Source organism: Callithrix jacchus, chromosome 20 (genome assembly GCF_049354715.1).
Source record: "Callithrix jacchus isolate 240 chromosome 20, calJac240_pri, whole genome shotgun sequence".
Taxonomy (NCBI): Eukaryota; Metazoa; Chordata; class Mammalia; order Primates; family Cebidae; genus Callithrix; species Callithrix jacchus.
In genome coordinates, this window is record NC_133521.1 from 1,912,167 (window position 1) to 1,984,255 (window position 72,089).

The window sequence follows — 72,089 nt, forward strand, 5'->3', positions numbered from 1 at the left end:
ACTGTGACATATACATGGGCTGAGTACATGGGTGATATAACATTCCTGCCTGGGCCTGCCTTCATGAGAAAGTGTTAAATATCTCTGGGCCAATCACCTGGTGATGTAACTCTTCTTTCTAGGCTCATTTACAGAAAGCATTCTGACATATCTCTGGGCCCATCACCTAGGATATGTGACTACACTCTTGGCAGGGGTTTGCCCATTGATGATTGTTATATATTACTGCACCCATCAACTAGGTGATATGACTCTCCTTTCTGAGTTAAACCATAATTAAAGGGGGCATTATGACATTTTGCTGTACCCAGCATCTAGGTGATGTGACTCCTTTTTTCTGCCTTGGCATTGTAACATATCACTGGGCCAAGCAGCCAGGTGATGTAACTCTCTCCCTGGGTCCTGCACACAAGGAAAATATTAACATTTGTTTCCTCACATTCAGGTGATGTAAACTTCTGCATGGTCCCTCCCCATATGTGAGACTGTGCCATATACCAAGGCCCAACTCATAGGCATGATGCTTGTTCTTTTACCTGGACCAAGGCAATAGAAAATATTGACTCTTCCAGCTAGGCTTAAGGAAATGGGCAGTTTACTGGGTCTTTTGTCTTGTGGAAAGGTCACTGATTACAACACTCATACATATTTTATAAAGTCCCTGAGTGGCATGGAGAGTGTTATAACAGGGCCCAGCAAAAAGGTGGGATTGTGACTCTTATAGGCACACACAGCTAACGGTAAGAATTATTACTTTTTCACATGGACATAGGCCACTCACTATTGAGGTTCTGAATCTCACAGTCAGAGGCAGTCAAAAGTTGGAACTGTGACTCTCATATGTAAATCTCTTTCACAAATAAAGATGATGACTATCAGACAAATATTCAGCACACATGTGAGGCTGTTACTCTCCTACCAAGATAAAGTCTGCAGGTGGTCTTGGGGCTCTCACACATGAGTCCAATTCACCATTGAGATTCTGACTTGCATACTTGTACCTAACTCACAGCTGTTCACTCTCATATCTGGTGTTGGAACCAGTGTGGAATTGTGAATCTAATCTCTGGACATTCCTGCAGGTGTGATTGTGACATAGACCTTTAGTCCAGCTCCTGATATTTGACTCTTTTGCCTAAATAAAGCTTACAAATGGGACAGTGACATACATTTCACCCATATAAGTTGGGAATGTGACTCTTCTATCTTGGTCCTATTAGGGAAAATTTTGACATATTTCTGGGCCTATCACCTAGGTGACATTACCACCTTTTTCTACCTGGGTCATGTCCACAGGAAAACTTGTGGATGCATAATATAACCTATCATTTAGATTACATGACTCTTCCCTTCTGCCTGGGCCTTACTTCCAGTAGGAAATGTGATATATCACTGGACCCTGCACCCAAATGATGTGACTCTCCTGCCTGGATCCTGCCTACAGTGGACATTGTGACTCTCACAGGTAAATTCAGCCAAAAATTGGGATTGTCACCTTTACCTTCAAACATAGGCACAGCCCACTGATGAGGTTATACATCTTACATGTAAATGAATACCAGGGTTGGAGTTGTGACTGTCAGATGTAGATTTGATCACAGGTTAAACTGTAAGTCATTTTATGAAACAACTCACAGGCACAGTGTTATCTCTTCTACCTGAATCTATCTAATAGAAAAGATATCGGCTCTCCCTGTTAGGCTTAGGGCAATGGGTGTGGTTCTGGGTTTTCCAATTGCACAGAGGTCACAGAGAACTGCAACAAGTATGCATACTATGTAATGCCCTAGGGGGAAACAGGGAGTGTCATAACACAGCCCAATTTAATAAGAAACCGAGGTTGTTATTTGCATATGCACAACCAGCTGACAGAATTGTCACCCTCACACATGGACAGATCCCAGTGGTGAGGTTCTGACTTTGACTTGTGAATATAGTGCACAGTTGAAGTTGTGACTGTCACATGTGGGTGTGACCACAAGTAGGATTGTGACTCATTTCTGGACCGAGATTGCAGGCATGATGATGACTCCCACCTGGAGCAGCCAATAAATAAGATGTTGACTCTCATTCCTGGGCTTAGGATAATGATTGATATCATAACCACACGAAGTTCTCAGTGTAGGATTCCAATTTCAAGCATATTGTGCACAGCTCTCAGATGGCACACACAGTGTCATAACAGGGCCAAAATTACAGAGAAAATTGTGATGCTTATATGTATACACAGCCATATGGACACAGATCACTCTTGAGGTTCTGAATCTCACACCCAGAGGCAAATGAAAGAAATTTTGACATGCATACATGCATCTTGTCAACAGGTAGAAGAGCGGCTCTTTAAGACCAAGAATTAGCAGCATGGTAAGTCTGTGCCTATTTCACAGGAACACTGTTTGCAGGTGGGAATGGAGCTCTCATGCACAGATCCTCTTCAGTGTTAAGACTGTGTCTTATGTACTTGAATGCAACTCATCAGAAGTGTTGACTCTCATACCTGCAGCTAAAAAATATGTGGGACACTGAATCTTATTCCTGGAACTTCCTGCAGGGATCATTGTGGCATATACTTTCACTGAGCACTTAATTTATTTTACTGTTTTGCTTGGATCCAGCCAATAGTTGGAATTGTGACATACACCTTGGTGTACTTACATGATGTAACTCTCCCACCTGGACCTTCCCCACAGAATGCATTGTGACATATCTTTGGCTTGTCACGTAAGTGATGTGACTCTACTTTCCTGTCTGATTCTGGCCTCCACTGAAAATGAGAATTGTGACATATTGCTGGACACAGTACCTGGGTTATGTGACTCTTCTTTGCTGCTTGTACCTGCATTTAGAAGGGATTGTGACACATTTTTAGGCCAAGAACCTCAGTGATGGGACTCTCTTGCCTTAGCCCTGCCCTCAGGAAAATTTATGACACAACTCTGGTCTATTTCAGGAAAAATAATGACATTTCCCAGGTGATGTGACTCTCATGTCCTGCCTGGGCCAGTTCAAAGGGGTCATTGTGACATATCTCTAAGAACATCACAGTGATGTGACTTTCTCTTTTTCCAGGGTCCTGGTCCCAGTAGAAATTGTGACATAACACCAGGCCCATACTGTAGGTTACTCATGTAACTCTTCTAACTTGTCTGGGTTCTGCTTACAAGAAAGACTGTGTCATATGGCTGGGCCCATCACCTAGTAAATGTGATTCACTTTTTCTTCCTATGCCCTGTCATCAGTGACGATTGTGACAAATCTCTGTGTGAGACAAAATCTCTGATTGCGACAATCAGCTGTGTGATATGACTCTTTTTTCTTGCCTGAGCCTTGCTAACAGAAAGCATTGTGACATATCACTAGGCTCAGCATCGAGGTAATGTGACTCTTATTGCTGCCTGGACCCTACTTACAGAAGAAATTGTGACATACAACTAAACCAAGAACTCAGATAATGTGACTCTCCTGCCTGTGCCCTCTACTCTCTTGCCTGATCCTGACCTCCGTTGAGAATTACAGGTAAAGTCACATCACATAGGGGATTGTGAAATATCACTGGGCCTAGCACCAAGGTGATGTGACTGACTCTTCTGTCTTGTCCCTGCCCACAGGTGAAATTAGGACATTTACCTGGGCCCATATTTCAGGCACAATGATGACCCTTATACATGGACACAGCCAATAGGAGGTATTTTGACTCTCATAGCCAGACTTCAGGCCACAGGCAATGTCATGCCTCTTACTTGTATAAAGTTCATAGAAAATTACAACACTCAGGCCTATTGTATAAAGCCATAGACTGATACAGAGAGTTTTATAACAGGGCTCAGCTAACAGGTAAGATTGTGACTTTCATATGCAGACCCAGCTGACACAATCTTAATACTCACACATGAATAGAGCCTACTAATTACTTAATCTTACACACAGAAAACAGTTGCAAGTTGGAATTGTTACTCCTATATGTGGATCTGGTCCACAGGTGGCTTGGTGACTCCTGAACCATCAGTCAGCAGACCTGTGAGGCTGTGACTCCGTGACTAGAACACAAAATCTGCAGGTGGGATTGGGGCTTTTATGCACAGTTCTTATCCATTGTTGAGACTGTGACTTCTGTACTTGAACCCAACTCACAGGAGGAGTTGCCTCTCTCACCTGAAGCTAGGACTTGTGTGGGACTGTGAAACTCATTTCTGTACATTCATGAGTGTGATTCAAACATATACCTTTGCCTGAAACCTGAGTGATTTGACTCTCTTTCTGAGACCCAGCCCACAGATAAAGTTGTGACATAAACCTGGATTAATCACCTAAGTAATGTGAAGCTTTTCCCTGGGCCCTGCCTATGAAGGGCATTTTTATTCATATCAGTGACACCAGAATTCACCCAGGTTATGTGACTCCTCTGCCTGGACTCTGACTACAAAGGGCATTGTGACTTATCTCTGGGTCCATCACAAAGGTAATGTGACTTCCTTCTACTGCATTGGTCCTGCACTTAGAGTGCATTGTGACATACAGCCAGGTACTGAACCCAGGTAATGAGACACTCCTGCCTGGGTTCTTTCTACTGAAAGCATTGTAGCACATCACTTAGCACAACACGTAGGTGATGTGATTCTGCTCTCTTACCTGTCCTCTGCCCACTAAAGTGATTGTGACCTATCACTGAGCCAAGAATCAAGGTGATGTCACTCTCCTGCCTTGGCTCTGCTCATGAAGGTCATTGTGACATATATCTAGGCCAATCATCTAGGTGAAGTGAGTGTCCTCTCTTACCTAAACTCTGTCTACAGGAAAGATTTTGATAACACTGGACCCAGTACCTTCTGCCAGAGTTCTGCACACAAGGAGGATTTTACATATCCCTGGACCAGCACACAGTTGATGTGCCTTTCCTGCTGTCTCTCTGTCCAGAGTTGGTATTGTGTCATGGGATCTGGGGCCAAATCACAGGCACAATGATGACTTTATTATTGTTACTAGTTTGAGACACAGTCTCACTTCGTTGTCCAGGCTGGAGTGGAGTGGCATGATCTCAGGTCACCATACCCTCCACCTCCTAGGGTTCAAGTGATTTTCAGGCCCCAGCCTCTTGAGTAGATGGTATTTCAAGCACACAACATGTTTTTTTGTTTTGTTTTGTTCTGTTTTCTTTTTCTTAGAGACAGGGTTTTGCAATGTTGGGCAGACTAGTCTTGAACTCCTGACCTCAACTGTCCCACCTACCTGGGCCTTCCAAAGTGCTGGGATTACAAGTGTAGGTCACTATGGCTGGCCAACAGTGACCCTTATACCTGAAGCCAGGACAGGTATGGGATGGGAAATCATCAATGAAACTTTTTACAAATGTTATTGTGAAATATACTTTTGTCCAACATGTGAGTGATTTGACTCTCCAGACTGGGTCCAGCTTACAAATAAAATTGTGACACATACCTGGGCCAAGAATTTAGTACATATGACTCCTTTGAATGGGCCCTGCTCTCAGATAGTACCATCACACAGAACCCAGAACCTAGGTGATATACTTTTTTCTTCTCCAAGGGCCTTGCTAACAGTAGGAATGGTGACATATTGCTGTCCCCAGCACATAGGAGGATGCCAAGAGAAACCAATTGGCACAGTGAAGCTCCTGCTACATCAGAACTGATCCAGAAGCTGGCTCAAAATGGTACTGAGGACAAAAGGCCAAATGTCCTGCTATGGATCTTACATAGGCCCCTATCTCATGACTACCCTATGCACCCTCCCGGCTTCATCCGCCGCAACCCTGCCACAGAACAGCCATTATTTTTTTTTTTTTTTTTGAGACAGAGTTTTGCTCTTGTTGTCCAGACTGGAATGCAGTGTCATGATCTTGGATCACTGCAACCTCTGCCTCCCAGGTCAAGCGATTCTCTTGTCTTAGCCTCCTGAGTAGCTGGGATTACAGGTGCATGCCACCACACCAGGCTAATTTTTGTATTTTTAGTAGAGATGTGGTTTCATCAAATTGGTCAAGCTGGTCTGGAACTACTGACCTAAGGTAATCTGCCCACCTCAGCCTCCCAAAGTGCTGGGATTACCGTTAGTTTTTAAAGAGGACACAGCTTGATGTCCAGGAGTATAGAGAGGTCAGCCTAGACAATGAGTATGCAGGAAGTGCAATAAGCTTCTCTAATCACAGTGACCACAACGTCGCCAGGGGATGGATCCCTGAGGCTGGGAGAAGCCCTCTGCAACAATGCATTTGTATGGTAGCTCCAGTCTGATCTCTCAAGGAGGTCGACAGGGTGGCCTCCAAATGCCAGGATTTGCGGAGGACTGACCAAGATAAAGAAAGTTCAGGGAGAGTCCTGGAGAACAAGCAGGGGATCACAACCTTAGGCCTGCCAGGACCGTGTGCGGGTGAGTTTCCCCCAAAGTCATGATCCCTGTGATATTGACGATAAGCCTGCCTGTGGGTCCATAGGCTGCTGTCTGAGCTGAGGGTCATTGCCACAGAGAGCAGAACCCCACAGCCTCAGGGGCTGCCTGGAAGTGGGTGCTTCTGTGCCACTGCTGCATGTCTGGGTGCGTATGTCACTCTGTCTCCTCTCACTCTGTCTGTCTCTCTCTGTCTGTGTGTGCATGTGCCTGTGTGTTTGTGTCTGCCCATGTCTGTGTGCGTGTTGGAAGAAATGTGACCTGTTAGCTAGAGGGTGGATGCTTGCATGATGACCTCTCTTTGGTAAGCTTTTTTTTGGCATCTCTGCCTGGGCAATTTGGCTGGTTGTCAGTAATTTTCCCCACAGTTTAATTTGGGGTTTGTGAAGACCAGGGTACCATGGGGACCTGCTTGTTTCATCTAGGTTGAGCAGCAGGAGAACATGGTGGCCTTTGCTTTCTAGGAGAGGCAGTGTTTCATTTCATCTGCACTTTCTGTCTCATTCTTGATGGACATCTGTTTCCTCTGCTCCTTGGTGGGATTGCCTGTCAGCCCTGAATATTGTGGCTGCCACAGATGTCAGGGAGCCAAAGGGATTGGGTTTTGGCTGGGTGCAGGGGCAGTTGCCTCAGGGTTACCTAGTCAGTGGAGCAGTGGGAGTGGGGTGTACTTTGCAGAAACTTCTCTTCTCCTCCAGCAGGCACCCCTGAATGTGGCTTAGACTGCAGCACAGGTTCTCTTCTGGTTCCCAGGTGTGCTTGCTTTTTCTTGGGGAGTCTCCAGTGACCTCTGGGTGCATGCCTAGACATCATTGACAATCTCGCCATCAGAGGCTGACTCCATCTTCTCTTGAGGGACGCCAGTTCCACGTGCGGTCACATTTTCTCTACCTTGAACATGCCTCTGTTCCTGTTTGCACAGGTCCTAGACAGCAGTGTGGGGAATACAGAAGCCCCTGGGCTTTGCAGGTTGGGCCGGCCATTGCTCCACCCAGCGAGGAGGAGGATGGAGGAAGTGAGTTCATGGGTCAGTGAATTTTCAGCTGACATCTCGCATTGAGGCCCGTGGAATCTCTTTGTGCCCCAGTGAGTCCCTCCCCACCTCATCAGACTGTCACCCCATTACTGCTGACCCAGTGGGATCCTCCATCAGATCGGCAGAGGAGTCTGGAGATCCCAGCCAGCGCGCTGAAGCTCCTCCTCCACTGAAACCAAACCAGAAGGCGGCTCAAGGAGGTCCTGAAGACAGGAGGCCCAGGGGTCTGGGCCTGGGTCTAGCATAGCCCCTTCTCCCACGCCTCACCCTGCCCTCCCCCGTCCTCATACACCGCTGCCTTGCCTGCTGTATACTCCGCTGCCTCAGCACCGCGGCATTTTTTAAAGGGGCCACAGTCTGACTTCCAGAATTAAAGCGCCAGTTGGCCTAGCCAATGCGCATGCGCGAGGGACATGCGGATTCGCGCGTCACAGTGACCCCCCCGTCTCCTGGGAGATGGGACACTGAGGCTTGGTAAAGCAGGTGAAGCAGGAGGCAACAGTGGGTCTGTGTCGAGGCTCCCACCTGACCTCTCCAGGGAGTCGGCAGGAGGTTTCCTGGATGCCAGGAAAATGCCAGGGGTGGCGGAAAGTGACAGGGATGAAGAAACCTCAGGTGGAGTTTCAGAGAGCGGGATCTCAGCCTCAGGCAGGCCCAGACGGTGTGTGGGTGAGTCTCCCCAAAAGTCATGACCCCTGTGATCTTGAGGAGAGGTCTGCCTGTGCCCATTGGTGCTCGCTGACCTGAGGGTCATTCTCCCGGAGAGCACAGCCTGGAACCCGGAAGCCTCCGGGGATGCATGGGGGTGGGTGCTTCTGTGCCACTGCTGTATGTCTGTGTGTGTGTCTCTCTCTTTCTCTCCTCTCTCTCTATTCCTGTCTCTCTCTCTCTCTCCCCACGCCATCTCTTCCTGGGTCATTTGGCTGGTTGTCATTTTTCTGGCTGTTCAAATTTGGGTTTGTGAAAGCTTGGGCCACCTGGGGAGCTGCCTCAGACACGCAGGGGTTGAAATCTCCTCCCCCTTGTGAGCAACCTCTTTTTTAAGATCAAAACTGGCACACCACACCTAGGGACAAAAGCCTCTCAGGAGCTCATTGTCCTCTTGCAGGAGGGATGCAGACTGAGGTCAGAGTAGGTGGTTCTAGATGGTTCTTACTCCTCCAACCCTCTTCTCTCATTGAGAAATGTTGCCCCACGGTGACACAGGCTTGGAGAAGAAGCCAGGAGCAGGACGTGGCAAGCATCTCTGTTACTCAAATGCTGGCCTTTCAGGCCAGTCACCCATTGGGCAGTCCTTCTTCCTGGATGCCATGGCAGTGGTATTGTGCTGTATTCTGCCTGGGATCTGGCCTCTGTTCGGTCCTCCCTCTTGCTGTCTGCCATGTATCTGAGGGTTCTAGATCCTCCTTGGTCTAACTGAATGTCTTCAAGAAATAACACTTTTGAGTTCATCAGGTTGAAACTTTTTAAAGATCTGTTTAATGACTGTTTTTCTCTCCAAACCTATTTCTATAGATTGCGTAGCCATGATGATCCTGGAGCTCTGGTCTTCATAAGTGTCTCAGATATGGAAGCTCCTTTGGTCTCCATGTCCCACCTGATGGTTGCATGTTCTATTTAGGATGTGCAGTAGATGACCATGGTGGGCCTTTGCCTTCTTGGGAAGGGGGTGTTGCCAGTGGGGATTGCATATACCCCTGGACCCTGCTCCCACATGATGTGACTCTCCTGCCTGGGCCCTGCCCACAGGAGATTTTCTGTCTCATTCTTGAAGCACATCTGCTTCCTCTGCTCCTGGGTCGGACTTCCCCCCACTATTTAATCTTTTGGGTGCCAAAGAAGTCAGGGAGCCAAAGAGACTGTTCTAGTGGGGTGCAGGGGAGGTTGCCTCAGGGCTACATAGTTGTTGCATTGCTGGGGTGGGGTGTACTTTGCACAAACCTCTCTGCTCCTCTGGCAGGTGTCGCTGAATTTGGCTTTAACTCTGGCACAGGCCCTCTCCTCATTCCCAGGTGTGCTTCAGTTTTCCTTGGCTTTCTTTGGGGGGGTCTCCACTGCCCCCTGGGCACATGCCTGGACATTATTGACCTCACTATCTCCATCTTTTCTTGTGGGAAGCCAGTGCCACGTCTGGTGACATTTGCTTTACCTCAGACTCACCCGTATGCCTGTTTGCATGTGTCTCGGGAAGGAGTGTTGAGATGCGGGAGCACCTGGGCTTTGGAGACTGGGGCAGGCCATTTCTCTGTCATGGGAGGAGGAAGGAAGAAGTGGGCTCATGGATCAGTGAATTTTCAGCTGACACCATGTCTTGAGTTACATGGAATCTTTCTGTTCTCCAGTGAGGTCCTCCCCACCTCACCATATTGTAACACCATCCCTTTTGACCCAGTGGAATCCAAAATTGGATCCGTAGAGGAGTCTGCAGATCCCAGCCAGCACCCTGAAGCTCCTTCTCCACCAGAAACCAAACCGGGAGATGGCTCAAGGAGGTCCTTAGCACAGGACTCTTAGTTGTCCAGCCCTGGGTCTTGCACAGTCTTTTTTCCCCTACCTTCCCTTATCACCCCATCCCCACTTGGGCCATCATATTTCTCACAGTGTCGCCACGCTGGAGTGCTGTGGTGTGACCTTAGCTCTCTGTAACCTCATCTCCTGGGTTTAAGTGACTTTCATGCCTCAGCCTCCCCAAGTAGCTGGGATTACAGGTACACACCACCACACCCAGCTAATATTTTGCAATTTAGTGGAGACAGGGTTTCACCAGGATGGGAGGATGGTCTCAATCTCCTGACCTCATGATCCACCCACCTCATCCTCACAAAGTGCTGGGATTACAAGTGTGATCCACCATGCCAGGCCACTACTGCCATTTTTCAAAAAGGTTGTATCCTGACTTTCAGGAGTGGAGTGTGAGTAGTACTAGCCAATGTGCAGGCACAAGCCAGTTCTCCTCTTAGCGACCCCCACTGCTGCCCTGAGGGATGGGTTCCTGAGACTTGTGGAAGCAGGAGCCCTCCATCACAGAGAGTCATTGTCGAGTCTCCGGCCTGACCTGAGATGTGATCTGTTTTCTGGGATCTGCCAACAGAGGGCATGGTGACATATTTCTAAGTCTAACACACAAATGCTATGACACTTTTGACTGAGTTTTGCCTACTAGGAGAATTGTGACATATTCATTCACCCAGTACCTATGTCTTGTTAGTCTCCTTCTTACCTAGGCCCAGCCCACAAGGGCAATTGTGACATTTTACTGCACTGAGCACCCAGGTGATGTTATTCTTCTGCTTAAGTTCTGAAAGAATTTTGACTTATTCTTGGTTCAGCTCCCAGGTGATGCAACATGTTTTCCAGTCCACACCCACAGGTGTGATCTTGACATATACCTTTACCAAGCACCTGAATAATTTGCCTCTTTTTCCTGAGCCAATCTCACATATAGAATTGTGACATACACCTAACACAAGCACCTAGGAGATGTAACATTTCCTCTTTTGTGCTGACCTCAAAGGAAATTGTGATATCTAGCTGGGCCCATCACTTTGTGATGTGGCCCATTTCTGTTCCCTGGCCACTGCCCCAGTGGGGATTGTACATATTGCTGGATCCCGCTTCCACATGATGTGACACTCCTGCCTGGGCCCTGCCCACAGGAGGCATTGTACCATATTTCTGATTTCATATCTTAGTTTGTGTAACTCTCCTCTTGTGCCCAAGTGCTGCCCTTAGGTGGGACTGTAACATATGCCTGGAGGATGCACCGGAGTGATGTGACACTTTTGCCTGAGCCCTGCCCTGAGGGGATATTTTTACATACTGCTGAACTCAGCATCTAGGTAATGTGACTCCTATCCTGCCTGATCATCATCACATGGGAAGTTGTGACATATCCATGGTACCAGCAGCAAAGTGAGGTAGTTCTCCTCTTCTGCCTGGGTCCCACTTACAGAGGGTATTGTAACATTTTCACCTGGCTCAGCACCAAAGGGATATGACTCTTCTACCTGACCCTTTCCCACAGGAGATAAAATTATGTATTTCTAGACAAGCACCCAGGTGATGTGACTCTTCTGCCTTGTCACTGTTCACAAGCAGGATTGTGACCTATGTTTGGATCCAGCTCACAGGCATGATGACACATTTTATATCTGGACCTAGCCAACGAGAAAGATGTTGACACTTATCCCGCAAAATAGGGAATCAAATAAGATTGTGGTTCTGTACCAGAATAAAGGTCTCCAAGTGAACTTCAGCTCTCATGCATATTGTATAAAGTCCTCCAGGGGCCCAGAGTGTCACAATAGGGTCCAGCACACAGGTCGTGAATCTCAAAACTGAAGACAGAAGTTAGAATTGTGACTCCAATGTGTAAATGCAGTCCACAGATTGGCTGCACTTTCAGACCAGAATTAAGCACACCTGTTAGGCTGTGATTTTTCTACCAAGACACAATTTGCAGGTGTGATTGGAGATCCCCTACATGAATGAAGTCAACCATTAAGATTGTGATGCATGTATTGAGACCCAACTCGCTGGAGATATTGACTTATACCTGAAGATGAGACAAGTCCCAAATTATAAATCTTATTTTTGGATTTTCTTAAAGGTGTAACTGTGACATATACATTTGCCTTACATCAGAGTGATTTGACTCGCATTTGTAGGCCCAGGATGCATGCAGACTGAATTGTTACACATACATGGGCCAAGCACTTAGGTGATGTAAGTCTTCTGCTAGAACAGGGCCCTGCTCTGAGGGAGGATTTCAACATATTGCTGGACTCAGCACCTAGATGACATGGCTCTTCTTCCTGGTCTCTGCTCAGAGTTAAAATTGTGACATGTATCTAAGCCTAAAACACAGGTACGGTAATGACTTTCATGACTGGACCAAGACAATGTGAGAGATTTTTACTCATCCAGGGTCTTCTACTTATACAAAGTTCACAGAAAATTATGACACTCACAGATGTTATATAAAGCACTTGGGTTGTACAGAGAGTGTCATAACAGGACCCAACACAGGATAAGAATGTTACACTCCTACATACACCCAGCTGATGGGATTGTCACCCTCACACATGGACAGAGCCCACTGTTCAGACCCTGAATCTTACCTGTAGGCACAGTCTACAGCCGGAATTATGCCTGCCATATGTGCATCCAGCCACAAATAAGATGGTGACAAATAATATTTCTGAACTCAGCTCACAGGCATGGTAATGACTTTCATATCTGAACCAGTCAAAAAGGAAATACCGACTCTCATGCCTGCCTTTAAGGCAATGGATAGTACCATGGGATTATACCACCACAAAAGTCTCAGAGCAGATTGAAACTCTGAAACTCTCAAACTTTCTGGTACAGAGAGTGTGTTAACATGGCCTAGCATACAGGTGAGATTGTTACCCTTGTATGTACACTCAGCAAACAGAAAGAGTTGTCACCCTCTCACATCAACATGCCCCACTGCTGAGGTTCTCAATGTCACATCTGAAGGAAGTTGAAAGTGGAATTGTGACTCTCATATGTTGATCTGATCCACAGGTAGAATAGTGACTTTCAAACCAAGATTCAACACAACTGTGAGAATATGGCTACCACACTGGGACACTGTTTTCAGCTGGAGTTGAGGCTGGATCAACACCGCTGAGATTCTGTCTTACATACTTGGGCACAACTCACCAAAGACACTGACACTCCTATCTGAAGCCTGGAAATTTTCAGGATTGTGAATCTCATTCCTAGACATACCTGCAGGTGTAATAGTACAATGTACTTTTGCCAAGCATCTGATTGACTTTACTCGCTTGTGGAAGCCTAGCCATCAACTGGGAGTTAAGCTTCTGACATATACCTGGGCCAAGCTCCTGGGTGATGTGACCCTCCTGCCTACACTTTTCCCACAGTGGATTTTGTGACATGTCTCTTGGCCCATCAACATAAGTAATGTGACTCACTTCCCTTCCTATGCTCTGCCTGCACTGTGGATTTTGACATATCATTGGGCCCACTACTTCGGAATATGACTCTCCTCGATTTACTGCTTCTTGTTAACAGAAAAAAATGTGACATATTACTGATCCCAGCACCTAAATAGGGTGACTCTTTTTGGCTGGCTGTGCCCTGCTTCCATAAAAAACTTTGGAATAATACTGGGCCCAGCACCCAGGTAATGTGATTCTCCAGCCTGTGTCCTGCCTACACTGGGCATTCTGATATATTACTGAGCCTAACATCCAGGTGATGTAACATTTTTGGGGGACCTGCCAACATAGACATTTGTGAAAAACCTCTGGCCCAGCACCCAGGTAATGTGACCCTCTTGTCTCTTTTCATGCACAGGTAGAATTATAACTTATACCTAGGCCCAGCACACAGTCATGATAATGTCTCTCAGATGTGGAGTCACCCAATTGGAGAGATTTTGACTCTCATAGGTAGGTTTAGGGCAGAAGGTAGAATTCTGGTCAGCTACTTTTAGAAAGGTTACAGAAGGCTCTGACAAACACACATACATTGTGAAGCCCTTGGGTTGTACAGAGAGTATCATAATACAAATCAGAACACAGGTGCTATTGTGACTCTCATAAGCACAACCTGTAGAAAGTTAGTATTGTCACCATTATACATAAATGGAGCCCACTAGTGAGCTCATGAATCTCACATGCAGATTAAGTCCACAGTTGCAATTGTGGCTACCATATGTAAATCTGGTCAAACATAGAATGGTGACTCAATTCTGGACCTAGTTCACAGGCACAATTGTGACTCTAATACCTGGACCTATGTAATAGAAGAGATGTTGACTTTAGTAGCTAGGCTTAGGGTGACAGGTAATGTCCTGGGTTTCTTACTTGTACAAAGGTTGCAGAGTCCCACAACACTCAAGCATATTGTATAATGCCTGCAGGTGGCAAAGAAAGTTTTGAAACAGGGTCTATCACACAGATAAAATTGTGACTCTTGTCTGCACACTCATGACAGGATAATCACCCTCCTACATAAACACAGCTCATTTTTGAGGTTCTGAATATAACACCTGGAAAAAAATGAAAGTTGAAACTGTGACTCTCATATGGATTTCAGACCACAGGTAAGAAGATGACTTTTATATCAAGATTAAACACCCCTGTGAAGTTGTGTCTTTCCTACTACAACACTGTTGGCACATGAGGATAAGGCTTTCTTGCACAGATCCAGTTGAGATTATGACTCGGGTACATGGACAGAACTCATAAGAGGTGTTGACTGTTGTATTTGGAGCCAGCCCAATTGCACTTTTGTGACTCTGATCTCTGGATCTTTCTGTGGGTGTAATTTTGACATATGCCTTTGCCAAGTACCTGATTAATTTTACTCTTCTTCCTGGGTCTAGTAAGGTATTTGGATTGTGACACTTACCTAGGCCAAGCACTTCAGTGATATGACTTTTCTGCCTGGGTCATTCTCTCAGAGGTAATTTTAAAATATTTACACAGAAATCACCTCGGTGATGTGACATTCCTCTCCTGCCTGAATTTAGCCCACAAGGGGGATTGTGACATATTTACTGGCCCATCACATAGGTAATATGACCCATCTCTCTTGCCTTGGACCTGCTTACCTGGCGGATTGTGACATATTACTGGACCCAGCACCTAGTAGATGTGACTGTTCTTTCTTGACTGTTCCTTTTGGCCTAGGATTGTCACCTTCACATATGAGTGCAGACCACAGTTGGAACTGTGACTGACAGCAGGCTGAATGGTGACTAATTTCTGGAACCAGGTCACAAGCATGGTGTTGACTGTTGTACCTAGACCAAGCAAAAAGAAAATGTTGACTATGGCTAGGCTTGGGGCAATGGATATTGTCCTGGGTTTTCTGCCTAGAAATATCAGAGGACTATGAAACGCTAGCATATGGTATATTTCTCTTAGGTGGTACAGAATATCTCAAAATAAGGCTCACCACACAATTTAAATTGTGACTCACATGCACATCTGGTCAAAAGTTAAGTTTGTCACCCTTACATATGGACACTGCCCACTGCTGAGGCCCTGAGTCTTTCATGAATGCAGTCCACAGTTGAAATTCTGACTGTTGTATATGGATTTACTCACAAGCAAGGTGATAACTAATTCCTGGACCCCCTTCACAAGGACAGTGATGAATTTTATACCTGGACACAGCCAATAAAGGAGATGTTGTCTCTGTCTGGGCTTAATAAAATAAATAAAATTGTGGGTCCATGTAAGCATGTGGGTCTCAGAAAGTATTGTGACTTTTACACATACCTTACAATGCCCTCAGTTGGTAAAAAGAGTGTCATAACAGGACTCAGCACAGGTGAGATAGTTACTTACATATGCACAACCAGCCAACCATATTTTCACCTCTAGAAATGAACACTGTCTACTCTTGTTGTTCTAGGAATTTCACACCCAAAGACAGTCAAAAGCTGGCATTGTTACTAAAACAATTAACCAGGCATGATGGCGATTGACTGTTATTCCAACTACTCAGGAGGCTGAGACAGAATTGCTTGAATCTGGGAGGCAGAGGTTGCAGTGAGCCAAAATTGCACCCTTACACTTTAGCCCAGGTGACAGTGCTAGACTCAATCCCAAAAAAAGAAAAAACGGAACATTTAAATTGCACTGAATTTCTGACAGCAGAAACCTATCTGGTTATATTTTTAAAATTATAAAATAATAATAGTCATCATCAACTTAAAGTATAACTAGGGTTAAGAATACCCACCATTTTACCATCGCCACCAACAACTAAACTCTGTTATAGCTAACAAGCTAATTCAGTAAATTTGCAAGATACCTTAACAGGAAAATCAGTGGTATTTTAATACAATAACAACATAAAATCTGAAAAGGGATTAAGAAAACTATTTCATTTATGATGTTATCAAGTAGAATAAAATACTTAATTTATTAAATAGAATAAGCTTAACCAAGAATATTAAAGATCTGCATGCTGAAAACTACCAAATGTTGATAAAAAAAATAAAGATTAGAAAATTGGAAATATATCCTGTGTTCATTGATTCTAAAAATTAATATTGTTAAAATATCTACTACACAAAGTAATCTACAGATTAAATTTTTTTAATCAAAATTTGAATAGTGTTAAGATAATGTAGAACAATTGTAAAATTAGTATGGAGTCACAAAAAGACCCCATATAGCCAAATAATAAGATGAACAAAAAGACTTAAAGCCTCAAACTTTCTGCTTTCAAACTATATTACAAAGTGATAGTCATCAAAATAGTATAGAACCTATATAAAAACCAATAGAACAGAATAGTGAACCCAGAAATAAACTCACACATACACAGTCACCTGATTTCACAAAATTAGGAAAAGATAGACACATCAAGAAATAGTGTAGAAAAAACTAGATATGCACTTACAAAAAGCAAACCTTTCTCATATCATCACAAAAATGACTTTAAAATGAAGACTTAAACATAAGAATTGAAATCATGAATCCCCTAAAAATTAAATAGGGAAAAAGCTGTTCGACACTGGACATGGCAATGATTTTTTGGATTCTACACATAGAACACAAGCAACAAAAGCAAAAATAAAAAAGTGAAACTATATCAAAGTAAAAAGTTTCTGCACACTAAAGAAAAAAATCAGCAAAATATAAAGGCAATATATTGGATGGAATAACATATTTGTAAACCATATGTAGAATAATATGTTACTATCCAAAATATATGTAATATGAAGCAATACAAAAAATGCACAGTAGAACAAAACAAAAACCAATTTCCTTATTAATTGGGCAAAACATCTAAATAGTCATTTTTCCAAAGACATACAAATGGCCCCTAGATAAAAAGATGCCCAACATCACGAACCATCAGAGTAATTGAAATCAAAGTCAGCTTGAGATGTCACCTTATTGTGGGGTTAAGGAGAATTATTATCAAAACATACAAAGATAAAAAGTGTTAGGGTGCAGAGGAAAGAGAATATTTGTACACTGTTGCTGAGCATGTCCACTGGTGCAGCCATAATTTAAAAAAAAGTATGGAGTTTCATTAAAATTTTTAAACTGTAAGTGCCACTAATCTCAATTCAGAGTATATAGCCAAAGGACATGAAATCAGTATCGGTAAGGGCATCTGCACTCCTCTAATACAAATAAATGAATAAACCATGTGAGAAAGATAATTTCATCTTTAATAGTGAAAGTCTTATTTACAACAATATTTATGAACCTTGAAGAGATTATGCTAAGTGAAATGAAGAAAGAAAAATACTGCACAATCTCATTTGTGTGTGGAATCCTGAAAAAAAAGAAAGAAAAGAGATAGACTACAAAGGTAGTTTCCATGGGCTAGGGAGTGGGGAAACCTGGGGAGATACTCATCAAGGGGTGCACATCTTCAGTTATATAATTAAAAAACTGCTGGAGGTGTAATGTGCAGAATAGTGACTATAGTTAATAATAATTGTACTTCAGACTTGTTACAAAAATTGATCTTATGTTCTCTCACCACACACATAGAAAAGTATAAAGCAACTGTGTGAAGGCATAGATATGTTTACTAGCTTTATTGAGATAATTTAAAGATGTATACACATCTAAGCACTCTATTGTACACCCTAAATATATACACTTTCAATATGCAAATCATAGCTCAATAAAGGTGGAATAAAAATAAGAGTAATCAGTAGGTAATATCCAGCCACAGGCAAGTTTTATTTACAACTCTCTTGGCCACTGTTTCTGGCTTAACCTAAGAACGGCAGAGTGCTTCAGGCCACTTGACTACTCTGACGCTCCTCCCACTGTTCCTGTAGCTGGGGAAGATGTAATCTTTCCAAGGAATTTTTTCAGTTTTCAGGTCACACAGATCAAGCTAGGACATAAGGTGTCCCCTTGATCATTGTCCACAGCCCCGTTTGGCTCCAGAAAATATGTGCCAGGGCATCCTGAAGAGGACCACGGCAGCCAGCCTGGGCAAGACTGCCTTTCACCGCATGCACTCCCATCGCTCTGGCTCCACAGGCATCCTTTATGGCCATAGCATCGTCCCTCTTCACATTATCAGTGAAGGCTATGTCACTGCAGAAGATACTGAGGAGGAAAATGAAAAAAAAATAATTGGCCTCTGTGTATTAGAGTAATTGCCACTAGATCACCCGTTTGCAGACAGCATCACTTTTTATCATTACCGTTGTAAAAGCTGTGGTATAATTAGATGAGAACATAATCTGAAGCATACTCTTTGAATCCCTGAAGTTGGTGTCAGTAAGTTTTATTCAGAAATTTACTTTAACCATGACTTACATGTTATGTCCTTGTAGATCAAGGCAGTCAAAATTGAACAATTGTTAATGGAAATTGTTTAGCTCAAAATTAAGTGCGATCTTTGTGTCCTTGAGCATAGACAGGAAGTAAAACTTGGAGAGCCTGTGTTACCCTTTCACATTCGCCCTGGCAGTGATAGCTGTGATGGCTTTGAACTGCAGCAGGTTAGAGCTCACCTTTGTTTTGATAAGAAAAACAAATTGCTTATTGGTTCAACACAAAGTAAGGAGAAAAAAGAGTTGGAAATAAGAAAATAATTAAAGAAAGTACAAGTAAAATATGGTTCTCAAAATACATATTTTGAGATGGATGAATAGACATTGAACCATCTAAAATATACAGATGGAGCTGGAAAACGTAGGGAGTAGATCAGAAGTGAAGAAACTTTCCCAAGAGATGACGCTCCTGCATCTGTTTATTCTGAAATTACTGACAGCAACAAAGGTCAGAAAATGTTGAAGTAGATTGTTTGGAAAAAAGATGGCCTGGGGAAGGATGGTGGAGAAATGAGAACTTCAATCAGCTTTAGCTTCAAGAGACACAGCTTGGGGACAGGCATCCAACTTCAGCTGAAGATGTTTGCCTTCTTCAAAGCAAAAACAAACTTGGACAAAGCATTGGAGAGGTTTGCTGAATATTTTCCAGAAACTAAACCTTAAAAAGATGACACAGGGACCAAGCCCTGATTAAAGGCGACTCTAGAGAGAAGGTTAATTGTAGAAAAAATTTCAAGCTTTCTAAAAAATAGTTTGGAAACTCTTATTTATTTTATATTATGCAGAAGTTTTCTTCACAAAACAGTCTGTGGCAAAGGGAAACTATCACAGTTTACCACTCCCTGATTCAGAAATGTGTAATAAAGTTTTGTTTGCAGCTTTTAAAATCATTGTTTAAACCAACAAATAGTGACTGAATCAAGTTTTACACTAAGTGGACTAAAATTCACAAGGTACAGATGAGTTTATCAAACTTCATGATTGTATCTTGTTATTTACAACATCCATATAAGCAAAGAACCATATGAGTAAAACTCATGTGCCCACTGTTGACTTAAATGTATATTTGTCTTCATCTCCCTATATTCACAGTAAGATGCACAGCAAAAGAAGCATCAAAAGTTTATAAAAATAAATCTGACTTTATGCATCATTGTTGATGCCTTTTATAACCTAGATAAAGAACCTCTTGTACTTGAAATAGCATAAATGGTATTACTGAAGAACTAATGAATAGGTGACATATTGTAGAAAATTAGTCAGTTATTGTTGTTTTCTGTGAAGATTCTGTTTATTTGTACTAGATATTCAACGTTTATATTTGGTTTGTTTCATAGCTAACAAGATATTTGATATCAACAACTGGGTACAGTGTTGAAATGGTGTCCTGACATTTTCAGATTCCATAAATGTTATCACAAGTAATGGAGTTGTGCCAGAGAAATCTGATATCTAGTACAGAAGAAATACTTAGGGCCTCAAGTTTAAGATATTTATTGAAAATATCCTCAACTGCAATAGTAACATTATCACATTAAAAAAAACATTTTCAATAAATTCTGGATTAAACAAAAATTCAAATTTTACATTTTATGGAGTTAGGGAAGTGCTAATAAAGTAGAACAGCAATTGAAGTCAAAAGATCTGAATTCATATAAATCGTTTTACCCATGTTTATTATATGTTAAATAAAACAATAATTCATACCATATACTATTTACTGCAGTGAAGTATTTTTGAAATTTGTACATAGTACCTAATTAATTTTCCAATGATAAAAAAGTAAACACATTTTACCAAGTATTACAATGTGGTTTCTTGAAGCTACCAGTATTTCAGATGAAGAAACTTGGGATTTCTCATGATGTAGTGTTCTATGACATAGAAATTGTAGATCAAATATTTTACTCATGCATGCAATTGTTGACATTTCTGCTTTTCAGAAAAATAACATGTTTCAAAAACTTAATGCAGATAATAAAATCACCAAGAAGTCACAAGAATTTACAAAATGCCTAATATAGTTTAAAAAATGATGAAAACTTCTCAGGATCAGAAGTAAATAAAGGTAATGGTTGAGAGAAATATCAACCTGAGAGGCCAGTGCTCCATTCGGATGCATCTGATCACAAAGATGTTAAATTTATGTGAATTGTTCAGCTTCTGACAAGGCAAATGGAATAAACACAGATAAAGTGCCTGCAGGCATCCAGTGTGTGCTCTCTTCAACATGTGAGAATGAAACTATGAAGTATGTTGTACACAAGGAGATGAGCTACTAGCATGAAGCGTTAGATAAATTATATGGCACGTAAAACTCAGATATGAGGTTTGTATTTAATATTTGTCCAATATAATGAAATAATAAGAAACCAAAATAATGTGGAAAAAAACTATGAGTTTCACAAATCATATTTGGAAAAGAGGCAAATGGAAAGTAAACTATTGGAAATGTAGTAAAACAATGTAATGCACAGCATACAAATGACATATTAAAATACACTGAATTGATGAGAGGACTAGTAAATTAAATCTGAGCAGAATTAATGTATTCATATAATTTATAGAAGAAAAATTACACAGGATACAAATATATTTATTTATATAAAAATTAGATGAGAAGAAATAAAAAAAAATTGTTTCCTAGGTTGCATAAACAGGAAGGCAACATGCAAAGAATCGGTTACTATAAGTTTCCAAAAGTGAAAATAAGTTTAGAGTGTAATGCATCAGAAAAGATAAACTAAGGAATACTTAAAATAAATAACGGTTTTAGTTATTGTGAATACTGCATCAATAAACATGGGAGTGCAATTTTTTTAATTTTAGGTGATTTTACTCTTGTTGCCCAGGCTGAAGCCTAATGATGCAATCTCAGCTCACCACAACCTCCGCCTTCTACCTTCAAGGGATTCTTTTACCTCAGTCTCCCAAGTAGCTACACCTCTCTCATTTTGTGTTTTTAATAGAGACTTTCTTTATGTTGGTCAGGCTGGTTTTGAACTCCCTAACTCAGGTGATCCACCTGCCTCAGCCTCCCAAAGTGCTGAGATTACAGGCATGAGCAACTGCTCCTAGCCACGTTTTAACATACTTATTTTATTTTCTTTTCATATATAACCAGTGGATGCATATGGTAGTTCTATTTGTAACTTCTTGAAAAACCTCCACACTGTCTTTCCTAACAGTTATACCAATTTAAATTCTTACCAACAGTTATAAGTGCCCATCTACAAATGAATGAAGAAAATGCTACACACACACATGCACACACACACACAGAAATAATGTTCATTAATAAAACAGAATAAACTGTCATTTATGTTGACATGGATGAACTTAGAGGACATTATGTTAAGTGAAATAAGCCAGTAACAGAAAGAAAAATACCACATGATGTCACTCAGATGTGGAATTTTAAAAAGTTGATCTCATAGAAGTAGAGAGTAGAATGATGGTTACCATTACTAGAGGCTAGAGAAAGTGAAGGAATGGAGAAATGGGGAAATATTTGTCACAGTTACAAAGTTACAGTTAGACAGGCAGAATACATTCTGGTGTTCCATTACAGAGTAGGGTAATTATAGCTAATTATAATGTACTGTTTATTTTAACACAGGTAGAAGATGGGATTTATCCCATCGGGGATAAATGTTTAGACCAAATGTGGTGTATACACACAGTGCAATACGATTCAACCTTAGAAAGAATGAAATCTGGCCTTGACAGCTGACATCGGCCTCTAATGTGATTGCTCAGTGCCAGCTCCCGGCCTGGCCACCGATCCTACAGCTGCGCAGTCCCTCCCTCAGGATGCCCTACCCTCGGCCTTCCGATCACTGTGGCTTTTGCAGTCCGTGAGGCTGCTGCTGCTGCTGCAGCCTTATCTTGGAATTGAAGATGTCTTATTCTGCTTTCAGGACAGAACCATGAACCCAACAGCAGCAGCAATGAGGCTCCCACTCTGCTGCTAGGCGTGATCTCGGAGCCTGCTGCATCTGCCACGACAGAGCCCACCCGCAGCACATCGCAGAGTTGCTCTTGTGAGCAGCGGCTGGGGAGGGACTGGGTCAGCAGGACATCTCTGGGCACTGGGTGAAGGAGAAACCACAGCCGCCACATCCTGTCTTTCCCTGAGGATGTGCAGAATTACCATTAAATTATGACATCATCCTGTGTATCACTAATGGGAGAATTGGAGTCTAGAAAATGTTGTTAGCCTTTTAGCCCACCTGTTCCTTAGTAGCTGTATTTGAGTGATAAAGCATTTTAGCCCACCTGTTCCCCAGTGCTATATTTGAGTAATGAAGTGCTCCTGAATGCATCTGCACAGATTCACTTGCCATGATAATTTTGTGAAAAGTAACATGTTTGGTTTCCCAGAACACAATAGTTATTCTGGAGCTTTTAAGCACCTTTATATGTTATTAGTTAATAATTTTAAGTCAGAATACCTTATCAAAGAAAAATTTGAATGATTGGAACCAGGACTCCACAGCATCTGCTTATTAGTCCAATTCTTCTAGTACCATATAAATTGTTCCAGGGAGAAAAAGAGAGGACCTATGAAAAATCTGATGAGTCAGCCATGAGTTTCTATCCATCATCACTAAATGTTTCAACTTTGACTGGATTCGATAAAGGTTGTGTTGTTTTGAATCAGTTTTTTTTTAGTTGAAAGAAACCAAGAAAGACAAGAATATAGACAGTTACATTAAATACATAAGAACAACATATTGGCCCAGGCACATTGGCTCACGTCTGTAATCCTAGAACTTTGGGAGGCTGAGGTGTGTACATCACCAGGTCAGGAGTTCAAGAACAGCCTGGGCCTACATAGTGAAACCCTGTCTCTATTAATAATACAAAAATTAGCCGGGCATGGTGGCACATGCCTGTAGTTCTAGCTACTCGGGAGGCTGAGGCAGGAGAATCACACCACTGCACTGCAGCTGGGCAAGATAGCAAAACTTCATCCAAAATAATAATAATAATAACAATAACAATAATAATAATAATGTATTGGCTGAATGGTGGTAATTGAGAAAGCAATACTTGGGATAGTTATCCACAAGTATTAAAAAAATTGCACAAACAAAGATTATTGTTCATACCTATGTAACATTTTACTAAATTCATGATTCAATGAGATCTTGGATTGGAAAGGAGCAAAATAAATTTGTTTGGATACTTGCAGATATTGGTATACAGGTGACCTGTGAGCTGGTTCCATAAATTAGCCATCATTCAGCCTGAGGCCAGATCCACATATAAAAGTCAAAATTTCAACTCTGAACTGCATCCATGTATGAGATTTAGAATCTCAGCAGTGTTGCATGTCTGCACATGTACCCCAAAACCTAAAATTCAATAAAAAAATTCTCAGCAGTGGACTCTGTTTATGTATGAAGGTGACAATCCTAATTGTTGTCTACATGTGTCTATGAGAGTCGCAATCTCACCTGTGTGCTGGGTCCTGTTATGTCACTCTCTATACAAGTGAAGGACTTTATAAAATACATGTGAATGCTGTAATCTTCTGCGAGCATTTTACAATGAGTAGACCAAGGACCATAGTTGTTGCCCTAAGCTTAGCTATTAGAGTCAAAATTTCTCCTATTAGCTTAGTCAGTGTAAGAAAGCCATCATCATGACTGTTGCTTAGGCATAGTTATAGGTCACAACTCCACCTGTGAGCAGAACTCTGGGAGGAAAGTTACATTACCTTAATGCTTGCCCAGAGAACTGTTAATATATCTCCATGGGCAGGACCCACACAGAAAAGTCACATCACCTCTGTGCTAGGTTCAATGATATGTCACAACGCCCACTGTAGGCAGAACCCAGTCAAAAGAGTCACACCACCTAGGTGCTGGGCCCGGCAGTATGTCACAATCCCTCCTGTTGACAGGGCCAAGCCATGAGAGGAGAGTCATATCACCTAGGTAATATTCCCAGATTTATGTTCCAAACCTTACTGGAGGCAGGACACAGGCAGGAAAATAGAGTCTCATCACCCAGTTGCTGGGCTCAGAGACACATTACAATGCCCCTTGTAGGCAGGACTCAGGTTGGAGAGTCATATTACCTAGGTATTTGGGTGAGGTATATGTCACAATGCCAACTGTTGTCAGGATTCATGCAAGGGAGTAAAGTCAATCTGATGCTGAGAAAAAATTATATGTCCAAGTCAAACCTACAGGAAGGTCCAGGGATGAGATCCACAGTCCCACATATATTCTAGCTCTAGGTGTAAGAGACAGCACCTTCTGTGAATCGTGTTAAATACACAAATCACAATCTCAATGCTGGGCAGAATTCAGTCAGGAAAGCTCCAACCTCACCTGCACATACTGGTCTAATTAAGAGTCATCACTGCCTCACACGTGTGCTGAGTTTTAGTATGAACGTCACCATTCTACCTGTGAGCTGGATCCATGTGTGAGAGGTCACAATATCAACTTTAAACTGATCTAGATGTGATATTCAGAACCTCAACAATAGGCTGTGTCCATGTGGGAAGATGACATTTCTCACTGTATGTTTTGAGTGCAGAGAATAGTCACAATGTCACCTGTGTCCTGGACCTTTATAAGGCACCCTCTGTGTCACTTAAGGGTTTCCTATAGTATGCACGAGAATGAAAACCTGCTCTGAGACCTTCATGATGGTAGAAACCCATGACCCTGCATGTTGCCCTAAGTTCAGCCATGAGAGTCAACACTTACCATGTCTGGGTCCAGGTATGAGAGTCATCAGTGTGCTTGTGAACTGGGTCCATAAATGAGCCACCCTTCCATTTGTGGATGGATTTAGTTATGACAGTCTCAATTCCACCTGTGAACTGTTTCTGTGAGTGAGATCCAGGCCCCCGTGAGTGGGTTCTGTTCGCATTTAATTCTAACTGTGGACTGTGTGTGCATACAAGAGTCACAATCAGGATTTTGAGTTGGGCCCTATTTTAACACCATCTGTACCACTTCAGGGCATTGTACAGTATGCATGAGTGTTGTGATTCTCTGAGACCTCTGAAACATCGGAAGCCCAAGATCTTATCTGTTATGTAAGACTAGATACAACAGTCAACATCTCTTCTACTACCTGGGATCAGGCATGAGAGATATTGACAGGCCTATGAGCTGGGTCCAGAAATGAGTCACCTTCCAACCTGTTGCCAGATCCACGTATGACCATCCCAATACTAACTGTAAACTGTTTGCACATGTGAGATTCAGAACCTCACCTATGGACTCTGTTTATGTGTGAGAGTGACAATCCCAATTGTTGGATGGTGTAACAATGAGAGACAAAATTTTACTTCTGTAATGGACTCTTATAAGACCCAAGTATTTTATAGAATATTCATGAGTTTCATGATCATTCGTAATCTTGATATGATTAGAAGACCCAGAACTTTACTGATTGTTCTGAGCTTAGCTGTAAGAGTCAAAATCTCTTGTGTTGGCCAAGCTGTTATATGACAGTAGTCATTATTCCTGTGACTTGAACCTCGGTGAATGTCACAATCCTGCCTGTGGACAGAAACAGGAGAAAGAGTCACAGCACCTGAATATGAATATGAGTCAGGGATATACTAGTATCCCCCCTGTAGGGTGCCAGGGTATCCTACACTCCACCTATGGGTACCTTGAGTTCAGTGGTGACAAAGAAATGAGACAAAGACAAGTTAAGAATGTATAAAGTGGGACAGGGGGGACAATGTGAAAAGATGGCTACAAAGACGCTGAGCTCTGGTTTTCACAATATTTACTGAATACAATCAGTTTTATCTATAGAAAAAATGGTGGGGTGAATCAGTGAAAGGGAGGCTGTGCATCAAACATAAGATTGATGATAGCAGTGGCAGATTATGTGAGTTTTTCAAGAACTAAAAGTGTATGCTTATCTGGTATAAAAGTGATAATGCAGCTGGTGGGAGCAGACTTAGCAAGCAGCCTATGTATCTAGTTACATTCCAGTGCTTCAAGAGGGTGTTATGTCATTGGGCTAAGTGTTTAAAATATTAGAGCTTAGGTCACTCTGTACCTGGGAACATGCTGGCAATAGAGAGGCCATTTTCCCCAGATGCCTCCTGTGGCCTTCAGAGTTTATCATTTCTGATTTCTTTTATACCTTATTTATAACCAGTTTATGTAGGCACACTGTAAACCCTTCCTCCATTGCTGCTTACCTCAACACCCCTTGTAAGTTGAGTGCTTGTAGGAAATTCACATCACTATGATGCTGGGAAGAGTGATGTGTCACAATGTTTCCTGTGGGCAGAATCCAGGCTGAAGGATCACATCACATGAGTTATGAGCTCATCAATATGTCACTACCCACTTTGAAAATAGCACCTAGGCAGGAGAGGACAATCATATCACCTGGAAAGGAGACCAGTGGTATATCACAATGCCACCTGTCAGTAGGCAGGAGGGCCATATTACATAGATTATTGGCTTAGGTGTATGTAACAATTAAATCGTGGGCTTTATTAAGGCAGAAGAGTCAAATCAGTTGAGTGTGGGGACCGCTCCTGCGAAGGGCCCTTGACAGGACCCTCGCCATCTTGAGCTTGAGCCCATACACGTTTATCCTCTCCTGGAGGCTGTTGAGCTAAGGGAAAGGAGGAAGTCTGGTTGCACTGATTTTATAAACATCAATCTTTGCCTCTGACATTTGCAACAGAATGGCTGAGCTCAGGCCTTGTGGTCTAATGAGACATTGTATGGTTAGACATTGTGTGCCTCCTAGTTCCTTCTCTGCACAATAACTCTAAGACTTTGTTTACCTCTGCTAACTCAATCATATTGTTTGCATATGATCCTATATGAATAGGCAAGGTTAGAATGACATTTGGAAAGGTCCAGCTATACCTTGTTAATGATCTTACTTGCTTGCTTAACTGAATTTAGAAAAACACATGTTTAGATTTATGACTCCCCTTTTTGCAAACTTTATTGACCCTTTGTTGTACACCCTTTGATTAAGAGTCATTCTTTCTGTACCCCTTTTCTTGTGATTTTTTGTTCTTGATTTTATTTCAAGATACAATAGAATGTACATAACTCCTCAAGCACTGAAAGGTATATAACCTGTAGTTTGCACAAATAAACTTGCTGTCTTGGTAATTCTTGCTCTGGCATTGCCTGGCAGTCCTCCAGATCCCACTCTCTATCTATCATTTCTTCCTCGCACTCCCTCTTCCAGGTTAAGAACATTTGAGTGGGGCTGAGGCTCTCAACTGGTCGGAAACCCCCCCGGCAGACGTGCCAGACCCCCACATCTGATGCCCGAACAGGGACCCTGGACACAAGGGATCACAGTGACGCTCAAGTTATAAAGGTGAGGCTGAAACAGCACGTTTGGCTTTTCTCGAAGTAAGCTCTCTACTTTTGATTTTGTATAATATTAATCTATTTTATTCTCTCTTTGTTGTAGATACAAGTCAAAGTAAACAAAATTTCTAAGTTTCATCTGGAGTAAAACATGAGGCATATAGAATCTAAGGAGTGTAACTTGTTTATACAATTATAACAAAAAATGATTAAGTCACATGGGCATGATATTAAGCTAAAAACTGTGGAGGAGTTTGTGCACATTATTCGTGAAATTTGCCCGTGGGTTCCAGAAAGAGGAATATTGGAGGAAACTACATGGGATGAAATTGGTGAGAAAATTGAACAATATGCCTCTCATAATAAAGCTTTACCTCAAACTGAGGTTTTACTTTCTATTTGGTCTAAACTTAAAGACAGTGTCTGCTTCTCTCAAGCAGAACCTGCTCGTCCTTGCTCTCACAGTGCTATTTCTTCCCCTGCTGCTGCTTTCTCCCCTCCCCCTTCTGAACTTGATCCTCTTGATCAAATGGAGCATGGTATTAACCATTCTTCTTCTAGACATCCACCTAGCTGCCAACTTGTGACACAAGTTGGATAGCTGCCAACTTGTGACAGAAGCTGTTTCAAAAGAGCCTGACAGGTATGTCTCCCCACATAACACCCCTCGCCGTGATCTTAATCCAGTAACTCTCACCCTTCCCTCAGACCTTTCTGATCAAGTCAGAGACTTACTTTCTCTTTGCTTTAAAGCGCTCACCTTGCAACAACAACACTGCTTTCCTGTTGCTCAGGCACCATCTTCTGTACCTTCTAATTCTTTGGTAATTAGATCCACCCCCATTGCTCTCATCTCCCCCTTAACACAAGCCATGATGTCTATGCATAAAGGTTTTGTTGACGCCAATAGTACATCATTATATCCTCTTATAGAAGTTACTGATAATGCAGGCAAGTCACCCATCATTATGAAGCTATTCCTCCTAAGTTCCTGAAAGATTTTAAGGAAGATCTTAAGGAAGCCCTCACGCATTATGGCCCAATAGCACCTTACACTTTGTCTATTTTAGAAAAATTTTCAACAGCTGCCTGGCCACCGGTTGAATGGACAAGACTAACTAAAGCTTGCCTTTCTGGTGGAGATTTTCTGTTATGGGAAGCCTATTATGATGAGGCTGCTTTGAATCAGTCTGAGTGCAATCAGCGTGCTGGTAGCCAGGTTACTTTAGATATGCTTGTGGGCAGAGGTGCTTTTGAAACTTTACAAAATCAAATTTCCCTTACTGATGAAGCTTTGTTACAAATTAATACATTAGCTCTAAAGGTATGGTGCCAACTTCCATCTAAGGGAGCTAAGACAGAGGAGTTGTCTAAAATTCGCCAAGGATCTGATGAACCATATCAGGAATTTGTTTCGTGTCTCTTAGAGGAAATTACTTGTCACGTTGGCGATCAGGAAGCCAGCTCTATGCTGTCCAAACATTTGGCTTTTCAGAACGCTAATGCTGCATGTCAGGCTGCCATAAGACCATGGCGATGTGCCACTATTTCTGATTATATTAGGATGTGTGCAGATATTGGCAAAGCATATCAAAATGGCTTAGCTATGGCTGCTGCTCAGAATGGCATGACAGTGGCCGCTTTTTTAAAGAGACAGTCTCAAAATTCTAATATCAAGTGTTTTCACTGTGGTTTTCCTGGCCATGTAGCAAAGAAATGCCCATCTGGACAACAATTGGCTTTACCTGCCCCTGCACAACCATCTATGTAACTTTTAGCTCTCCCTGCACCACCCACATCATAGAAATCTAAAACTCGCCCTCCTGGTAAGTATCCCCATTGTCATCGTGGAAACCACTGGGCCAATGTGTGCAGATCCAAACGGGATGCACAAGGTAATCCTTTGATGCCCCGTTTGGGAAACTCCCAGAAAGGGCAGGCTTGGCCCCAACAAATCGGGGCACCTCTGGTACAAACCTCACAAGTCACCACAAATCCATTTCTGACCTCCACCGTGCCACACCCAACAGTGCAGGACTTGACCTCTGTTCCTCTGCCCAACAGGTATTAACACCTAACTCAGTTGTTCATTTAATACCAACTGGCATCTATGGCCCTCTCCCCTTTGGGTATGCAGGTTTAATTTTGGGGGGTAGTTTCTCCTCCCTTTGAGGTTTACAGATCATACCTGGGGTTATTGATAATGACTATACTAGAGAAATCAAAGTTATTGCCTGCTCTCCTTTAGGTGTTTGCACTATAGACCCAGCTCAGCCTTTTGCTCAGCTCTTGTTAGTTCCTGTTAATGTATCAATTGGACATCCTTTATCAAAGGAAACTAGAGGATCTAAAGGTTTTGGCTCCTCTTCTTATGCTTATTGGATTCAGCTAACAGACCTGAGATGACTCTTAACATTAATGGTAATACTTTTAAAGGACTTTTGGATACTGGTGCCGATGTTTCATTCATCTCTTCTATACATTGGCCTTCTGCCTGGCCACTTACTGTGGCAATAACCTCTATACAAGGTATTGACATGAGTTCCAATCCCCAACAGTCTGTTACTTTATTGTCTTGGACAGACTCTGATGGTCATTCTAGTACTTTTCGCCCCTATGTCCTCCCAGGAATTTTCATTAATTTGTGGGGCAGAGACATTTTGGAAGCTATGGAAGCTAATTACACACAACACTGCTTTAAATATTATGCTTAAACAAGGATTCCATCTGGCTAAATGTCTTGGTAAAAATCTGCAGGGCTCTTCTGAGCCCCTGCCTGTACAGGTGAAAACTGACCGTGCCAGTCTTGTGTGTTTTTAGAGGGGGCCACTGTAACTCCCGGTACTCATGCTGATCCCATCATTTGGATATCTGATGCACCCGTATGGGTAGGGCAGTGGCCCCTGCCTTCTGAAAAAATTTTAGCAGCTCGCAAGTTGGTTCGGGAGCAACTCGAAGTGGGCCCTATCAGACCCACTAATAGTCCTTGGAATTCTCCTATTTTTGTTATCAAGAAAAAGTCTGGCAAATGGAGATTGTTACAGGACGTGAGAAAAGTTAATGAAACCATGGTGGTTATGGGGGCACTTCAACCTTGACTGCCCTCCCCTGTTGTAGTTCCACAGGAATGGCATATGTTAGTTATTGATTTAAAGGATAGTTTCTTTTCCATTCCATTAGCTCCTCAGGATCGTAAAAGTTTTGCCTTTAGCATACCAGCTACTAATTTTCACAGACCTTATGAAAGATTTGAATGGGTTGTCTTACCTCAGGGCATGGCTAATAGTCCTACTTTGTGTCAATCCTATGTTGCTAAAGTACTCTCTCCACTTCGTCATCAACTTCCTGAGGCCTTACTGTTACATTACATGGATGACTTACTCTTAGCTGCACCCACATTGAGGCTTCTTTTTGAAATCTATAACTCTTTGCAGGCATGTTAATTAAGTGCTAATCTTGTTGTTGCTACTGACAAGGCTCATCTAGTTACTCCTTATCATTATCTAGGCAGGCTTATTGATTGTTATCAGGTTTCCTCTAAATCTCCTGTATTGGTTACAAGTTATTTAAAAACTCTTCATGATTTTCAAAAATTTCTTGGAGATATTAATTGGATACTCCCTAGTTTAAAATTAACTACTGGTCAATTGAAACTTTTGTTTGATATTCTTAAAGGTTCCTCTGACCCTAAGTCTCCTAGGCAACTGACAGAACCAGCTAAGCAGGCTCTACAGTTGGTTAATGAGTTTCTAAGACAACAAAAACTTACCAGAATTTCTGTGAAAACTTCTTGGTGTTATTGTGTACTTCACACACAGTACACCCCCACTGGAGTTTTTTGGCAACAGGGAGTGTTAGAGTGGCTCCATCTGCCGGCTGGTAGAAGCAAAGTCATCACCCCTTACTTTGACCTTGTAGCCACTTTGGTTGCCAAAGGCCGATCCAGAGCCCTAACACTCTGGTTATGAACAATCAAAGATAGTTTCTCCTTATAATAATTCACAACAACAATGGCTTTGGACATTTTCTGATTCTTGGCAGATTGTCTTTGCTGGATATCCTGGTAAAATTTTATGTCATTATCCTACTGATAAATTTCTCCAATTTTATTCTCAATGCTCTCTTATTTTTCCACAAGTTTGTGTAAAAACCCCTTTGCCTTTTGCTTATTTAGCCTTTACTGATGAATCAATATCTGGCATCGCTGCTGGAGTAGTTAATGATCAATCATTTTCTTTTCAGACTGAGAAACGCTCTGCACAAAGAGTAGAATTACTCGCTGTTCAGCGTGTGCTTTCAAATTGGGATTTCCCTTTAAATTTATATTCTGATAGCCAATATGTTGTTAACTTAGCTCAGAACCTTGAAACAGCTCCATTATCTTTCTCAGACTCTTCTTCAATAATTTTCTTGCTCTTATCTCTCCAACAGGTTCTTAGATGCCGTTTCCATTCTTTCTTTATAGGGCATATCAGAGCTCACACTAACCTACCTGGACCCTTGGCTACTGGAAATTCTGCTGCTGACACCCTAACTCAAAATATTTTTCCTGCTCTTTCTCCTGTACAGCAGGCCAAGTCTTCCCATGCTATACATCACCAAAACGTGAGAAGTCTCTGACTACAGTTTCACATTACCAGGGAACAGGCAAGACACATAGTTAAACAATGCCCTGCCTGTGTTTCTTTTCTCCCACAGACCATTCATCTTGGAGTTAACCCGTGCGGTTTGCAACCTGCTCATGTTTACCAGATGGATTTTACACATTTTATTTCTTTTGGCAAGCTTAAATTTATTTATGTAGCCATTGATAGCTTTTCCCACTTTCTTGTAGCTTCTGCCCACACTGGAGAAGCAGTTAAGAATGTTATTTCTCATTGCCTCTTGGTCTTTTCTATTATTGGTCCTCCTAAGATTTTAAAAACTGAAAATGGTCCTGCATATACTAGTAAAAGTTTTCAGTCATTTTGTTCACAATTTCAAATCTCTCATCGTACAGGTATTCTTTACAACCCTCAAGGCCAGAGTATCGTTAAATGCTCTCATACTGTTCTCAAAAATCTACTATCTAAACTGAAACATGATTCTAATACTGTGTCTTTTTCCAAGTCTCCACATGACTGGCTTCATCATGCACTCTATGTACTAAACTTTCTCACTTTGGATGATAACAACTGTTCTGCTGCTGATCACTTTTGGCATCCTGATCATAAGTCTCCCCCCGAAGTTATCTGGAAAGACGCCCTTTCTAATTAATGGCATGGCCCAGATCCAGTCCTCATATGGGGACAAGGACATGTTTGTGTTTTTTCTAGGTCTGCTGATTCACCTATTTGGGCTCCTGAACACCTTGTGAAGCATGAACATAAACAACTCCTTGATCCCGAGATTTCATCAACTACGAGTGACGGCTTCTGCTCGTCGCAGATGCTGGTCCTGACAGAACAACAGATGTAATTCGTGATACCGTGATGTATCTCTACCTTCCTGGAATCAACTTCGCCATCTTAGTGCTGAAGCCTCTAATCTTGTTGGGCAACAAGGACATTTTAGAAATCTTGTAACCTTGTTTATGGCCATGATTGCTATTTTGGCTTGTGAACAAGCTACTGCTTTTCCTGTTCCTCATTCTCCCCCCTCTACTCGCCACACGCTGTGGGCTTATGTTCCTGATTTACCTGTCTTAAGACCTGTTACTTGGGATGATCCTGCTTTTCCTGTTTACATTAATGATACCTCTATACATAATTTTCCTTCTTCCTCTCATATTACTCCTCAACTTGCCAATTACACATATACAGCTCAGGCCATTGCTCCTCCTATGTGTTTTTATGCTTCTTTTATATATAATAAATTTTCTTACAGTGAATTATGCCTCTTTACAACCTTCCCCTCCTCTACCTATTCCTAGAGACTTTTGTTTTCTTCTAGGAGTTAAACAATTACGAACATACAATGGCCCTTCCACTCTCTTCCCTGCTGAGTCTATTTCTGTAAGAGATTGGACACTATTTTATCCTAGTATTCAGGAATCTTCTAAAATTTGTTCTCCTGATTTTCCTCTCATGGAACTACAACCTTGTCACTCTGGCAACACTCCCTTTAATCCTTCTCCCCAATGGCAATTTTGTTATCCTAATCAAAAACAAGCTCTGTATTATACTCTGCCTTTTGTTTTTACTTTGTATGACTGGTCCATCCCTAACCCTTTAAGTGAAAGTGAAGATCTAACTCATTATGAAATGCCCAGTGGGTGGAGCACTCCTATTTTTACCACTCATAAGGGCACAATTTAAACCTCTCTTTGGAAATTGTTTTTGTCTGTGTACCCCAGTTATTATTTTGCTGGCTCTCATAGCCGTGCCTATCCAGGTAAAGGTCATGTATACATTCAATCTTGCGTTGCATCCCCCTATGCTATTTTACTTGGTAATGTTTCTTTTTCTGAAAACAATGGGCCTTATTCAATTTCTTGCATTAATTGTATCCTCACCAATTGTATGGACTCCTCTATGTTTCCTACTTTTACAATAGGAATTGTTCATCAACCTCCTTATGTTTTGCTTCCTGTTAACATTTCTGGTGATTGGTATGATGAAAAAGCCTTACCAATTTTTCATGAAGTTCATGAACTTCTGTTAAGACCCAAACAATTTATTGGTATTCTCATTGCTAGTATTATAGCTATTGTTTCTGTTGTGGCTACGGCTGCCACTGTGGCTGTTAATCTCACTCGTAGTGTTAAAACTGTTTCTTATGTTAATCATTTGGCAAAAAATATTTCAGTTACTATGGGAACTCAAATGGACATTGAAAAGAAAATTGAGGTTAAACTTAATGCTTTAGAAGAAACTGTTAACATAATTAGAGATAAGGTGTATAATATTCAAAATCATCTTACTCTTCATGGTCACTTGGATTTTAAGTATATTTGTGTTACTAATACTCCCTATAATGATACTCATTGGAAATGGCCCTTAGTTAAGGTTCACTTGCAAGGTATATGGAGTCATAATAATATGTCATTGGATATTCTTAAATTGCAAGAAGAAATTTATGCTATTGACTTTTCCCACAGAGAGCTTTCTGAGGATGCCACAATTGCTCATGAAATCGTTAACACTCTGTCCTCTTGGACCCAGGGCTTCTACCAGCCATTTTTCTTCAATCATTGCAGTTGGTGGCTGTATTCTGTTACTAATCGTGTGCCTACCTTTCATCTTTCACCTTGTGTTCTCTGCCCTCCAGAAGATGCAGCTTAAACTTTTTGAGTTGCATTTAAAATCTAAAAATGGAAACAGTTTATAGGGAGAGGACTGAAGATGGCACGGTGAGAACAACCCAGGATTGAAGCTCTTGGCGAATGAACAGAGAAGGTGAGTCAGGGCCGCATTTCCAGACGGATTTTTGTTGCCCAAAGAACGGGGAAATTCCCAGGTATAAAATAAATGCGGGATGTCAGGCAGAAGTTTTGGCTGGTGCAGCCAGCAGCCGGTGAAGCCAACGATTGGTGCTGTAGCACAGAGGCTCTACACAGCACTCCTCACAAAGCGCACTGGTCCGGGTGCCCTGTTGAACCGGCAATATGAGACTTGAAAGGGCTGAACGTGAGACTGAATGGGACTTGGACAGTGAGCCAGCCCAGGAGATTCCAGGAAAACAGAGTTTGGGGTAGCACAGTGGGACAAACAAAATGGAGATTCCAAACACTCCGAGTGGAGAGGTTCCCTGAGGGCACAGCTGAACCCAGGATGGTGCAGCTCTGTGGGGGAGGGTCGTCTGTCATTACTGAGGCAATCTGCCCCTACTGAGGTACACGACGATTGCTGATGCAGCCTGCCGTTGCCGAGGAAACCTGCTAAAACAGACAGACTCCACTGAAGGGTGCAGCCAGTGGCAGCAGGGCGGAGACTGCAGCAGCACAGCAGAGCCTGCAGCAACAGGGCAAACCTCACACCAGCAGGGCAGAGCCTCGGCAGGAAAATAGTGACTAGACTGCCTCCTAGCTGGGCAGGACAGCACAACAGACACTCACAAAGAAAGCCCCAACCCCCACGAGACAGAGCATCTTAGAAAAAAAGGTTTTTTTATGAGTTCTGTTGCAGCAGAATTAAACATAGCAGCCTAACAGCCCTGAATGAACAACACAGCTCACAGCTCAACACTTGAGCTCCTATAAAGTACAGACTGTCTCCTCAAGCAGCTCCCTGACCCCTCTATATCCAAAAGACTGACATTTGGCAGGCATCATTCTGGGATAAAGATAGCAGAAAAAAAACTGGTACCATCCCTCACTGTTCCGCAGCTGCTATAGGTGCAGCCCAGACAAGCAGGGCCTGGAGTGGACCTCAGCAGTCATACAGTGGAGGAGCTAAACTGGTAGAAGGAAAACCAAGTAACAGAAATACTTCAACATCAACAATCTGGGCGTCCACTCAGAGAACCAATCGAAAAATCAGCAACTACACAGATAACAGGTGGATAAATCCACAAAGATGGGAAGAAACCAGCGCGAAAAGGAGGAAAACACCGCAAACCAGAACACTTCGCCTCCTAGAAAGGACCAAAGCTCCTCACCAGCAAGGGAACAAAGCTGGACGGAGAATGACTGTGATGAAATGTTGGAATTAGACTTCAGAAGGTGGATAATGAGAAACTTTTGTGAGCTAAAAGAACATGTTTTAAATCAGTGCAAAGAAACTAAGAACCTTGAAAAAAGATTCGAGAAAATAATAACAAGAATGAATAACTTAGGAATATGAATGAATTAAAGGAGATGAAAAACACAATACGAGAACTTCGCGAAGCATGCACAAGTTTCAACAGCCGAATGACCAAGCAGAAGAAAGAATATCAGAAGTCAAAGATCAACTCAATGAAATAAAACGAGAAACCAAGATCAGAGAAAAGCGCAAAAAGGAATGAAACAAGTCTCCAAGAAATGTGGGATTAGGTGAACAGACCTAACCTACGTTTGATAGGTGTACCAGAATGTGACGAAAAGAGTGAATCCAAGCTGGAAAATACTCTTCAGGACATGATCCAGGACCATTTCCCCCACCTAGCAAGACAGGCCAACACTCAAATGCAGAAAATACAGAGAACACCACAAAGATAGTCTGCAAGAAGAGCAACCCCAAGGCACATAATCGTCAGATTCAACAAGGTTGAAATAAAGGAGAAAATACTAAGAGCAGCCGGAGAGAAAGGTCGGGTCACCTGAAAAGGGAAGGCCATCAGACTCACAGCACATCTCTTGGCAGAAACACTACAAGCCAGAAGAGAGAGGGGGCCAATATTCAACATACTTAAAGAAAAGAACTTTCAACCCAGAATTTCATATATAGCCAAACTGAGCTTCAGAAGTGAAGGAAAGATAAAATTCTTTGCGAACAAGCAAGTACTCAGAGAGTTTCTCACCACAAGGCCTGCTTTACAAGAGCTCCTGAAAGAGACACTACACATAGAAAGGAACAACCAGTACCATCCATTCCAAAATTACACTAAATGCTAAAGAGCATCAACATAATAAAGAATCTACAACAACTAACAAGCAAAACAGCCAGCTAGCATCAAAATGGCAGTATCAAATTCACACATAACAATATTGACCCTAAATGTAAATGGGCTAAATGCACCAATCAGAAGACACAGACTGGCAAATTGGATAAAAATCCAAAACCTACCAGTGTGCTGTGTCCAGGAAACCCATCTCACATGCAAGGATACACAAAGGCTCAAAATAAAGGGATGGGGAAAGATTTACCGAGCAAATGGAGAGCAAAAAATGCAGGAGTTGCAATTCTCATTTCTGATAAAATAAACTTTAAAGCAACAAAGATCAAAAGAGACAAAGAAGGCCATTACATAATGGTAAAAGGATCGATACAACAAGAAGAGCTAACGATCCTAAACATATATGGACCCAATACAGGAGCACCCAGATACATAAGGCAAGTTCTTAATGACTTAAGAAGAGACTTAGACTCCCACACAATAATAGTGGAGGACGTTAACACTCCACTGTCAAAATTAGACAGATCAACCAGACAGAAAATGAACAAGGACATCCAGGTCTTGAACTGAGACCTGGAGCAAGCAAACCTGACAGACATTTACAGAACTCTCCACCCCAAATCCACAGAATATACATTCTTCTCAGCACCACATCACACCTACTCTAAAATTGACCACATAATTGGAAGTAAAGCACTCCTCAGCAAATGCAAAACAACTGAGATTATAACAAACAGTCTCTCAGACCATAGTGCAATCAAGTTAGAACTCAGAATTCAGAAACCAACCCAGAACCGCACAGCTTCATGGGAACTGAACAACTCCTCTTGAATGTTGACTGGATAAACAATGAAATGAAGGCAGAAATAAAGAAGTTTTTTGAAACCAATGAGAATGAAGACACAACATGCCAGAATCTCTGGGACACATTGAAAGCAGTCTCTAGAGAAAAATATATAGCAATAAGTGCTTATATGAGGAGAATGGAGAGATCCAAAATTGACACCCTCTCATCAAAATTTAAAGAGCTAGAGGAGCAAGATCAACAAAAGTCATAACCCAGCAGAAGACAAGAAATAACTAAGATCAGAGCTGAACTCAAGGAGATAGAGACACGAAAAACGCTTCAAAAAATCAATAAATCCAAGAGGTGGTTTTTTGTAAAGTTCAACAAAATAGACAGACCACTAGCCAGATTGATTAAAAAGAAAAGAGAGAACAACCAAATAGATGCAATAAAAAATGATAAAGGGAAAATCACCACAGATTCCACAGAAATTCAAACCATCATCAGAGAATATTACAAACAACTCTATGCACATAAACTAGTAAACCTGGAATAAATGGATAAATTCCTGGACTCCTGTGTCCTCCCAAGCCTAAACCAGGAGGAAGCTGAAACTATGAATAGACAAATAACAAGGTCAGAATTCGAGACATCAATTAACAGCCTACCACACAAAAAAATGCCCAGATCCAGATGGGTTCACAGCCAAATTCTACCAGACACACAAAGAGGAGCTGGTACCATTCCTTCTGAAACTATTCCAAATAATCCAAAAAGAGGGAATCATTCTCAAATCATTTTATGAGACCAATATCATCCTGATACCAAAACCCGGCAGAGACCCAACAAGAAAAGACAACTTCAGGCCAATATCCATGATGAACATAGATGCGAAAATCTTCCATAAAATATTGGCAAGCCTATTGCAACAGTAAATCAAAAAACTTATTCATCATGATCAAGTAGGATTCATCCCGGGGATTCAAGGCTGGTTCAACATACGCAAGTCTATAAACATAATTCAGCACATAAACAAAAACAAAAACAAAAACCACATGATTACCTCAATTGACACAGAGAAGACAGTCGAAAAAATTTAACAGCTCTTTATGCTAAAAACCCTCAATAAACTCGGTATCAATGGAACGTATCTCAAAGTAATAAAAGCTATTTATGACAAACCAACAGCCAATATCATACTGAATGGGCAAAAACTGGAAGCATTCTCTTTGAAATCTGGCACTAGACAAGGATGCCCTCTTTCACCACTCCTATTCAATATAGTACTGGAAGTTCTAGCCAGAGCAATCAGGCAACAAAAAGAAATAAAGGGTATTCAAATAGGAAACGTGGAAGCCAAATTGTCTCTATTTGCAGATGACAAGATAGTGTACCTAGAAGACCCCATCGCCTCAGCCGAAAAACTCCTGAAACTGATAAGCAACTTCAGCAAAGTCTCAGGATATAAAATCAATGTGCAAAAATCACAAGCATTCGTCTACACCAATAACAGACTTAAAGAAAGCCAAATCAAGAATGAACTGCCATTCACAATTGCTACAAAAAGAATAAAATACCTAGGAATACAACTCACAAGGAAAGTAAGGGACCTCTTCAAGAAAAACTACAAACCACTGCTCAACGAAATCAGAAAGGACACAAACAGATGGAGAAACATTCCATGTTCATGGTTAGGAAGAATTAAAATCGTGAAAATGGCTATACTGCCCAAAGTAATTTACAGAATCAACCCTATCCCCATCAAGCTACCATTGACAAGCCCATTCAAAAGTGGGCAAAGGATATGAACAGACACTTTACAAAAGAAGACATATATGAGGCCAACAATCATATGAAAAAATGCTCATCGTCACTGGTCATCAGAGAGATGCAAATCAAAACCACACTGAGATACCATCTCACACCAGTTAGAATGGCGATCATTAAAAAATCAGGAGACAACAGATGCTGGAGAGAAAGTAGAGAAAAGAACACTTTTACACTGTTGGTGGGAGTGTAAATTAGTTCAACCATTGTGGAAGACAGTGTGGTGATTCCTCAAGGCCTTAGAAATCAAAATACCCTTTGACCCAGCAGTCCCATTACTGGGTATATATCCAAAGGACTATAAATCGTTCTACTATAAGGACACATGCAGACGAATGCTCATTGCAGCACTGTTTACAATAGCAAAGACCTGGAACCAACTAAAATGCCTATTGATGATAGACTGGATTGGGAATATGTTGCGCATATACAACATGGAATATTATGCAGCAATCAGAAATGATGAGTTCATGTCGTTTGTATGGACATGGATGAAACTGGAGAACATCATTCTCAGCAAACTGACACAAGAACAGAAAATGAAATACCGCATATTCTCACTCATAGGCGGGTGATGAAAAATAAGAACACATGGATACAGGGAGGGGAGTACTAAACACTGGGGTCTATTGTGGTGAAAAGGGGAGGGCCAGTGGGAGGGGGAGCTGGGGAGGGATAGCCTGGGGAGAAATGCCAAATGTGGGTGAAGGGGAGAAAGGAAGCAAAACACACTGCCATGTGTGTACCTATGCAACTGTCTTGCATGTTCTGCACATATACCCCAAAACCTAAAATGCAATAAAAAATTTAAAAAAAAATGAAAAAAAAAGACTGCCTGTAAAACACAGAAGAATTGTATCTGTAAAATTGCTCTGGTGTGTGTGCGTTTAAATGTAGTTGTTTCTATGTTTCGATTCAGCAGGTAAGAAAGACTTTTCTTACAGGAGGTAGATTTCTTCATTCCAGACTTCAAGTGAACATATACTTTAATAAGAAATCTATCACCCTAAAAACTCTAAGGGAGCAATCTGAGAAAAAGTTATTAATGTGTTCACTCATTTTACAGAATTATACTGCTGTGTGTATGCAGCAGTTTGCAAACACTTTCTGTGGATAATCACAAAACTGATATTTCCAGCCAAATCCTGTTATATGAAATAGCAGTAAGATTGCCTGTAAAACACAGAAGAAATGTATGTGTGAAACTGCTCTGGTTTATGTGCATTCAATTGAGAGTTGCTTCTAAGGTTCGATTCAGCAGGTTAGAAATACTTTTTTTACAGAAGATAGATTTGTTTATTCCAGATGAAAAGTTGGCATATGGTGTACTGTGAAATCTCTGACCTTCAATACTCAAAGGAAACTATACAAGAAAAGAGTTGTCAATGTGTGCATTCAAGTTACAGAGTTACACTGCTGTGTGTATGCAGCTGTTTGCAAATACTTTCTGTAGAGAATATCAAAACTGACATTTCCAGCAAAATTCCGTGTTATACAAAATAGCAGTAAGACTGCCTGTAGATCACACAAGAAATTCTCTGGTGTGCAAGCATTCAACTAAAAGAGTTGTGTCTATGTTTTGATTCTTCATGTAAGAAGCACTTTTCTTACAGAAGCTAGATTTGTTCATTCTATGACAGAATGAACTGACAGACAGTGAGCATTTGCTGTAATGAGAATTCTCTCACCTTAAAAACTCGGAGGAAGCTGTCTGGGAGAAAGGTTGTCAATGTGTGTATTCAACTTACAGAGTTACACTGCTGTGTGTATGTAGCAGTTTGCAGAGGCTTTCTGTGTAGAATCTAAAAATTAAATTTCCTGCAAAATCCTGTGATATATGAAATAAACAGAAAAACACAGAAGTGTATCTGTGAAACTTCTCCAGTGTGTGTGCACTCAATTTAGAGATTTACATCTATGTTTTGAATCAACAAGTTAGAAGCACCTTTGTTACAGAAGCTAGATTAATTCATTCCAGATGACAAGTGGGCATATGCTGTAATGAGAAATCTCTCACTTTGAAAACACAAAGGAATCTATTCCAGAGAATGTTTGTCAACGTGTGCTCTGAACTTACAGAGTTATGCTGCAGTGTGTATACTGCAGATTGCAATCGCTTCCTTTACAAAATTTCTAAACTGACATTTTCTGCAAAATCCCATGTCATATGAAAAAGCAGTAAGACTGCCTTTAAATTATACAAGAATTGTATCTGTGAAACTGCTCTGGTGGGTGTGTTCTCAACTAAAAGAGTTACATATATGTTTTCATTCAGCAGCTTAGAAACACTTTTCTTAAGAAAGCTAGATGTGGTCATTCCAGATGAAAAGTGGGCATATGCTGCAACCATAAATCTCTCACCTTAAAAACTCAACGGAAGCTATACAGGAAAAAGGTTGTCAATGTGTGCATTTAACTTACAGAGTTACACTGCTGTGTGGAGGCAGTAGTTTGCAAATGCTTTCTGTGGAGAATCTCAAAACTGACATTTATGGCAAAATCTCATGTTATGCAGAATACCAATAAGACTGCCTGTAAAACACAGAAGAAACGTAACTGTAAAACTTCTCTTGTGTCGGTGCATTCAAGTAAGAGGGTTGCATCCATATTTCATTTCAGCCAGTTAGAAACAGTCTTTACAAAAGCTAGATTTGGTCATTCCAGATGGAAAGTTGTCATGTGTTGTAATGACAAATCTCTCACTTTATAAACTCAAAAAAAGTTATCCAGGAGAAAAAAGTCAATGTTTGCATTCAACTTAAAGAGTAACACTGCTGTGTGTATGCAGTAGTTTGCAAATGCTTTATGTGGGGAATCTCAAAACTGATATTTACAGCACAGTCTCATGTTATATGAAATACCAGTAAGACTGCCTGTAAAACACAGAAGAAAGATATCTGTGAAACTGCTCCGATGTTCGTGCGTTCAACTAAGAGAGTCGCATTTGTGTTTCAATTTAGCGGGATAGAAACACATTCCTTACAGAAGTTAGATTTGTTCATTCCAGACGGAAAGTGGGCATATGCTATGATGATGAACTGCTTACCTTAAAAACTCAAAGGAAGCTATCTGGGAGAAAGGTTCTCAATCTGTGCATTCAACTTACAGAGTTGCACTGCTGTGTGTATGCATCAGGTTGCAATCACTTTTTTCCAAGAATCTCATTAGTGCCATTTCCAGCAAAATCCTCTGTTATACAAAATAGCATTACAACTGCCTGTAAAGCACAGAAGAAACAACTCTGTGAAACTGTTCTGATGTGTGCGCATTCAACTAAGAGAGTTACATCTATGTTTTGATTCAGTAAATAAAAAACTATTTTCTTACAGAAGCTAGATTTGTTCATTCCAGAAGAAAAGTGAGCATATGCTGTAATGAGAAATCTCTCACCTTAAAAACAGAAAGGAAGCTATTTGGAGGAAGGTTGTCAATGTTTGCGTTCCACTTACAGAGTTACACTGCTGTGTGTATGCAGCAGTTTGCAAATGCTTTCTCTGGAGAATCTAAAAACTGACATTTTCAGAAAAATCCCATGTTATACGAAATAGCAGTAATACTGCCAGTAAAACACAGAAGAAACATATCTGTGAAACTGCTCTGGTGTGTGTGAGTTCAACTAAACATTGCTTCTATGGTTCAATTCAGCAGGTTAGAAACACTGTTCTTTTTTTTTAATTGGATTTTAGGTTTTGGGGTACATGAGCAGAGCATGTAAGACAGTTGCGTAGGAACACACATGGCAGTGTGCTTTTCTTTCCTTCTCCCTTTCACCCACATTTGGCATTTCTCCCCAGGCTATCCCTCCCCAGCTCCCCCTCCTACTGGCCCTCCCCTTTTCCCCCCAATAGACCCCAGTGTTTAGTACTCCCCTTTCTGTGTCCATGTGTTCTCATTTTTCATCACCTACCTATGAGTGAGAATAAGCGGTGTTTCATTTTCTGTTCTTGTGTCAGTTTGCTGAGGATGACGTTACCCAGATTCATCCATGTCCCTACAAACGACACAAACCCATCATTTCTGATTGCTGCATAATATACCATGGTGTATATGTGCCACATTTTTCCAATCCAGTCTATTATCAATGGGCATTTGGGTTGATTCCAGGTCTTTGCTATTGTAAACAGTGCTGCAATGAACATTCGTGTACATGTGTCCTTATAGTAGAACGATTTATAGTCTTTTGGATATATACCCAGTAATGGGATTGCTGGGTCAAATGGAATTTCTATTTCTAAGGCCTTGAGGAATCGCCACACCGTCTTCCACAATGGTTGAACTAATTTACACTCCCACCAACAGTGTAAAAGTGTTCCTTTTCCTCCACATCCTCTCCAGCATCTGTTGTCTCCAGATTTTTTAATGATCACCATTCTAACTGGCGTGAGATGGTATCTCAATGTGGTTTTGATTTGCATCTCTCTGACGACCAGTGACGATGAGCATTTTTTCATATGATTGTTGGCCTCATATATGTCTTCTTTCGTAAAGTGCCTGTTCATATCCTTTGCCCACTTTTGAATGGGCTTGTTTGTTTTTTTCCTGTAAATCCGTTTGATTTATTTGTAAATTCTGGATATCAGCCCTTTGTCAGATGGGTAAACTGCTAAAATTTTTTCCCGTTCTGTTGGTTGCCGATCCACTCTAGTGACTGTTTCTTTTGCCGTGCAGAAGCTGTGGAGTTTCATTAGTTCCCATTTGTCTATTTTGGCTTTTGTTGCCAATGCTTTTGGTGTTTTGTTCATGAAGTCCTTGCCTACTCCTATGTCCTGGATAGTTTTGCCTAGATTTTCTTCTAGGGTTTTTATTGTGCCAGGTCTTATGTTTAAGTCTTTAATCCATCTGGAGTTAATTTATTATAAGGTGTCAGGAAGGGGTCCAGTTTCTGCTTTCTGCACATGGCTAGCCAGTTTTCCGAACAACATTTGTTAAACAGGGAATCCTTTCCCCCTTGCTTGTTTTTGTCAGGTTTATCAAAGATTGTATGGTTGTAGATATGTTGTGTTGCCTCCGGTGCCTCTGTTTTGTTCCATTGGTCTATATCTCTGTTTTGGTACCATGCTGTTTTGATTACTGTAGCCTTGTAGTATAGTTTGAAATCCGGGAGTGTGATGCCTTCCGCTGTGTTCTTTTTGCTTAGAATTGACTTGGCTATGCGGGCTCTCTTTTGGTTCCATATGAAGTTCATGGTGGTTTTTTCCAGTTCTGTGAAGAAAGTCAATGGTAGCTTGATGGGGATAGCGTTGATTCTGTAAATTACTTTGGGCAGTATAGCCATTTTCACGATATTAATTCTTCCTAACCATGAACATGGAATGTTTCTCCATCTGTTTGTGTCCTCTCTGATTTCGTTGAGCAGTGGTTTCTGGTTCTCCTTGAAGAGGTCCCTTACGTTCCTTGTGAGTTGTATTCCAAGGTATTTTATTCTTTTTGTAGCAATTTTGAATGGCAGTTCGTTCTTGATTTGGCTTTCTTTAAGTCTGTTATTGGTGTAGATGAATGCTTGTGATTTTTGCACATTGATTTTATATCCTGAGACGTTGCTGAAGTTGCTTATCAGTTTCAGGAGTTTTTCGGCTGAGGCGATGGGGTCTTCTAGGTATACTATCATGTCGTCTGCAAATAGAGACAATTTGGCCTCCACCTTTCCTATTTGAATACCCTTTATTTCTTTTTCTTGCCTGATTGCTCTGTCTAGAACTTCCAGAACTATATTGAATTGGAGTGGTGAAAGAGGGCATCCTTGTCTAGTGCCAGATTTCAAAGGGAATGCTTCCAGTTGTTGCCCATTCAGTATGATATTGGCTGTTGGTTTGTCATAAATAGCTTTTATTACTTTGAGATACGTTCCATCGATACCGAGTTTATTGAGGGTTTTTATCATAAAGGGCTGTTGAATTTTGTCAAATGCCTTCTCTGCGTCAATTGAGATAATCATGTGGTTTTTGTTTTTGGTTCTGTTTATGTGGTGAATTACGTTTATAGACTTGCGTATGTTGAACCATCCTTGCATGCCCGGGATGAATCCTACTTGATCATGGTGAATAAGTTTTTTGATTTGCTGTTGCATTCGGCTTGCCAATATTTTATTGAAGATTTTTGCATCTATGTTCATCATGGATATTGGCCTGAAGGTTTGTTACAGAAGATATATTTGTTCATTCCAGACGGAATGTGAGCATATGCTGTAATGAGAAATATTTCACCCTAAAAACTCTAAGGGAGCAATCTGTGAAAAAAGTTGTCAATGTGTGCACTCACCTTACAGAATTACACTGATGTGTGTATGCAGCAGTTTGCAAACGCTTTCCGTGGTGAATCTCAAAACTGACATTTCCTGCTAAATCCCATGTTATACGAAATAGCAGTAAGACTGCCTGTGAAACAGAGAAGAAACGCATCTGTGAAACTGCTTAGGTGTATTTGCATTTAACTGAGAGTTGCTTCTTAGGTTCAATTTAGCAGGTTAGAAATACGTTTCTTACAGAAGATAGATTTGTTTATTCCAAACAAAAGTGGGCATTGCTGTAAAGAGGAATCTATGACCTTAAAAACTCAAAGGAAAGTCTATGAAAGAAAGGTTGTCAATCTGTGCATTCAACTTACAGAGTTACACTGCTGTGTGTCTTCAGCAGTTTGCAAACGCTTTCTGTAGAGAATCTCAAAGCAGAAATTTTCAGCAAAATCTTGTGTTATAAAAAATAGCAGTAAGAGTGCTTATAACACAGAAAATCCATATCTGTGAAACTGCTCTTGTGTGTGTGCGTTCAACTAAGAGACTTGCATCTACGTTTTGATTCAGCAGCTTAGTACTTTTCTTACAGAAGGTAGATTTGTTCATTCCAGATAGAAAGTGAGCATATGCTGTAATGAGAAATCTCTCACCTTAAAAAGTCAAAGGAATATATTTCAGAGAAGGGTTTCCAACGTGTGCAATCAGCTTACAGACTTAAACTGCAGTGTGTATGCTGCAGTTTGCAATCACTTTCTTTGGAGAATTTATAAATTGACATTTTCAGCACCATCCCATGTTACATGAAATAGCAGTAAGACTGCCTGTAAAAGACAGAAGAATTGTATATATCAAACTGTTCTGGTGTTTGTGCATTCAAATGAGAGTTGCTTCTATGGTTGAATTCAGCAGGTTAAAAACAATTTTATTACAGAACGTAGATTAGGTAGATTTGTTCATTCCAGACTTAAAGTGAGCATATGCTGTAATGAGAAACATCTCACCCTAAAAACTCTAAGAAGCAATCTGAGAAAAAGTTTTCAAAGTGTGCACTCACCTTACAGAATTACACTGCTGTGTTTATGCATCAGTTTGCAAACGACTTCTGTGGATAATCTCAAAACTGACATTTCCAGCAGAATCCCGTGTTTAATAAAATATCAGTAAGACTGCCTGTAAAACACAAAAGATACATATCTGTGAAACTGCTCTGGTGTATGTGCATTCTATTGATAAGTGCTTCGAAGGTTCAATTCAACAAGTTAGAAATACTTTTCTTACAGAAAACCGATTTGTTCATTCCAGACCAGAAGTGAGCATATGGTGTACTGAGAAATCTCTGACCTTAAATACTCAAAGGAAACTATAAAAGAGAAGGGTTGTCAATGTGTGCATTAAACTTACAGAGTTACACTGCTGTGTGTATGCAGCTGTTTGCAAACGCTTTCTGTAGAGAATCTCAAAACTGATATTTCAAGCAAAGCCCCGTGTTATACAAAATAGCAGTAGGACTGCCTATAGAACACACAAGAAAGGTATCTGTGAAACTGCTCTGGTGTGTGCAGATTCAACTAAAAGAGTTGTGTCTATGTTTAAATTTATTAAGTTAGAAGCACTTTTCTAACAGAAGCTAGATTTGTTCCTTCCAGACGGACAGTGAGCAGTTGCTGTAATGAGAAATCTCTCACCTTGAAAACTCAGAGGAAGCTGTCTGGAAGAAAGGTTGTCAATGTGTGTATTCAACTTATAGAGTTTCACTACTGTGTTTATGCAGCAGTTTGCAAAGGCTTTCTATGTAGAATCTAAAAACTGAAATTGTCTGCAAAATCCTGTGATATACGAAATAAACAAATAAACACAGAAAATGTGTATCTGTGAAATTTCTCCAGTGTGTGTGCACTCAATTTAGAGAGTTGCATCTATGTTTTGATTCAATAGATTAGAAATACTTTTGTTACAGAAGATAGAATAATTCCTTCCAGATTACTAGTGAGCATATGCTGTAATGAGAAATCTCTCACTTTGAAAACACAAAGGAATCTATTCTCGAGAAGGGTTGTCAACGTGTACATTGAACTTACAGAGTTACACTGTAGTGTGTATGCTGCAAATTGCATTCGCTTTCTATACAGAATTTCTCAACTGACATTTTCTGCAAAATCCCTTGTTATATGAAAAAGCAGTAAGACTGCCTGTAAATCATACAAGAATTGTATCTGTGAAACTTCTCTGGCATGTGTGTGCTCAACTCAGAGAGTTGGATATATGTTTCAATTCAGAAGCTCAGAAACACTTTTCTTAAGGAAGCCAGATGTGTTAATTCCAGACAAAAAGTGGGCATATGCTGTAACCAGAAATCTCTCACCTTAAAAACTCAAAGGAAGCTATCCAGGCGAAAGGTCGTCAATGTGTGCATTCAACTTACAGAGTTACACTGCTGTGTGTATGCAGTAGTTTGCAAATGCTTTCTGTGGAGAATCTCAAAACTGTCATTTCCAGCAAAATTTTGTTTTATACTAAATAACAGAATGACAGCCTGTATAACACTGGAGAAACTTAGGCGTGAAACTGGTCTAGTGTGTCTGTGTTAAAAAAGGAGAGCTGCATCTATGTCTCAACTCAGCAGATTAAAAACACTTTTGCTACAAAAGCTAGATTTCTTCATTCCATACAGGAACTGGGCATATGCGATTATGAAAATTCTGTCACCTTAAAATCTCAAAGGCAGCTATCCAGGAAAAAGTTTGTCAGTGCTGCATTCAACTTACAGAGTTACACTGCTGTGTGTATGCAGCTGTTTTTAAATGGTTTCTGTGGAGAATCTCAAAACTGACATTTCCAGCAAAATCCCCTGTTATATGAAATAGTTATAATACTGCCTGTTAAACACAAAAAAGTATCTGTGAAACTGCTCTGGTGTGTGCGCATTCAACTAAGGAAGTTGCATCTGTGTTTCGATTCAGCACGTTGGAAACACTTTTTTAACAGAAGCTAAATTTGTTCATTCCAGACAGAAAGTGGGCATATGCTGTAATGAGAAATCTCTCATTTTAAAAACTCAAAGGAATCTATCCGGGAGAAAGGTTTTCAATGTGTGCATTAAATTTACCGAGTTAGATTGCTGTGTGTATGCAGCAGTTTGCAAACCGTTTCTCTGTAGAACCTCAAAACTGACATTGTCAGCAAAATTTTATGTTATACAAAATGGCAGTAAGATTGCCTGTAGAACACAGGAGAAACGTATCTGTGAAACTGTCCCAGTTTGTGTGCATTCAACTGAGAGAGCTGCATCCATATGTTAATTCAGCAGGTTAGAAACAATTTTCTTACAGAAGCTAGATTAGGTCATTCCAGACAAAAAGTGGTCATATGCTGTAATGAAAAATCTCTCACTTTAAAAACTCAAATGAACCTATCCAGAAGAGACGCTCTCAATGTGTGCATTCCACTTTCAGAGTTACACTTCTGTGTGTATGCAGGAGTTTGCAAACGGTTTCTGTGAAGAATCACAAAACTGTCAATTCCAGCAAAATTCCGTGTTGTATGAAATAGCAGTATGATTGCCTGTAAAACCCAGAAGATACGTATTTGTAAAACTTCTGGTGCATCTGCGTTCAACTAAAAGAGTTGCATATATTTTTGATGCAGCAGTTAGAAACACTTCTTTTTTTTTTTTTACAGAAGCTAGATTTGTTCATTCCAGACAAAAGTGGGCATACGCTGTAATGAGAAATTTCTCACCTTAAAAACTCACAGGAAGCTATCCAGAACAAAGGTTTTCAATGTGTGCATTGAAGGTACAGAGGTACACTGCTGTGTGTATGAAGCAGTCTGCAAACGCTTTCTGTGGAGAATCTCAAAACTGGGATTTCCAGCAAAACCCCGTGTTACAGGAAATAGCAGTAAAACTGTCTGTAACGCAGAATAAACGTATCTGTGAAACTGCTTTGATGTGTGTGCATTCAACTAAGAGAGTTGAATCTATATTTAGATTCTGCAGGGTAGAAAAACTTTTCTTACAGAAGCTAGATTTGTTCATTAAAGATGGAATGTGAGCATATGCTCTAATGAGAAATCTCTCACCTTAAAAACTCAAAAAAAAAACTATCGAGGATAAAGTTTGTCCATGTGTGCACTCAACTTACACAGTTACACTGATGTGTGTTTGCAGCACTTTGCAAAGATTTTCTATGGAAAATCTCACAATGGACATTTTCAGCCAAATCCCATGTTATATGAAATAGCAGCAAGACTGTCTGTAAAACACAGAAGAAACATATCTGTGACACTGCTCTGGTGTGTGAGAATTCAACTAAGAGAGTTGCATCAATGTTTCTATTCAACAATTTAGAAATACTTTTTTTTTTCAGAAGCTACATTTGTTCTTTCCAGACGTATAGTGGGAATACAATGTAATCAGAAATCTCTCCCCTTAAAAACTCAAAGGAGGCTATCCTGGAAAAAGTTTGTCAATGGGTGCATTCAACTTACAGAGTTACATTGCTGTATGTATACAGTAGTTTGCAAATGCTTTCTGTGGAGAATTCCAGAACTGACAATTCCAACAAAATCCTGTGTTCTACAAAATAGCAGTAAGACTGCCGGTAAAACACAAAAGAAATGTATTTGTGAAACTGCTCTGGTTTGTGGGCGTTCAACTAAGAGACTTGCATATGTTTTTCAATTCAGCGGCTTAGAAACACTTTTTTTTTTTTTACAGAATTATGTTTGTTCATTCCAGATGGAAAGCGGGCATATGTTGTAATGAGAATTCTCTCACCTTAAAAACTCAAAAGATGCTGTACGGAAGAAAGTTTGTCAATCTGTGTATTCCACTTATAGAGTTACACTGCTGTGTGTATTCAGCAGTTTGCAAATGCTTTCTCTGGAGAATCTCTAAACTGACATTTTCATCAAATCCCCTGTTATACGAAATAGCAGCAAGACTGAGTGTTAAACAAAGAAAAAATGTATCTGTGAATCTGCTCTGTTGTGTGTGCATTCAATGAAGAGAGTTCCATCTAAGTTTTGATTGAGCACGACAAAACTACTTTTTTGTTACAGAAGCTAGATTTGTTCATTTCAGACAGAAAAACAGCATACACAGAAGTCTTTCAACTTAATAAATCAAAAAAAGCTATCAAGAAAAAACCTTTTCAATGTGTGCATTCAACTTACACAGTTACACGGCTATATGTATGCAGCAGCTTGCAAATGCTTTCTTTGGAGAATCTCAATACAGACAATTTCAGCAAAATCCACTGTTATAGGAAATAGCAGTAAGAGTGCCTGTTAAACACAGAAGAAACTTATGTATAAAACTGCTCTGGTGTGTGTGCATTCAACTAAGGGAGTTGCATCTGTGTTTCGATTCAGCAGGTTAGAAACACTTTTTAAAGAGATGCTAGATTTCTTCATTCCAGATGGAACGTGGGCATATGCTGTAATGAGAAATCTCTCACCTTAAAACCTCAAAGGAAGATATCCATCAGAAAAGCTGTCAATGTGTGAATTAAACTTACGATTTACACTGCTGTGTTTATGTGGCAGTTTGAAAGTACTTTCTGTGGAGAATCTCAAAACTTACATTTACAGCAAAATTTTGTGTTATATGAAACAGCAGTAAGACTTCCTGTAAAAACCTGAAAACCCGAAAAAAAGGTATCCGGGAGAAAGGTCTTCAATGTATGTATTCAACTTACAGAGTTACACTGCTGCGTGTATGCAGCAGTTTGCAAACTCTGGAGAATCTCAAAACTGCCATTTCCAGGAAAATACCATGTTATACTCAATAGCAGTAAGATTGCCTGCAAAACAAAGAAGAAACTTATTTTTGAAACTGCTCTGGTGTATGTGCATTCAACAAAAAAACGTTGCATTTATGTTTCGATTCAGTAGGTTATAAACAGTTTTATTACAGAAGCAAGATTTGTTCATTCCAGATGGAAAGTGAGCATATTCTGTAATGAGGAATCTCTCACCTTAAAAACTCAAAGAAAGCTATCCAGGAGAAAGATAGTCAGTGTATGCATTCAACTTACAAAGTTACACTAGTATGCGTATGCAGCATTTTGCCAATATTTTCTGTCGAGAATCTCAAAACTGACATTTCCAGAAAAATTACCTGTTATACAAAATAGTAGTAAGACTGCTTGTTAAACACAGAAGAAATGTATGTGTGAAATTGCTCTTGTGTGTCTGCATTCAACTAAGGGAGTTTCATATGTCTTTTGATTCAGAAAGTTAGAAACATTTTCCAAGAGAAGCTAGATTTGTTCATTCCAGATGGAAAGTGGGCATATGCTGTAATAAAAAATCTCTCACCTTAAAAAATCAAAGGAATCTATCCAGGAGAAAGGTTGTCAATGTGTGAATTCAACTTATAGAGTTAAACTGCTGTGTGTATGCAGCAGTTTGGAAATGCTTTCTGTGGAGGAACTCAAAACATATTTTCAGCAAAATTCTGTGTTATGTGAAATATCAGTAAGACTACCCATAAAACACCAAAGAAACATATCTGTGAAACTTCTCTTGTGTGTGGGAGTCCAAATAAGGGAGTTGCATCTAGGTTTTGACTAAGCAGGATAGAAACACTTTTCTTACAGGAGCTAGATTGGTTCATTTCAAACAGAAAGTGGGCATATGCTATACTGAGAAATCAAACACCTTAAAAACTCAAAGGAAGCTATCTAGGAGAAATGTTGTCAATGTGGGCATTCAGCTTACAGAATTACACTGCTGTGTGTTTTCCACAGTTTGCAAAAGCTTTCTGTGGAAAATCTCAAAACTGACATTTCCGGCAACATACAGTGTTATACAAAATAGCAGTAAGACTGCCAGAAAAACACTGAAGAAACATATCTGTGAAACTGCTCTGGTGTGTGTGCATTCCACGAAGAGAGTTGCATCTGTGTTTCTATAAAGCAGGTTAGAAACGCTTTTCTTACCAAAGCTAGATTTCTTCATTTCAGACATAAAGAGAGCATATGCTGTAATGAGAAATCTCTCACCTTAAAACTCAAAGGTAGCTATCCGGGAGAAAGGTTGTCAATGTGTGCATTCAACTTACAGAGTTACATTGCTGTGTGTATGCAGCAGTTTGCAAAATTTTTCTATGGATAATATCACAACTGATTTTCAGGAATGTCCGGTGTTTCAGGAAATAGCGGTAAGACTGCCTGCAAAACACAGAAGAAACGTATCTTTGAAACTGCTCTGGTGTGTGTGCATTCAACTAAGATACTTGCATTTATTTTTTGATTTAACCAATTAGAAACACTTTTATTACAGGAGCAAGATTTGTTCATTCCAGATGGAAAGTGGGCATATGCTGTAATGGAAGCTCTCACCTTGAAAACTCAAAGGAAGCCATCCAGGAGAAATTTTGTCAATGTGTGAATAATAATTACAGAGTTACACTGCTGTGTGTATTCAGCAGCTTGCAAATGCGTTCTGTGGAGAACCTGAAAACTGACATTTTCAGCAAAATCCCGTGTTATAAGAAATAACAGTAAGAATGCCTGTAAAACACAGAAGAAACATATTTGTAAAACTGCTCTGGGGTATGTGCATTTAACTAATGGAGTTGCATCTGTGTTTTGTTTCAGCCGGTTAGAAACACTTTTTTAACAGAACCTAAATTTGTTCATTACAGACGGAAAGTGACCATATGTTGTAATGAGAAATCTCTCACCTTAAAACCTCAAGGGAAGCTACCCAGAAGAAAGGTTGTCAATGTGTGCATTAAACTTACCAAGTTACACTGCTTTGTGTATGCAACAGTTTGCCAATGGTTTATCTGGAGAATCTCAAAACTGAAATTTCCAGCAAAATTTTGTGTTATATGAACTAGCAGCAAGATTGCCTGTAAAACATAGAAGAATGGTATCTGTGAAACTGCCCTGGTCTGTGTGCATTAAACTGAGAGTGTTGCATCGATGTATAAATTCACCTGGCTAGAAACAAATTTCTTTTTTTTGTCTTCTATTTTTTTAAAATTTTTATTGCATTTTAGGTTTTGGGGTACGTGAGCAGAGCATGCAAGACAGTTGCAAAGGTACACACATGGCAGTGTGTTTTGCTTCCTTTCTCCCCTTCACCCACATTTGGCATTTCTCCCCAGGCTATCCCTCCTCACCTCCCCCTCCCACTGGCCCTCCCCTTTTCCCCCCAATAGACCCCAGTGTTTAGTACTCCCCTCCCTGTGTCCATGTGTTCTCATTTTTCATCACCCGCCTATGAGTGAGAATATGCGGTGTTTCATTTTCTGTACTTGTGTCAGTTTGCTGAGGATGATGTTCTCCAGATTATTACAGAACCTAGATTTGGTCATTCCAGACAAAAAGTGATCATATGTTGTAATGAGAAGTCTCTCACTTTGGAAACTCAAAGGAAGCTATCCAGGAGAATAGCTTTCAATGTGTGCATTCCACTTACCGAGTTACATTACTGTGTGTATGCAGGAGTTTGCAAATACTTTCTTTGGAGAATCTCAAAACTGACATTTCCAGCAAAATTCCTTGTTATGAGAAATAGCAGTAGGACTACCTGTAAAACACAGAAGAAATGTTTCTCTAAAACTTCTTTGGTGTGTCTGCATTCAACTAAGGGAGTGGCATTTTTTTTATTCAGCAGTTAGAAACACTTTTCTTACAGAAGCTAGATTTGTTCATTCCAGATGGAAAGTGTTTCTATGCTGGAATGGGAAATCTCTCACCTTTAAACTCAAAAGAAGCTATCCGGGAGAAAGGTTGTCAATGTGTGCATTCAACTTACAGAGTTACGTTGCTGTGTGTATGCAGCAGTTTGCAACATTTTTCTCTGGAGAATCTTAAAACTGACATTTTCAGGAAAATCCCATGTTATAGGAAATAGCAGTAAGATTGCCTGCAAAGTACAGAGGAAACGTATCTTTGAAACTGCTCTGGTGTGTGCATTCAACTAAGATACTTTCATTTATGTTTTGATTCAACAAGTTAGAAACACTTTTCTTTATTTTCCTTTTTTTTTTTTGAGATGGAGTTTCACTCTTGTTACCCAGGCTGGAGTGCAATGGCGCGATCTCGGCTCACCACAACCTCTGACTCCTGGGTTCAAGCAATTCTGTCGCCTCAGCCTCCTGAGTAGCTGGGATTACAGGCATGTGCTACCATGCCCAGCTAATTTTTTGATTTTTAGTAGAGACAGGGTTTCACCATGTTCACTAAGATGGTCTTGATCTCTTGAACTCATGATCTACCCGCCTTGGCCTCCCAAAGTGCTGGGATTACAGGCTTAAGCCACAGTGCCCAGCCTGAAACACTTGTCTTACAGAAGCAAGATTTCTTTATTCCAGTCAAAAAGTGGGCCCATGCTGTAATGAGAAACTCTCATCTTGAAAACTCAAAGGAAGCCGTCTGGGAGAAATTTTGTCAATGTGTGCATTCTATTTACAAAGTTACACTGCTGTGTGTATGCAGCATTTTACAAATGCTTTCTGTGGAGAATCTCTACACTGACATTTCTAGCAAAATCCCATGTTATATGAAATGGCAGCAAGACTGCCTGTAAAACACAGAAGAAACATACGTGTGAAACTGCTCTGGTGTGTGTGTGTGTGTGTTCAACTAAAATAGCTGCATCTATGTTTTTTTAAATTTTTTATTGGATTTTAGGTTTTGGGGTACATGAACAGAGCATGCAAGACAGTTGCGTAGGAACACACATGGCAGTGTGCTTTTCTTTCCTTCTCCCCTTCACCCACATTTGGCATCTATGTTTTGACTCAACAGATTAAAAACACTTTTTCTACAGAAACTAGATTTGTTTATTCCAGATGGAAAGTGGGCATCTGCTATAACAAATAATCTCTCCTCTTAAAAACTCAAAGGAAGCTATCTGTGAGAAAGATTGTCAATCTGAGCATTAAACATACAGAGTTACACTGCTTTCTGAATGCACCATGTTGCAGATGCTTTCTGTGGACAATCTCAAAACCGCAGAGATGCTTTCTGTGGATAACCTCAAAATCTCAATTTTCAGCATAATTCTGTGTTACACGAAATAGGAATAAGATTGCTTGTAAAACAAGAAGAAATCTGTCTGTGAAACTGCTCTGGTGTGTGTGAGTTCAACTAATAGTGTTGCATCAAATTTTGATTCAGCAGGGTATAAACACTTTTCTTTCAGAAGATAGATTTGTTCTTTTCAGATGAAAATTGGGATTATGCTGTAATAAGGAATCTCTGACATTAAAAACTAAGAGGAAGATATCTGTGAGAAAGGTTGTCAAAGTATGCATTCAGCTTACAGAGTTACACTGCTGTGTGGATGCAGCAGTTTGCAAAAGTTTTCTTTGGAGATTCTAAAAGCTGACATTTCCATAAAAAATTCTGTGCTATACGAAATAGCAATAGCATTGCCTGTAAAACACAGAAAAAACGTATCTGTGAAACTGCTCTGGTGTGTGTGCGTTCAATAAGAAAGTTCAATCTGTGTTTTGATTCAGCAGGATGATAACAATTTTCTTACAGTAGCTAAATTTGTTAATTTCAGACAGAATGGGGGAATATGCTATAATGAGAAATCTCTCACCTAAAAAACTCAAAGAAAGTTATCCTGGAGAAAGTTTTTCAATGTGTGCATTCAGGTTAGACCGTTACACTGCTGTGTGTATTCAGCAGTTTGCAAACGTTCTCTGTGGAGAATCTCAAAACTGACATTTCTAGTAAAATCCCATGTTATACGAAATAGCAGTAGGACTGCCTGTAAAACACAGAAGAAACTTATCTGTGAAACTGCTCTGGTGATTTTGCATTCAACTAAGAGAGTTCCATCTGTTTTTCAATTCACCAGGTTATAAACACTTTTCTTACAGAAGATAAATTTGCTCATTCCAGAAGGAGTGTGGGCATATGCTGTTATGAGAAATTTCTCAATTTAAAAACTCAAAGGAAGCTATCTAGGAGAAAGGTTGTCAATGTTTGCATTCAACTGACAGAGTTACACTGTTGTGTATTTGCCATATTTGCAAGGGCTTTCTGTGGAGAATCTGAAAACTGACATCTCCAGCAAAATTCCCTAATTTACAAAATAGCAGTAAGACTGCGTGTAAAACACAGAAGAAATGAATCTGTGAAACTGCACTGTTGTGCGTGCATTCAGCTAAAATATTTGCATCTAAGTATTGATTCAGCAGTGTAGAAACACTTTTTTTATAGAAGCTAGATTTGTTCATTCCAGATGAAAAGTGGGCATATGCTCTAATGAGAAATCTCACACTTTAAAAACTCAAAGGAATCTATCTGGGAGATAGGTTATCAATGTTTGCATTCAACTTACACCATTACACTGCTGTGTGTATGCAGCAGTTTGAAAACATTTTCTGTTGAGAATTTCTAAACCGACATTTCTAGCAAAATTTCATGTTATAAGAAATAGCAGGCCGGGGGCGGTGGCTCAAGCCTGTCATCCCAGCACTTTGGGAGGCCAAGATGGGTGGATCACGAGGTCAAGAGATCGAGACCATCCTGGTCAACATGGTGAAACCCCGTCTCTACTAAAAATACAAAAAATTAGCTGGGCACGGTGGTGTGTGCCTGTTATCCCAGCTACTCGGGAGGCTGAGGCAGGAGAATTGCCTGAACCCAGGAGGCGGAGGTTGCGGTGAGCCGAGATTGCACCATTGCACTCCAGCCTGGGTAACAAGAGCGAAACTCCGTCTCAAAAAAAAGAAAAAAAAAAGAAAAAAAAATAGCAATAGGACTGCCTGTAAAACAGAGAAGAAATGTATATGTGAAACTGCTCTAATGTGGGTAAGTTCAACCTTAAGAGTTGAATCTATGTTCTGATTCTGCAGGTTGTAAACACTTTTTTTTTTTTTTAAAAAAAAGGTAGATTTGATCATTCCAGATGGAAAGTGGGCATATGCTGTAATGAACAATTTCTCACCTTAAAAACTCATCTGAGAGGAGGACTCAAGATGGCGCTGTGAGAACAACCCAGGATTGGAGTTCTCGTTGTGTCTGCAAAGAGGTGAGTCTGAGCTGCATTTCCAGACTGATCTTTGTTGCTCACGGCACAGGGAAATTCCCAAGTGAAGAGGAGATGCGGGATGCCAGGCAGATATTCCGCCTGGCGAAGCCGGCAGCGGGGGGGCGGCAGCCGGCCCTACCCAGCGCTCCCTACAGGGCGCACTTGTCCGGGTGCCCCGTTGAACCGGCAACTGGAGACGTGAGAGGGCTGGACTTGAGACTGAGCTAGACTTGAACAGTGGGCCAGCCCAGGGGATTGCAGGAACAGAGGGTTAGGATTGGCCCAGTGGGATGAACAAAACCGCGATTTCAAACAAGCCCCGTGCAGAGGGCCCGAGACGCTCTGAGGGGGAGGGGCAGCCACCATTACCGAGGTAACCCGCCCCAACTGAGATACACGCCCATTGCTGACACAGCCAGCCATTGCCGAGGCAACCCGTCCCTACTGAGATACATTCCCACTGCTGATGCAGCCAGCCGTTGCCGAGGCAACCCGTCCCTACTGAGATACACGCCAACTGCTGACGCAGCCTGCTGTCGCTGAGGCAACCCGCTACAACAGAGAGACTCCGCCGCAGGGCGTGGCGGAGAACAGCAGAACAGCGGAGCCAGGGCGAGCCTCACAACAGCAGGGCGGAGCCTTGGCGGGCAAACAGTGGCTAGTCTGCATACTAGCTGGGCAGGACCTCAACGGACATCCAAAAATAAAGCCCAAACCCCTCAACACAGAGCATTTGAGAAAAAAAGGGTTTTTTTAATGAGCTCTGTTGCAGCAGAATCAAACATAGCAGCCTAACAGCCCTGAATGAACAACACAGCTCACAGCTCAGCAATTAAACCCCTATAAAGTACAAACTGTCTCCTCAAGCAGCTCCCCGACCCCTCTATATCCAAAAGATTGACATTAGGCAGGCAACATCCTGGGACAAAGATAGCATAAAAAGAAACTGGTACCATCCCTCGCTGTGCCACAGCTGCTAGAGGTGCACCCCAGACAAGCAGGGTCTGGAGCGGACCTCAGCACTCGTACAGCGAAGGGGCTAGACTGGTAGAAGGAAAACCAAGCAACAGAAATACTTCATCATCAACATTCAGGGTGTCCACTCAGAGACCCAATCGAAAAGTCAGCAACTACGCAGACGACCAGCAAACAAATCCGCAAAGATGGGAAGAAACCAGCGCAAAAAGAAGGAAAACACCCGAAACCAGAACACCTCGCCTCCTAGAAAGGACCAAAACTCCTCACCAGCAAGGGAACAAAGCTGGAAGGAGAATGACTGTGATGAAATGACGGAATTAGACTTCAGAAGGTGGATAATGAGAAACTTTGGTGAGCTAAAAGATCATGTATTAAATCAATGCAAAGAAAATAAGAACCTTGAGAAAAGATTTGAAAAAAGATTTGAGGAAATGATAACAAGAATGGATAACTTAGAGAGGAATATGAATGAATTAAAGGAGCTGAGAAACACAATACGAGAACTTCGCGAAGCATGCACAAGTTTCAATAGCCGAATTGACCAAGCAGAAGAAAGAATATCTGAAGTCGAAGACCAACTCAATGAAATAAAACGAGAAACCAAGATTAGAGAAAAAAACGCAAAAAGGAATGAACAAAGTCTCCAAGAAATGTGGGACTATGTGAAAAGACCTAACCTACGTTTGATAGGTGTACCAGAAGGGGACGAAGAGAGTGAATCCAAGCTGGAAAATACTCTTCAGGACATCATCCAGGAAAATTTCCCCCACCTAGCAAGACAGGCCAACACTCAATTGCAGGAAATTCAGAGAACACCACAAAGATATTCCGCAAGAAGAGCAACCCCAAGGCACATAATCGTCAGATTCAATAGGGTTGAAATAAAGGAGAGAATACTAAGGGCAGCCAGAGAGAAAGGTCGGGTCACCCACAAAGGGAAGCCCATCAGACTCACAGCAGATCTCTCGGCAGAAACACTACAAGCCAGAAGAGAGTGGGGGCCAATATTCAACATTCTTAAAGAAAAGAACTTTCAACCCAGAGTTTCATATCCAGCCAAACTGAGCTTCAGAAGTGAAGGAAAAATAAAATCCTTTGTGAACAAGCAAGTACTCAGAGATTTTGTCACCACCAGGCCTGCTTTACAAGAGCTCCTAAAAGAGGCACTACACATAGAAAGGATCAACCAGTACCAGCCATTACAAAATCACACTGAATGCTAAAGAGCTTCAACATAATGAAGAATCTACAACAACTAACAGGCAAAACAGCCACTTAGCATCAAAATGGCAGTATCAAATTCACACGTAACAATATTAACCCTAAATGTAAATGGACTAAATGCACCAATCAAAAGACACAGACTGGCAAATTGGATAAAAAGCCAAAACCCATCAGTGTGCTGTATCCAGGAAACCCATCTCACATGCAAGGATACACAAAGGCTCAAAATAAAGGGATGGAGGAAGATTTACCAAGCAAATGGAAAGCAAAACAAAAGCAGGTGTTGCAATTCTCATCTCCGATAAAATAGACTTTAAAGCAACAAAGATCAAAAGAGACAAAGAAGGCCATTACATAATGGTAAAAGGATCGATACAACAAGAAGAGCTAACGATCCTAAACATATATGGACCCAATGCCGGAGCACCCAGATACATAAGGCAAGTTCTTAAAGACTTACAAAAGGACTTAGACTCCCACACAATAATAGTGGGAGACTTCAACACTCCACTGTCAATACTAGACAGATCTACCAGACAGAAAATCAACAAGGATATCCAGGGCTTGAACTCAGACCTGGAGCAAGCAAACCTGATAGACATTTACAGAACTCTCCAACCCAAATCCACAGAATACACATTCTTCTCAGCACCACATCACACCTACTCTAAAATTGACCACATAATTGGAAGTAAAGCACTGCTCAACAAATGCAAAACAACTGAAATCACAACAAACAGCCTCTCAGACCATAGTGCAATCAAGTTAGAACTCAGAATTCAGAAACAGACCCAGAACCACACAGCTTCATGGAAACTGAACAACTGGCTCTTGAATGTTGACTGGGTAAACAATGAAATGAAGGCAGAAATAAAGAAGTTCTTTGAAACCAATGAGAACGAAGACACAATGTGCCAGAACCTCTGGGACACATTTAAAGCAGTCTCTAGAGGAAAGTATATAGCAATAAGTGCCCATATGAGGAGAATGGAGAGATCCAAAATTGACACCCTATCGTCACAATTGAAAGAGCTAGAGGACCAAGACCAAAAAAACTCAAAACCCAGCAGAAGACAAGAAATAACTAAGATCAGAGCTGAGCTGAAGGAGATTGAGACATGAAAAACCCTTCAAAAAATCAATAAATCCAAGAGCTGGTTTTTTGAAAAGATCAACAAAATAGACAGACCACTAGCCAGATTGATTAAAAAGAAAAGAGAGAACAACCAAATAGATGCAATAAAAAATGATAAAGGGGAAATCACCACAGATTCCACAGAAATTCAAACCATCATCAGAGAATATTACAAACAACTCTATGCACATAAACTAGTAAACCTGGAAGAAATGGACAAATTCCTGGATTCCTGTGTCCTCCCAAGCCTAAACCAGGAGGAAGCTGAAACTATGAATAGACCAATATCAAGGTCTGAAGTTGAGGCAGCAATTAAGAGCCTACCACACAAAAAAAGCCCAGGTCCAGACGGGTTCACAGCCGAATTCTACCAGACACACAAGGAAGAGCTGGCACCATTTCTTCTAAAACTATTTCAAACAATCCAAAAAGAGGGAATCCTTCCCAAATCATTTTATGAGACCAACATCATTCTGATTCCAAAACCCGGCAGAGACCCAACAAGAAAAGAAAACTTCAGGCCAATATCCATGATGAACATAGATGCAAAAATCTTCAATAAAAAAATTGGCAAGCCGATTGCAACAGCAAATCAAAAAACTTATTCATCATGATCAAGTAGGATTCATCCCGGGGATGCAAGGCTGGTTCAACATACGCAAGTCTATAAATGTAATTCACCACATAAACAGAACCAAAAACAAAACCCACATGATTATCTCAATTGATGCAGAGAAGGCATTTGACAAAATTCAACAGCCCTTTATGCTAAAAACTCTCAATAAACTCGATATCGATGGAACGTATCTCAAAGTAATAAAAGCTATTTATGACAAACCAACAGCCAATATCATACTGAATGGGCAAAAACTGGAAGCATTCCCTTTGAAATCTGGCACTAGACAAGGATGCCCTCTTTCACCACTCCTATTCAATATAGTACTGGAAGTTTTAGCCAGAGCAATCAGGCAAGAAAAAGAAATAAAGGGTATTCAAATAGGAAAGGTGGAAGCCAAATTGTCTCTATTTGCAGACATGATTGTATACCTAGAAGACCCCATTGCCTCAGCCCAAAAACTCCTGAAACTGATAAGCAACTTCAGCAAAGTCTCAGGATATAAAATCAATGTGCAAAAATCACAAGCATTCGTCTACACCAATAACAGACTTAAAAAAAGCCAAATCAAGAGTGAACTGCCATTCGCAATTGCTACAGAAAGAAGAAAATACCTTGGAATACAACTCACAAGGAACGTAAGAGACCACTTCCAGGAGAACTACAAACCACTGCTCAACGAAATCAGAGAGGACACAAACAGATGGAGAAACATTCCATGTTCATGGTTAGGAAGAATTAATATCGTGAAAATGGCTATACTGCCCAAGTAATTTACAGAATCAACACTATCCCCATCAAGCTACCATTGACTTTCTTCACAGAACTGGAAAAAACCACCATGAACTTCATATGGAGCCAAAAGAGAGCCCGCATAGCCAAGTCAATTCTAAGCAAAAAGAACACAGCGAGGGGCATCACACTACCGGATTTTAAACTATAATACAAGGCTACAGTAATCAAAACAGCATGGTACTGGTACCAAAACAGAGATATAGACCAATGGAACAAAACAGAGGCACCGGAGGCAACAAAACATACATACAACTATACAATCTTTGATAAACCTGACAAAAACAAGCAATGGGGAAAGGATTCCATGTTTGACAAATGGTGTTGAGAAAACTGACTAGCCATGTGCAGAAAGCAGAAACTGGACCCCTTCCTGACACCTTACACTAATATTAACTCCTGATGGATTAAAGACTTAAACATAAGACCTGGCACCATAAAAACCCTAGAAGAAAATCTAGGCAAAACTATCCAGGACGTAGGAGTAGGCAAGGACTTCATGAACAAAACACCAAAAGCATTGGCAACAAAAGCCAAAATAGACAAATGCGACCTAATGAAACTCCACAGCTTCTGCACGGCAAAAGAAACAGTCACTAGAGTGGATCGGCAACCAACAGAATGGGAAAAAATTTTTGCAGTTTACCCATCTGACAAAGGGCTGATATCCAGAATTTACAAACAACTTAAACAGGTTTACAGGACAAAAACAAACAAGCCCATTCAAAAGTGGGCAAAGGATATGAACAGACACTTTACGAAATAAGACATATATGAGGCCAACAATCATATGAAAAAATGCTCATCATCACTGATCATCAGAGAGATGCAAATCAAAACCACATTGAGACACCATCTCACGCCAGTTAGAAAGCCGATCATTAAACAATCTGGAGACAACAGATGCTGGAGAGGATGTGGAGAAAAAGGAACACTTTTACACTGTTGGTGGGAGTGTAAATTAGTTCAACCATTGTGGAAGACTGTGTGGCGATTCCTCAAGGCCTTAGAAATAGAAATTCCATTTGACCCAGCAATCCCATTACTGGGTATATATCCAAAAGACTATAAATCGTTCTACTATAAGGACACATGTACACGAATGTTCATTGCAGCACTGTTTACAATAGCAAAGACCTGGAATCAACCCAAATGCCCATTGATAATAGACTGGATTGGAAAAATGTGGCACATATACACCATGGAATATTATGCAGCAATCAGAAATGATGAGTTTGTGTCGTTTGTAGGGACATGGATGAATCTGGAGAACATCATCCTCAGCAAACTGACACAAGAACAGAAAATGAAACACCGCATATTCTCACTCATAGGTGGGTGATGAAAAATGAGAACACATGGACACAGAAAGGGGAGTACTAAACACTGGGGTCTATTGGGGGGAAAAGGGGAGGGCCAGTGGGAGGGGGAGCTGGGGAGGGATAGCCTGGGGAGAAAAGCCAAATGTGGGTAAAGGGGAGAAGAAAATAAAGCACACTGCCATGTGTGTCCCTATGCAACTGTCTTGCCTGCTCTGCTCATGTACCCCAAAACCTATAATCCAAAAAAAAATTTAAAAAAATAAAAATAAATAAAAAATAAAAACTCATATGAATTTATTCAGAAGAAAGGTTCTCAATATGTGCATTAAACTTACAGAGTTACACTGCTGTGTGTGTGAAGCAGTTTGCAATCACTTTCTTTGGAGAATCTGAAAACTGACATTTCCAGCAAAATCCTGTGTTATACAAAAGAGCAGTAAGAATGCCTGTAAACAAAGAAGCAACGGATCTTTGAAACTGCTCTTGTGTGCTTGCATTCAACTAAGTTAATTGCATCTATGTTTTGGTACAGTAGTTTAGAAACACTTTTTTTACAGAAGTAGATTTGTTCATTCTAGATAAAAAGTTGGCATACGCTTTAATGAGAAATCTCTCATTTTAATAACTCAAAGGAAGCTATCTGTAGAATGTTGGTCAATGTGTGCATTCAAGTTACCATGTTACACTGCTGTGTGTGTGCAGCAGTTTGCAAATGCTTTCTGTAGAGAATCTCAAAGCTGACATTTCCAGCAAAATCCCAGGTTATACAAAAAAGAAGCATAACTTAAAACACAGAAGAAATGTATCTGTGAAATTGTTCTGGTGTGTGTGTGTTGATCTAAGAGAGTTGCATCTATATTTCAATTAAGCAGGTTAGAAACACTTTTCTTATAGAAGGTACATTTGTTTGTTCCAGACAGAAAGTGAGCATATGCTGTAATGAGAAATCTCTCCCCCTAAAAACTCTAAGGGAGCAATCTGAGAAAAAGGATTACTATGTGTGCACTCACTTTTCAGAATTACACTGCTGTGCTTATGAAGCAGTTTGCAAACACTTTCTGTGGAGAATCTTAAAACTGACACCTCCAGCAAAATCCCATGTTACACGAAATAGCAGTAAGACTGCCTGTAAAACACAGAAGAAAGTTATCTTTGAAACTGCTCTGGTGTATGTGCATTCAAGTGAGAGTTGCTCCTAAGGTTCTATTCAGCAGGTTAGAAATACTTTTCTTACAGAAGATAGATTTGTTCATTCCAAAATGAAATTGGTCGTATGCTGTAATGAGAAATCTCTGACCTTAAACTCAAAGGAAACTATATGAGAGAAGGGTTGTCAATGTGTGCATTTAACTTACAGTTTCACTGCTGTGTGTACGCTGCAGTTTGCAAACGCTCTCTGTAGAGAATCTCAAAACAGACATTCCCAGCAAAATCTGTTATACAAAATAGCAGTAAGACTGTCTGTAGATCACAGAAGAAACGGATCTGTGAAACGGCTCTGGGGTGTGTCCGTTCAACTAAGTGAGTTGCAACTATATTTCGATTCAGCAGGTTAGAAGCACTTTTCTTACAGAAGCTAGATTTGTTGATTCCAGATGGAAAGTGATCATATGCTGTAATGAGAAATCTCTCACCTTAAAAACTCAAAGGATGCTGTCAGGGAGAAAGGTTGTCAATGTGTGCATTCAACTTACAGAGTTACACTGCTTTCTATATGCACCAGTTTGAAAACGCTTTCTGTGGACAATCTCAAAACTGACATTTCCAGCGAAATCCTGTGTTATACAAAATAAACAGTAAAAGATAAAAAGCATATATGTGAAACTGCTCCAGTGTGTGTGCGCTGAACTAAGAGAGTTGTGTCTATATTTTTATTCAGCGGGTTAGAAACACTTTTGTTACAGAAACTACATTAGTTGATTCCAGACAGAAAGTGAGCATATGGTGTAATGAGAAATCTCTCACTTTAAAAACTCAAAGAAATCATTCCGTGAGAAAAGCTGGCAATGCTTGCCTTCAACTTACAGAATTACACCACTCTGTACATGCAGCAGTTTGCAAATGCTTTCTGTGGAAAATCTCAAAACTGAAAACTTTAGCAAATTTCCGTGTTATATAAAATAGTACTAAGACTGTCAGTAAAACACAGAAGAAACGTAGCTGTGAATCTTCTCTGGTGTGTCTGCGCTCAACTAAGACAGTTGCATCTCTGTTTCAATACTGCAGCTTAGAAACACTTTTCTTACAGAAGCTAGATTCATTGATTCCAGATGGAAAGTGGTCATATGCTGTAATGAGAAATCTCTCATTTTAAAAACTCAAAGGAAGCTCTCCAAAAGAAAGGTTGTCACTGTGTGCATTCAACTTAGAGTTACACTGTGATGTGTATGCAGCAGTTTGCAAACGCTTTCTGTGGAGAATCTCAAAACTGACACTTCCAGCAAAATTTCATATTATGCAAAATAGCAGTAGGACAGCATGTAAAACACAGAAGAAACATATCTGTGAAACTGCTCGCGTGTGTGTGCGTTCAGCTTAGAGACTTGCATTTGTGTTTCAATTCAGCAGGTTAGAAACACTTTTTTTACAGAAGCTAGATTTGTTGATTATAGATGGAATGTGGGTATATGCTATAATGAGAAATCTCTCATTTTGAAAACTCAAAGGAAGCTATTTGGGAGAAAGGTTGTCAATGTGTGAATTCAACTTACAGAGTTACATTGTGGTGTGTATTCAGCAGTTTGCAAACGCTTTCTGTGGAGAATCTGAAAACTGACATTTCCAGAAAAATTCTGTGTTATAAAAAATGGCAGTGAGACTACCTGTAAAAAAACACTGGAAACATATCTTTGAAGCTACTCTCATGTTTTTGTGTTCAAAAAATAGAGTTGCATCCATGTTTTGATTCAGCAGGTTAGAAACACATTTCTTACAGAAGCTAGATTTGTTCATTCTAGAGGGAATGTGGGCATATTCTGTAATGAGAAATCTTTCCCCTTAAGAACTCAAAGGAAGCTATCCGAGAGAAATGTTGTCAATGTGTGCATTTTACTTATAAAGTTACACTGCTGCGTATATGCAGCAGTTTTCAATCGCTTTCTTTAAAGAATCTTAAAACTGACATTTTCAGCAAAATCCCTTGTTATACAATATAGCACTATGACTGCCTGTAAAAGACAGAAGAAATGTGTCTGTAAAACTGTTCTGGTGTGTGTACCTTCAGCTAAGAGAGTTGCATTTATGTTTTGGTTCAGCAGGTTAGAAACAGTTTTCTTACAGAAGCTAGATTTGTTCATTCCAGACACAAAGTGGGCATATGTTGTAATGATAGATCTCTCAAATTCAAAACTCAGAAGAAGCTGTCCAGGAGAAAGGTTGTCATTGTGTGCATTCAACTTATGTAGTTTTGCTGCAGTTTGTATGCAGCAGTTTGCAAATGCTTTCTGTGGAGAATTTTAAACTGACATTTCCAGGAACATACCATATTTTACTAAATAGGAGAAAGACTGCCTGCAAAACACAAAAGAAATGTATCTGTGAAACTGCTCTTGTGAGCGTGCTTTCAACTAAGAAAGCTGCATCTATGTTTCAATTCAGCAGGTTAGTATCACTTTTCTTACAGAAGCTATATTTGTTCATTCCAGATGGAAAGTGGGCATATGTTGTAATGAGAAGTTTCTCACCTTAAAATCTCAAAGGAAGCTATACAGGAGAAAGGTTTTCAATTTGTGAATTCCACCTAGAGTTAAACTGCTTGGAATACAGCAATTGGTGAGTGCTTTCTGTGGAGAATTTCAAAACTGACATTTCCATCAAAATCTAGTGTTATACGAAATAGCAGTAAGACTGCCTGTAAAACACAGAAGAAACGTATCTGTGAAACTGGTATGGTTTGTGTGCATTCAAATAAAAGAGTTGCATCCATGTTTTGATTAAGCAGATTAGAAACACTTTTCTTTCCGAAGCTAAATTTGTTTATTCCAGACAAAATGTGGGAATATGCAGTAATGAAAATCTCTCACCTTAAATATTCAAAGGAACCTATCCGGGGAAAAGTTGTCAATGTTTCCATTCAAATTACAGAGTTCCACTGCTATGTATATGCAGCAGTTTGCAAATGCTTTCTGTGGACAATCTCAAAACTGACATTTCCAGCAAAAACCCATTTTATATGAAACAGCAGTAAGACTGCCTGCAAAACACAGAAGAAACATATCTGTGAAACTGCTCTGGTGTGTGTGCGTTCAACTAAGAGAGTTGCATTTTTTTGATTCAGCAGTTAGAAATACTATTTTACAGAAGCTAATTTTGTGTATTCCAGGTGGAAAATGGGCATATGCTGTAATTAGAAATCTCTCACCTTCAAAACTCAAAGGAAGCAATACGAGATAAAGGTTTTCAATGTGTGCATTCCATTTACAGAGTTACACTGCTGTGTATGCAGCAGTTTGCAAAAGCTTTTTGTGGAGAATCTCAATTCTGATGTTTCCAAAAAAATTCCGTGTTATATAAAATTGCAGTAAGACTGCCTGTAAAAAATAGAAGAAATGTATCTGTGAAACTCCTCTGGTGTGTGTGCTTTCAACTAAGAGAGTTGCAACCATGTTTCAATTCAGGAGATTAGAAACACTTGTCTTTCTGAAGCTAGATTTGTTCGTTCCAGAAGGAATTTGAGAATATGCTGTAATGAGAAATCTCTCACCTATAAAACTCAAAGGAACCTATCCGGGGAAATGTTGTTAATGTTTGCATTCAACTTACATAGTTACACATGCAAATGCTTCCTTTGGAAAATCTCAAAACTAAAATTTTTAGCAAAATCTTGTGCTATATGAAACAGCAGTAAGACTGCCTGTAAAACACAGGTGAAAAGTATATGTGAAACTACTCTGGTGTGTAGACTGAACTAAGGGAGTTGCATCTGTGTTTTGATTCAGCAGGTAAAAAAAACTTTTCTTAGACAAGCTAGATTTGTTCACTCCAGATGGAAAGTGGGCATATGCTGTGATGAGAAATCTCTCACCTTAAATCTCAAAGGAATCTATTCAGAAGAAAGGTTTTCAATGTGTGCACTCAACTTACAGAGCTACACTGCTGTTTGTATGCAGAAGTTTGCAAACTCTTTCTATGGAGAATATCAAAACCAACATTTCCAGCAAAATACTGTGTTATATAAAAAAGCAGAAAGACAGCCTGTAAAACACAAAAGAAACACATATGTGAAACTACTCTGGTGTGTGTGCATTCAAGTAAGAGAGTTGTATCTATGTCTTGATTCAGCATATGAGAAAATATTTTCTTACAGAAGCTAGATTTGTTCATTAAAAACAAAAAGTGGGCATATGCATTAATAAAAATTTCTCACTTTAAAAACTCAAAGGAACCTATCCAGGAGAAATATTGTCAAAGTGCATTCCACTTACAAAGTTACACTGCTGTGTGTATGCATCAGTTTGTAATAATTTCTGTGGAGAAACTCAAAACTGGCATTTCCAGCAAAACCTCATGTTATATGAAATACCAGTAGGACTGCCTGTAAAACACAGAAGAAACGTATCTTTGAAACTGCTCTGGTGTGTGTGCGTTCAACTAAAACAGTAACATTCATGTTTCACTTCAGCAGGTTAGAAACACTTTTCTTTCCAAAACTAGATTTGTCCATTTCAGACAGAAAGTGGGAATATGCTGTAATGAGAAATTTCTCACCTAGAACTCAAAGGAAGCTATCTGAAAGAAAGGTTGTCAATGTGTGCATTCAACTTACAGAGCTTCACTGCTGTGCAAATGCTGCAGTTTGCAATTACTTTCTTTAAAGAATCTCAAAACTGACATTTCAACCAAAATCCCGTGTTATACAAAATAGCAGTACAACTGCCTGTAAAACACAAAATAAACACATTGTGAAACTTCTCGGGTGTGTGTACATTCAACTAAGAGAGTTGTTTCCATTCAGAAGGTTATAAAACTTATCTTACAAAAGCTAATTTGTTCATTCCAGATGGAAAGTGGGCATATGCTGTAAAAAGAAATCACTCACCTTAAAACTCAAAGGGAGCTATCCAGAAGAAAGGTTGTCAATGGTCGCATTCAACTTACATTCAAGTTACACTGTTGTGTGTATGCAAAACTTTGCAAATACTTACTGTGGAGAAACTCAAAATTCACATTTACATCAAAATCCCATGTTATACGAAATAGCACTAAGACTGCCTGTAAAGCACCAGAGAAATATATCTGTGAAACTGCTCTGTTGTGTGGGCATTCAACTAACAGAGTTCTATCTATATTTTGATTCAGCAGCTTAAAAACACTTTTCCTAAAGAAGATAAATTTGTTTCTTCGAAATGAAAAGTGGGCATATGTCATAATGAGGAATCTCTGACCTTAAAAACTCAAAGGAAATTATCTGGGAGAAAGGTTCTCAATGTGTGCATTCAACTTAAGAGTTATACTGTTGTGTGTATGCAGTGGTTTGCAAACGCATACTGTAGAGAATCTCAAAACTGAAATTTCCAGCAAAATCTTGTATTTTACAAAATAGGAGTAAGACTGCCTCTAGAACACAGAAAAAACATATCTGTAAAATTGCCCTTGTGTTGGTGCATTCAACTAAAAGCGTTGCATCTATGTTTTCATTTGGCAGGTTAGAAACACTTTTCTTACAGAAGCTAGATTTGCCCCTTCCAGAAAGAAAGTGGGCATATGCTGTAATGAGAAATATCTCACCTTAATAACCCAAAAGAAGCCATACAGGATAAAGATTGTCAATGTCTGCATTCAGCTTACAGAGTTACACTGCTATGCATATGCAGCAGTTTGCAAACGCTTTTTTTTTGGAGAATCTCAAAACTAACACTTCCAGAAAAATTCCGTGTTATGCAAAATAGCAGTAGGAGTGCACGTGAAACACAGAAGGAACATATTTCTGAAACTGCCATCATGAGTGTGCCTTCAACTAAGAGAGTTGCATCAATGTTCCTATTTAACAGGTTAGAAACACTTTTCTTTCTTTTGTGGGGGGGGGCAGAGTTTCGCTGTTGTTACCCAGAGTGGAGTGCAATGGCACGGTCTCGGCTCACCGCAACCTCCGCCTCCTGGGTTCAAGATATTCTCCTGCCTCAGCCTCCCGAGTAGCTGGGACTACAGGCGTGCACCACCATGCCCAGCTAATTTTTGTATTTTTAGTAGAGACGGGGTTCCACCATGTTGATCAGGTTGGTCTCGATCTGTTGACTTCGTGATCCACCCACGTCAGCCTCCCAAAGTGTTGGGATTATAGGCGTGAGCCACCGCGCCCGGCTGGAAACGCTTTTCTTACAGAAGCCAAATTTGTTCATTCCAGATGGAAAGTGGGCATATGTTGTAATGAAAAATCTGTCACCTTCCAAACTAAAAGGAAGCTATTTGGAAGAAAGGTTGTCAATGTGTGCATTCACCTTGCACAGTGACACTGCTGTGTGTATGCAGCAGTTTTCAAATGGTTTCTGTTGAGAATCTCAAAACTGACATTTCCAGCAAAATCCCATGTTATATGAAAGAGCAGTAG

General features: G+C 40.5%; 1 long non-coding RNA gene and 1 pseudogene across 1 annotated transcript; both read left to right on the top strand.

The window, feature by feature from the left end:
* The first annotated feature begins 7,899 nt into the window (after positions 1-7,899).
* Positions 7,900-34,742, top strand: LOC144580511 (uncharacterized). Its single transcript, XR_013530071.1, has 3 exons — positions 7,900-8,110; positions 27,978-28,112; positions 33,421-34,742. It is a non-coding gene; the product is annotated as an uncharacterized LOC144580511 (long non-coding RNA).
* On the top strand, positions 17,554-23,534 carry LOC118151291 (angiogenic factor with G patch and FHA domains 1-like; annotated as a pseudogene).
* Positions 34,743-72,089: the final 37,347 nt, after the last annotated feature.